Source organism: Schistocerca cancellata, chromosome 1 (assembly GCF_023864275.1).
Source record: "Schistocerca cancellata isolate TAMUIC-IGC-003103 chromosome 1, iqSchCanc2.1, whole genome shotgun sequence".
Lineage (NCBI taxonomy): Eukaryota > Metazoa > Arthropoda > Insecta > Orthoptera > Acrididae > Schistocerca > Schistocerca cancellata.
The window spans coordinates 151,679,769-151,751,857 of NC_064626.1; the positions used below are offsets into that span (position 1 = coordinate 151,679,769).

The window sequence follows — 72,089 nt, forward strand, 5'->3', positions numbered from 1 at the left end:
TGGTTGCCCACAGACAATTAAAGCAATTCAGAATTAGTTGGTTTATCAGTATTTTGCACGCCAATATGGCCTTTCAAATAAGTAATGTGTGATTCTTCTTCACAGAGAAGCAGATCAGTCCAGAATGCCCATATCCTGATCATTACAAACTGAGGTTCTTAATTTGTTGCATAGAAGTCATTGGGGCACAGTCAGAACAACATAACTTATCCAAAGCCATTGTACTTGAGTCGGTGTGGACTTCCAAATACTACAGTTAATTGAAAATTGTCATTCCTATGCAGAGCATCAAATTTTTGTTGGCCTAAAGCCAAAGTTCCATAGCAAAGTGGATTATGCTGGTCCATTCTGGAACAGTAGATGGTTAATAGTGGTGGATGCTTTAAGGAAGTTTCCATTTGTTGTAACCATGCAGTCCATGACTGCTTCACAGACAACCACAGTGCTAACTTCAATTTTATGCACTGAAGGACTCCCAGAACTTACTGTCTTAGGCAGTGGACAACAGTTTGTGTCAAATGAGTTTAAACATTTCTGTGATAACATTGGCATTCAACGTATCACAAGTGCCCCATTCCACTTACACAGTCTAGCAGAGATGCTGAATATTTTGTACATACTTTTAAAAGCAGCTGAACGGGCTTCACACTTACCAGTCAGGAACAAGCTCTACAAATACAGGATGTTCAAAAATGGACTTTACAACTTTAAAAATTCATATAAATTTATTGAAAGAAAATATGGAGCTGGATTTAGGGGAATTTTGTAGGTAAACACATCAAGTTTTTTATCTTAAACTAAAGATGTTTCATGAGGCTTCCATTGGTTATCCTGCGCACATCCCATTGGAAGTCAGTTTCTTCCCAAACTTGCTATAGCATTGCACTTGTAGCTGGCTCAGGGGCAGCGTAAATTCTTGCTCTAATTGTAAGTTCACGTAGAAAAGCTGGCACAGGAGGTACAAACACAACATCCTTGATGAATCCCCATTAAAAAAAACTTGAGCAGTGTCAGGACATAACATTGTCTCACTCACTCAATGACGTCATCAGGTGTGCTGGGACAACCTGATGATTTTCCATGTCTTACCAAGCACACTGTTTCTACAAAACATTTATGCCACTCATAAATTGTAGGCCTACTTGGTATGGAAATTACGCTGAACTGTTGTTGCCAACTTCAATTCTTCAAACCAAAACATACAGTTAGCATGCTTGGGTCCAAGGCAGCCATCTTTAACGCAACTGCTGCTAGTGCTTCTTATGGAGTGATTCAGCACTAGCGAACTACATGAGACAAAAATTTATGTATTTCCCTACAAATTGACACTACAGGACATCAGGGATCCACCACAAGACAAAATGATGATGAATGAAGATCAGCAGACCTTGGTTATGTGTGTGCACTCTACAGTCAGTTTGTTAGTTGGTATTTTCAGACATTTGCTAGGCAGATGCTGGGCTGCAACCAGTGCCGTCCCATCAACCATAGTTCAAGCACTTGCTCCATCACTTACACCAGTGACCAAGCCTTGCCTCTACATCTCCCCCCCCCCCTTTCCCCTACTGTTTCATCTGCTACAGGATACAACAACAGCGAGGAAGTTCGTGGGGAGGAGTGTGATGTACTGAGATACTAAACAAGAAGAGTTTGCAAGAGCTGGTAACAGAAGTACCATGGATGTCCATCGACAGAAGGAATATTGCTGTGCGCACACCAATCACACTCCCAATGAGAATTACACCCCTGGAGTAACAGTGGCACCAAAAAGAGTGATGTGTGCTTAAGTAACTGTGCTCAAGCAGAAGAAGTCAGTTGAAAGCTGTAAGTCAGTCTACGTCTTGCTAGGGAAGTTCCTGCAGAACATCTGTCATCTCTTTTGAGTTATTGAGTGAGATAGAAACAGTGGTCGATAGACAGACAGTGGTTAGTCTTCAGTAGAGACTGAACGGCGAATATAATTATCATGCATGGACAGAGACCACCTGCCTAGAAATTTGACTGAGTACTGTTAGTTTAAAACTGTTCTTTGAATAGTACATCAAAACAGAAGTTGTGTGGTCAATGCAGGACACATAGGCTAAACCTGCATTCTACAATTGCTGTAACCGGCATTATCAAACAAAGTTTAGTAATATATTTTACTATTCACTATTCTGTGTTACTTTCTACACTTACATCTACATGGATATTCTTCAAATCACATTTAAGTGCCTGGCAGAGGGTTATCGAACCACCCTCACAATTCTACATTACTCCGATCTCGTATAGCGTGCAGAAAGAATGAACACCTATATCTTTCCATACGAGCTCTGATTTCCCTTATTTTATTGTAGTGATCATTCCTCCCTATATAGGTCACTGTCAACAAAATATTTTTGTATTTGGAGGAGAAAGTTGGCGATTGGAATTTCATGAGAAGATTCTGTCACAATAAAAAATGCCTTTCTTTTAATGATGTCCAGCCCAAATCCTGTATCAGTTCAGTGACACTCTCTCCCATATTTCGTGATAATATAAAACATGCTGCCCTTCTTTGAACTTATTCAATGTACTCCATCAGTCCTATCTGATAAGGACCTCACACCGTGCAGCAGTATTATAAAAAGAGGATGGACAAGCATAGTGTAGGCAGCCTACTTAGTAAATCTGTTGCATTTTCTAAGTGTACTGAGAATAAAACACAGTCTTAATTAGCCTTCCGCACAACATTTTCAACATTTTCTGTGTGTTCCTTCCAATTTAAGTTGTTCATAATTGTAATTCCTAGGTATTTATTTGAATTTACAGCCTTTAGATTTGACTGATTTACCATGTAACCGAAGTTTAATGGATTCCTTTTAGCACTCATTTGGAACACCTTAGTCTTTTCATTATTTATGGTCAACTGTCAATTTTTGCACCATTCATATATTTATTTTAAATTTTTTTGCAATTTTTTTGCAATTTTTTTGCAATTTTTTTTTATCTTCTGATGATTTTATTAGTAGATAAATGACAGTGTCATCTGCAAACAACCTAAGACAGCTGCTCAGATTGTCTCCCAAATCATTTATATAGATAAGGAACAGCAGATGGCCTATAACACTACCCTCAGGAATGCCAGAAATAATTTCTGTTTTACTCAATGACTTTCCATCAGTTATTATGAACTGTGACCTCTCTGACAGGAAGTCACAAATCCAGTCACATAACTGAGGCTATATTCCATAAGCACGCAATTTCACTACAAGCCACTTGTGTGGTACAGTGTCAAAAGCCTTCCGGAAATCCAGAAATACAGAATCAATCTGAAATCCCTTGTCAATAGCACTCAATACTTCATGTGTATAAAGAGCTAGTTGTGTTTACAAGAATGATGTCTTCTAAACCCATGTTGACTGTGTGTCAATAGACCATTTTCTTCAAAGTAATTAATTATGTTTGAACACAATATATGATCCAGAAACCTACTGATATCGACATTAATGATATGGGCCTGTAATTAAGTAGATTACTCCTATTACTTTTCTTGAATATTGGTGTGACCTGTGCAACTTTCTAGTTTTTGGCTATGAAACAGTTGTACATGATTGTTAAGTATGGAGGTAATGCATCAGCATACTCTGAAAGGAACCTAATTGGTATACAGTCTGTACCAGAAGACTTGCTTTTATTAAGTGATTTAAGTTGCTTCAGTACTCCAAGGACATTTACTTCTATCTTACTCATATTGGCAGCTGTTCTTGATTCGAATTCTGGAATATATACTTTGTCTTCTTTTGTGAAGGCATTTTGGAAGGCTATGTTTAGTAACTCTCCTTTGGCAGCACTGTCTTTGATTGTATCTCCATTGCTATCATGCAGAGAAGGCATTGATTGTTTCTTGCCACTAATATACTTCACTTACAACTAGAATCTCTTTGGATTTTCTGCCAGGTTTCGAGACAAAGTTTGATTGTGGAAACTGTTGTAAGCATCTCACATTGAAGTCCACACTAAATTTCGAGTTTCTATAAAAGATCGCCAATCTTGGGGAGTCTGCATCTGTTCGTATTTGTCATGTTTGCTTCGTTGTGTGTACATGGGGGTGGGAGGGTATGCATGCACTATCATTGAACCCATGCATCCATCCTACCAGGACATCTTTATTCAGCAGGAGTGAAATTTTCATCAAAGTGGACACCCCTAGTCCACAACATAAACAACATGTTTTAAAATTCAAGTGAAATAATTTCTTCAGTTCCATGTTGGAAATATGTTATGAGATAACTCACTGAAATCGATGGAAGGTAGTTTAAACTGTTCATATATAATTACTTTAGGCTTGCTTCTATGTGTTTTTATGATTGTTAAGTCAATAAAATGCATTGTAAAGTATGAAATCTGCCCACATACACAGGATATGAATGTTCTTACCTAATCAAGCTACTATTGTTGGAATTTTCCATCGTTTTCACAAATTCTTCTTACTAACAGATCATGGAGGAGAGCCTCTTTCCATATTAACATTTGTGTAATTGAATCAATGCTTAAGTTGTGCATTTGCTGTTGTTGTTGTTCATATACTCTGCAGCAATTTCACAGTTCCATTTTACATATATATATATATATATATATATATATTTATTTATAATTTACCGATATGTTGGGACAAATTGTATAACATTGTGTCATTGACTCAGATGTCAAATTAATTCTAGTACAGAAAAGTAAATACTGATGTAAAGATTTTGGATTTTTTGGTGAAGATTTAAAGTCAATACATCTATCATAACAGTTCTTGTTTTGGCAACCCTACATGGCATAACGTTCAGTGATGTATTATACAAATGTTTTTAGTAAAAAACTACTTATTTGAATAAAAATTGTATAAATTTTATTTGTGAAATGACTCTGCTCTGTACATCTGCATGTTAGTAAGAGCAATGTAAATGTTTCTCAATTTTAAAGCTTTTAAGATTAGAATAATGTTTCACACCCTCAGTTTACCAGTAAATATAAATAAATACAAACAACATACATTCTCTATTATGAATAATACTACTGTGTACAAATCAATTATTTATCCACTAAGATGTTTAAAGAATTTAGAGCAAGAACTATACACAATATAGCAGTCTATCTTTCATTTTCACCAAGCATGAGAGAGAAGTCCAACTTACAGAAGGTCAGACACCGTTTGGAAAATTTTTCTCCTAAACATTTTTGCAGTATCATGTTATTCCATGTCTTAAAAGATACATGCAGTTTTCCAATTTATGTTCATATCTGCTATTATAAAAGTACATGTCACTAGACACTAATGTAGTGATAAAAGATACCTGTTCCATTGGTAATTATACTAAACACTACCGTAAAAATGGTTAAATATGTTTTACTTTCATTTTCCAACTTCAGCACAAACATTTCTCATGGAAAACTTCCCTCTTGATCTTATATATAATATGTTCAGGGCATCATATTTTTCATTAGCAAAATATTTTTCATTACCAAAAATATTATTTCTTATCATTTTTTCATGTCAAATGAAGTGATTCTTAGTCCAGGCACATGCACTGTTTTGTTCACAAAATACTTGGCTGTATGTAGTTCAAATACACAGTCACTGTACAAAAACATGCATGCTTCGTAATAGTTTTCATAATATTACTTTTATGTATTGTACTCTTTCAGAACATTGTTCTGATAGTCAATATTCTTAAATAAATTACTATTTAACCACCAATCTCCTTAAAATGCAAGATCATGGCATATTTGGTATCAAATCACATTTGTGTAGGAAAATCCACTGATAAACCAATAAATAGATGAGTCAATAAATTAAAAATATTTAACACAAAAAAGTAAATCTCTGATTTTATAATGACTAGAATAGTAGCAGAAGTACATCTATGCAATAAATAAATAAATAAACAAATGAACTGATGCTCTGCAAAACTGTCTTTGGTCACATATATAATCAGCTTAAAATTCCATTGCTCATATTGTAGTCCTCTTCAGATGGTTCTGTTTTGATCTTAACTTCCACTTGACTTAAAAGATGACTGTAGTCCACAGCTTCTGGTTCACAGTGTGGTTCTTGTTTGATTTTCTGCTTTACCTCTTTGATATTTATTCTTTGTGAGACCATTTTGCTCCATCGATCCTGAAATAGATTAAAATTCTTGTAATACCTGCTTTATTGTGTTTATTTGCATTCCAGCAATTGGTAATAATATGATATTTATATTCTTCAACTGCATTTAGTTTGTATGAAACCAAAGAAAGTAAGCATAAATGCAAACTGTTTGAAACAATAAGAACAACAGTTATCCAAACTAATATACCTTAATATTGTAATGAAAGAGATTGTTGTTACTTCTTTCTTTCTCAACACTGTGATGTTTATGATTTCCTTTACAGTTACAATGTCGACAACATGACTTGCACTCCTTTTTTATTCTGTAACAACAGATAACACTGGTGGTTAGAATGAAATAAATATATTAATATGGTCATACACAGCTTACAATGAAAGAAATTTACTTCTGTTTCTTTGATGTAACTTTCTGATGAAAATTTCTCATATGTTTATTGTAATCACTTTTATCTATGTATATGCAGGAGCAAGCATCACATCGTAGACAATCTTCAAGTCGTATTTTTGTAAGTCCAACAGGCTTCTTCTCTGAAAGTTAAGGATACAAAAAAAACTTTTAGTACAAGTTTTACCTTTGCTCTACCCTTATAAAAACATACACAACTAAAAAGATACATATTAGAATTTTTATTTCAAACTCTCTTCCTTTGGGTAACGATTGTCATTCACCTTGTTTGCTCTAAAAAAAATAGTACAGGTAAAAGCTACCCAGTGTCTAAATTCCATGTGATCTCTGCCTCTGAACTTGTGATATTGTTCATTCATTTATTCCTTGTTCCATAGATCCCATCAAGGAGAGCCTTCAGGGATGTGGAACAAGTCAGGGTACTCTATACAAGGACATTAACACCACAAAAACTTAACCTTTCCATAATTAATAACACAAAAGTATCACTATGCAGTGCTGTTTAATACTATTTGTGCTTCATCATCTGAACATAAACAATTTAATATATGAGGGCCAGGCCAAAATTAAAAAACTGTTGCTTCCTTAGGTATATAAATAGCTGCCATTTATATTGTATCTCGATATTTAATTGATCACATTTGTATTTTTTCGAGAAGATAGTTACACACAACAACAACAACAACAGAGACCTGTTTACAATATATTAATACTTGTCATGGGACTTTACAATGATTGTGTGTCTTTCTCAGGGCTAATTAACATGTAAGAGATTTACTATACACAATTTTAAGATGTGACTAAAATGGACGAGATATTTAGAAATACAGGTCAACAGAAATACACAATTACAGTTGAAACAATACATGAACTTTAAATTTCTAAAAAGTTAATGAAGTCCTGACAGGATGTGAACTACCAGAAAAGAGAATGACCAGTCAACAAGTCAAAAATGAAGGTTATACAGGCTGAAAATTAAATACACATTATTCATAACTGAGCAACAAAAGAGAAAATGAAAGAAAAGGTAAGATAAATCAGAAAGTAATGAAAATATCATCTAGTGTGTTTGAATACAGAATATTTTTGGATAAACCATTCTGCAAGTAGAAAATGCTTTACAATGCAAAAAGAAGAAGATGCTATAATTCTTTAGGATGCCTTCCTTATATCTGCTGGAAGTCACAACATTCATGTTGACAATTATACAGAACAGAGACCAGCTCTTTGCAGAATCTCAGATTTTCACATACCCAATATCAGCCAAAAACTGCAACATACAGACTATTCATGCACAAAAATGAAGCAAAATGGACAAAATTATTCCAGGGGAAAACATTACAACACATTACCTGACTATATTGAATAAATGCAAAATATAGTACAATTCTTATCAGGTGTATCTCACAAATAAGTACTAATGTAGTGTTAAACAATGCATATGTCAGCCACCTATGAATACTATCAATCTTCAAAGACTTTTGTGACTTCTTCATGGGTGTCAAGCCACTGACTTATGAGAAACCCCTGCAAGTGGTGGAACATGTGGAAAGTGCACATTTTATGGTGGGTAGTCCATTCCCTCCCATGCAGAGGATCTAATTAATACTTTGAGTTTGAACAGCAGAATGAGGATGTGTATTTTTGTGCAGTATCAAAATTCATTACCTGTAGGCCATATTGTTTATTCACTGCTCATCAAAGCATCCTGAAGGTTGAACATACACATCTGGAGTTATCTGTCATTCTTTGTGGTATCAAATCAACTACAGAAGATCAAACCCATCTAAAAACATGACTGCCATAATCCTGCATGTGGAAATTGTTTGTTTGGCTTTCACATTAGCTGGGAATTTTTATGTCACTATTGCATTTACTGTTGCTTTGCTCTTGGAGTTGAGGCAAATGTGTCTCATCCACAGTGGCAATGTAGTCCACGTCACCTCTGTCCTCATTGTCTTGAATCAGAAATTTCAAAGCACAGACCATTCTCCTATTTAATAATCCTCAACAAGCAGCCTGGGAATGCATCACATATTGTGGTTACGTTTTTACTGTTCATACATGTTCACATTCAACCTATTAATGGGGCTTATCAAAAGTTAAATAATAGTGCACTGGCCAAATAACTGTGTAATATTGGGGGCTTGTGAACACTGAAAGTAAAAGACTGTGAAATGCAACTGTGCATCTGTTGGCTACATCACTAACAGTAGACAGTAGTTGTACTTCCACAACCCATTTTTCAGCCAGTACATCGACACCAAGGAGAAACAAGTGAAGAATAAAGAAAGGCGAACTGCTAAAAGCTGTGCCGACAAAAATAATTTGTGATTACAGAAGGCTAGTCCTACTGTGGCTCGTCATGAACATTGTACAGTCTGTTGTTGAACAATCTTACCCATTAATACAATTTGCTTTTATTCATAGCATTGGACTGTACCTGCAGTACCATGCCAATCAGTAAGCCATTACTGGTAGAATTCGGTAGAAGTAACTGGTCAAGTTTTGTAATTTAATCGGTGGAGATAAGCCATCATCCAAACACATGTCTACTTTATACTACATGTCCTAACTACATTCCCTCTTTTGTAGAAGAACTTGCAGCACACAAAAATCAAGTGTATGTAAAGAAGCATAATTATCTATATTCATGGTCTTCAAAAACATGGTGAACAAAATGGGATGAGATAAGGCTGCTAAGGCTGAGCATGTAAGATCACTTTCCCCCTAAGGCAGTTCACAGTCCTGGGTGTACCAAAACAAGGACCATAATCCAACACTACACCAGACCATTTAGATGACCAAAACAATTACACTATCTGTAGTCCAGATTTTATTTTCAAAAACAACATGTAGCATTTTGATCATGATTTGTAGGCAACCAAAAGTGATGAGGCCCATATTTTTGTATAAATGGCGTCCAACTAACAGTGCTTCCAGAAAGAAATGCACAGTGTGAGTACCTTTATGAAATGGGGAATTCTAAGCACATGTGTGCAGTGACTGTACATGTTCATTTGTTGCTCCACAATAATTAGCATATATGATTGATCACATGTTCTAAACAGTGGTAATTAAAATAACAGAATCCACCTAAGAACTGATACTAGTCCAGAACAACTCTTGACTAGTCAACTAGATGACATGGCAACAAAAAGCTTGCAGCTTTAGTTAGCATCTACAAATGCCACACAACATCCCAGCTCACAAAACCAATTTCTCCCTTTACAATGAGTCAGTCATTACTATCAATTAATTTTAAATTTGTCAGCAAGACCACCACTGAGGACTGAGGAACGGTAGGTGACATATGAAGGTTGGGATAAAAGGCATTGCAACAACCTTTTTTTTTCCACACAGTTGCCAGCCTGCCTGCGAAATAAGGCACATACGAACAAAAAGGTGAGATGGGAATGACATGAAAGGACATTGAAGAACATGTAAACATTGTGCCTCACATATTAATTAAGGTAGTGTAAGAACATTATTGATTTCATCATGCAAAATGGTTACAGCATAACACACAGACATGTGACACACAAAACTAGGTCTAAAGGCCTTGAATCTAGTACCCTGTAACATTCACCACAAACTGCCAAGGTGGTAGGCACTGAATACCATCTGTGTCACCATCTACCACACTGTGTCTGAAATGGGTCATCTGTTGTCTCACAGCATTGGCAATGTCCTCTTGTGTCACAAACTGCTTGCCATGTAGTGATTCCTTTACCTTTCTTTGAGATCAAAGTCACAGAGCAAAAGACCAGGTGAGTATGACAGGTGCTCCAGTTCTTTCCGTCCATTGCATAAAAAGGGGGATACGTCAGATGTCAACAGCCACTGCCCAATCTCTCTTCTGACAGCTCTAGCAAAAATTTTTGAGAAAGTAATGTATTCAAGAGTAGCCTCCCACATTTATAAAAATAAAGTACTAACAAAATGTCAGTTTGGTTTTCAGAAAGGCTTTTCAACAGAAAATGCTATATACGCTTTCACTGATCAAATATTAAATGCTCTGAATAACTGGACATCACCCAATGGTATTTTTTGTGATCTCTCAAAGGCCTTTGATTGTGTAAATCATGGAATTCTTTTAGATAAGCTAAATCATCATGGTTTGAGTGGGGCAGTGCACAAATGGTTTAATTCATACTTAACTGGAAGAATGCAGAAAGTTGAAATAAGTGGTTCATGCAATGTTAAAGCAACAGCTGATTCCTCAAACTGGGGGGTTATCAAGTGCGGGGTCCCACAGGGTTCGGTCTTAGGTCCTTTACTGTTCTTGATATACATTAATGACTTACCATTCCACATTGATGAAGATGCAAAGTTAGTTCTTTTTGCTGATGGTACAAGTATAGTAATAACATCCAAAAACCAAGAACTAAGTGATGTAATTGTAAATCGTGTTTTTCACAAAATTATTAAGTGGGTCTCAGCAAACGGACTCTCTTTAAATTTTGATAAAACACAGTATATACAGTTCCATACAGTAAATGGCACAACTCCAGTAATAAATATAGACTATGAACAGAAGTCTGTAGCTAAGGTAGAATTTTCAAAATTTTTAGGTGTGTCCATTGATGAGAGGTTAAATGGATCAACACAATGATGGTCTGCTGAAACGTCTGAGTTCAGCTACGTATGCTATTAGGGTTATTGCAAATTTTGGTGTTAAGAATCTCAGTAAATTAGCTTACTATGCCTACTTTCATTCACTGCTTTCGTATGGCATCATATTCTGGGGTAATTCATTGTTGAGTAGAAAAGTATTCATTGCTCAAAAACGTGATTTCAGAATAATTGCTGGAGCCCACCCACGGTCATCCTGCAGACATCTATTTAAGGATCTAGGGATCCTCTCAGTAACCTCACAGTATATATATTCACTTATGAAATTTGTTGTTAATAATCCAACCCAGCTCAAAAGTAATAGCAGTGTGCATAGCTATAACACCAGGAGAAAGGATGATCTTCACTATGCAGGGTTAAATCTGACTTTGGCACAGAAAGGGGTAAATTATGCTGCCACAAAAGTCTTTGGTCACCTACCAAGCAGCATCAAAAGCCTGACAGATAGCCAACTAACATTTAAAAATAAATTAAAAGAATTTCTAGATGACAACTCCTTGTACTCATTGGCTGAAATTTTAGATATAAATTAAGGGGAAAAAACTTAAACATTAGTGTCATGCAATATTTTGTGTAATGTAAGATCTTGTACAGACATCTTTTATTAACCTGACACGTTCCACATCATTACAAAGTGTCGTATTCATGATCTATGGAACAATTATTAATCTAATCTAATCTAATCTAATCTACAGCTGCCGCCATATACACCTTATTTTGTATGGTTTTACAAAGTACAATTGCATTGTCCACAAGATCTGGACTTTCTCCCAAATGCCATTTGGTACCTGTCGCACCAGGAAGTCCCTGTAGTATTCTGTACTCACTCTTCTGTCATGTGGAAGACAGTGGCACACAATGACACCCCTGACATCAAACACGACAAGACCATCAATTTCATGGGGGGAAGGATTCTGATGGAATTTCTGTCGCCTTGGTGATAGAGCATGTTGCCACTCTGTGGCTGATGTTTGAGTTCCCATTCATATGCCCTAGTCCAAAATGCACTGATGGTGATTATTCATGATAGGAAGCGGTCGCCATTCTGCTGTCAGTGTGCTAGGTTGTCAGACCATATTCCATACTGCATACACTGTTAAACTTCCATCAGCTCAAGCGGTACCCACCATGACGTGATTTTGTGCAGCTGAAGCTCTGTCAGAAATGTCCTGTGGATGGTTGGTTTCTTGATACCAATTTCCCTCTCTAACTCTAGTAGCGTCCATCATCTGTCTTCCTCCAGGAGCTGCTCAATGACAGCGTGTGCCATGTTGGTCAGCACAATGACAGAGTGCTGATCATTGGTTGCCATATGTACTTGCTGAAACTTTCCTATCTACCACACTACTGTATGGTTTGGAAGGGCACTATTCCCAAGGGCTTCCAACAATTCACTGACATTCCTTTGCATGCGTTATTTCCATCTCACACAACACCGATTAGGCAGTGCATTCTGTGCTACTGCTGCTGCAATCAGAGAGCCATCTGTTGTTGTGACCACACTATATGCCTGCATGGATACCACTCTACAAATAGCTGTTTGTGATCTGCTCACATATCTGCAAGAAAAAAATAGTTGCAATGACTGTTGCCCCAACTCTCACAGTAATTCCCCAATGAAACACTGAAAAATCTGATTCAAAATGGGGCACCTGGAGTAGACAACACTTCTCCAGAATTACCAAGATCCTTGGGAGAATGAACCACGACAAAAATATTCTACTTGGTTTACAAACAAATGTAATTATTCCAAATTCATAGAAAACAGGTGCTGACAGGTATCACCATTACCATACAATCAGTTTAACACACCAAGACTGCAAATTCTAACACAAATTATTTACAGAATAAATGGAAAATTGTGTTTCAGAGAAATGAAGGAACAAACGAGGCAACACTAATAATGCAACTTATGTTTGACTGCAAATCTACAATTATACCATTTTACATTTAGGGAAATTTTTTGACAGTGTATCTGGAATACTCTCTTTGAAATTCGGAAGGTAGTAGAAATCAAAAACATTATCTACAACTTATACAGAAACCAGGCACCAGTTGAAGGGCATAAAAGAAAAGAGGTAGTTGAGAAGGGAATAAAACAGAGTCGCAGGCTAGTCACTATGTTACTCACTCTGTTTGTTGAGAAAGTTGTAAAGGAAACCAAAGATAAATTTGAAATGTAAATTTAAAGTCCAAAAAGAAGAAGTATCAACTGTAAGATTCACTGATGACATTTAAATGCACTCAGAGATGACAAAGGACCTGGAATATCACCTGAATAGAATATAAAGTGTCTTGAAATAAGGTTATAATATGAATGTCAACAAGGGTAATGGAACGTGCCTATTTAAACCTGGCAATGTGAGGGAACTGGATTAGGGAATATGATACAAAAAGTAGTAAATGATTTTTGTTATCTGAGCTGCAAGATAACTGATGGATGAAGCAGAGAGGATATAAAATATAAAGTGGCAATAGAATGAAAAGCTCTTCCAGAAAAAAGAGAGATTTGTTAACATCAAATATATAAGACTTTCATGACCACTTGTTAACAGATTGCCTGTTGACTCCTGTCTCAGGTTCTTCAGTTGACATTTGACGATTTTTCTGATCTTTCACTAGCATAGCTGCCAGGCTTCGTTAAAGCTTCACTCATTGCTGGTGGTGGGCTGGAGAAATGGAGTATGAAGCTCTGACAATGCCAACCACTCATGCTGGTGAAATGTAAGAAAAATTGTCAAACAAATGTCGGCCAAAGAACCTGAGACAGAAGCCAAAAGACAATTTGCCATAAATTTTCAGTTTTTGGAAGTCTTTTCCAAAGTATTTGTCTGGAAGCCATTTGTTCTGTATTACTGCTGGTAATTCACACACACACACACACACACACACACACACACACACACACACTAATAATAATAATAATAATAATAATAATAATAATAACACTACATGGCAGACATAACGTCTGAGAAAAGAAAGAAATAATAATAATAGTAATAATGCCTTGCTCTGAACCCACTATCCAACATGCTAAATAATACAAATTATGAATACAATATTGCTGGAACATACCAACACAAAATCACACATTTGCCATACATGGATGATCTAAAACTACTGGCAGCAACAAATCAACAACTTAACCAATTACTAAAGATAACAGAAGTATTCAGCAATGATATAAATATGGCTTTTGGAACAGACAAATGTAAGAAAAATAGCATAGTCAAGGGAAAACACACTAAACAAGCATATTGGATAACCACAGCGACTGCATAGAAGCGATGGAAAAAACAGATGCCTATAAATATCTAGGATACAGACAAAAAATAGGAATAGATAATACAAATATTAAAGAAGAACTAAAAGAAAAATATAGACAAAGACTAACAAAAATACTGAAAACAGAATTGAAAGCAAGAAACAAGACAAAAGCTATAAATACATATGCTATACCAATATTGACCTACTCATTTGGAGTAGTGAAATGGAGTAACACAGATCTAGAAGCACTCAATACACTTACACGATCACAATGCCACAAATATAGAATACATCACATACATTCAGCAACAGAAAGATTCACATTAAGCAGAAAGGAAGGAGAAAGGGGATTTATCAACATAAAAAACCTACATTATGGACAGGTAGACAATTTAAGAAAATTCTTTATAGAACGAGCAGAAACTAGCAAAATACACAAAGCAATCACTCATATAAATACATCGGCTACACCACTGCAATTTCATAACCACTTCTACAACCCTTTAGATCACATAACATCAACAGATACGAAGAAAGTAAATTGGAAAAAGGAAACACTATACGGCGAGCACCCGTATCGTCTAACACAGCCACACATCGATCAAGATGCATCCAACACATGGCTAACAAAAGGCAATATATACAGTGAGAAGGAAGGATTCATGATTGAAATACAGGATCAAACAATAAACACCAGATATTACAGCAAGCATATTATTAAAGATTCCAATACCACAACAGATAAATGCAGACTTTGCAAACAACAAATAGAAACAGTAGATCACATCACAAGCGGATGTACAATACTAGCAAATACAGAATACCCCAGAAGACATGACAATGTAGCAAAAATAATACATCAACAACTTGCCATACAACATAAACTAATAAAACAACACGTTCCCACATACAAGTATGCACCACAAAATGTACTGGAGAATGATGAATACAAATTATACTGGAACAGGACCATTATAACAGATGAAACAACACCACATAACAAACCTGACATCATACTCACCAATAAAAAGAAGAAATTAACACAACTAATCAAAATATCCATAGCCAATACAACAAATATACAGAAGAAAACAGGAGAAAAAATTGAAAAATACATCCAACTGGCTGAGGAAGTCAAAGACATGTGGCATCAGGATAAAGTTGACATCATACCAATTATACTATCAACTACAGGAGTCATGCCACACAATATCCACCAGTACATCAATGCAATACAGCTACATCCAAACGTATATATACAACTAAAGAAATCTGTAATTATTGATACATGTTCAATTACCCGAAAGTTCCTAAATGCAATGTAACATATACCGTTCAGTTAAAAGGAAGTCACGCTTGATCAAGGTCCGCGTTACTTTCCATTTTTAACCAGACATAACGTCTGAGAAAGGGATGTATAATAACAATAATAATAATAATAATACATTCATAAATTCTTCTGTGGAGTGGCAGGAGATTTCCAGCATGTATAATTGCAGTTTTTGTGTGAAGATAGTTTTATTATCCATTAAATTCTTTACATCACTGGATAGGTGGTCAAAGATTTTTATGACTGAATACCTCTCTCCTTCAGATGTAATCAAATTAAATCAGGCAGTCTCAAAATAATTAAATTCGAAAATCAAAAACTGAAAGTAGTTGACAAGCTTTGCTATTTGGTCAGCACAAGATATAAAATACAGATAGACAATAACAATAAAATGACTTTTGACCAACATAAATATGACTGTTAGCATGTATTTTTATGAAGGAATTTGTCTGGGGTGTAGCCTCATATGGAAAAGAAATATGGACAATAAGCGGTTTATACAAGAAGATACTAGAAGTTCTTGAAATGTGTTGATACAGAAAGATGCTGCAGATTACGAGAATAGATTGAATAGCTTATGAGGAGGTACAGAACTGAATATGGGAAAAATGAAATTTGGAACACAAATTGATAAAAAGAAGGGATCAGTTGATAGGACACATCCTGAGGCATCAAAAATAATCAATCTGGTAATGGAAAAGGGATCATGGCGGAGAGGGGGGGGGGGGGGGCAAACTGAGAGATGGGGGGGAGTTGTAGGGTAAAACTGTAGAGGGATATCACAGCTTGCATACAGTAAGCCCCCCGTGAACCATGGACCTTGCCGTTGGTGGGGAGGCTTGCGTGCCTCAGCGATACAGATAGCCGTACCGTAGGTACAACCACAACGGAGGGGTATCTGTTGAGAGGCCAGACAAACGTGTAGTTCCTGAAGACGGGCAGCAGCCTTTTCAGTAGTTGCAAGGGCAACGGTCTGGATGATTGACTGATCTGGCCTTGTAACAATAACCAAAACGGCCTTGCTGTGCTGGTACTGCGAACGGCTGAAAGCAAGGGGAAACTACGGCCGTAATTTTTCCCGAGGGCATGCAGCTTTACTGTATGATTAAATGATGATGGCGTCCTCTTGGGTAAAATATTCCGGAGGTAAAATAGTCCCCCATTCGGATCTCCGGGCGGGGACTACTCAAGAGGATGTCCTTATCAGGAGAAAGGAAACTGGCATTCTACGGATCGGAGCGTGGAAAGTCAGATCCCTTAATCGGGCAGGTAGGTTAGAAAATTTGAAAAGGGAAATGGATAGGTTAAAGTTAGATATAGTGGGAATTAGTGAAGTTCGGTGCCAGGAGGAACAAGACTTCTGGTCGGGTGACTACAGGGTTATAAACACAAAGTCAAATAGGGGTAATGCAGGAGTAGGTTTAATAATGAATAGGAAAATAGGAACGCAGGTAAGCTACTACAAACAGCATAGTGAACGCATTATTGTGGCCAAGATAGATACGAAGCCCACACCTACTACAGTAGTACAAGTTTATATGCCAACTAGCTCTGCAGATGACGAAGAAATTGAAGAAATGTATGATGAAATAAAATAAATTATTCAGATAGTGAAGGGAGATGAAAATTTAATAGTCATGGGTGACTGGAATTTGAGTGTAGGAAAAGGGAGAGAAGGAAACGTAGTAGGTGAATATGGATTGGGGGTAAGAAATGAAAGAGGAAGCCGCCTGGTAGAATTTTGCACAGAGCACAACTTAATCATAGCTTGGTTTAAGAATCATGATAGAAGGTTGTATACATGGAAGAACCCTGGAGATACTAAAAGGTATCAGATAGATTATATAATGATAAGACAGAGATTTAGGAACCAGGTTTTAAATTGTAAGACATTTCCAGGGGCAGATGTGGACTCTGACCACAATCTATTGGTTATGACCTGTAGATTAAAACTGAAGAAACTGCAAAAAGGTGGGGATTTAAGGAGATGGGACCTGGATAAACTGAAAGAACCAGAGGTTGTACAGAGTTTCAGGGAGAGCATAAGGGAACAATTGACAGGAATGGGGGAAAGAAATACAGTAGAAGAAGAATGGGTAGCTTTGAGGGATGAAGTAGCGAAGGCAGCAGAGAATCAAGTAGGTAAAAAGACGAGGGCTAGTAGAAATCCTTGGGTAACAGAAGAAATATTGAATTTAATTGATGAAAGGAGAAAATATAAAAATGCAGTAAATGAAGCAGGCAAAAAGGAATACAAACGTCTCAAAAATGAGATCGACAGGAAGTGCAAAATGGCTAAGCAGGGATGGCTACAGGACAAATGTAAGGATGTAGAGGCTTATCTCACTAGGGGTAAGATAGATACTGCCTACAGGAAAATTAAAGAGGCCTTTGGTGATAAGAGAACCACTTGTATGAACATCAAGAGCTCAGATGGAAACCCATTTCTAAGCAAAGAAGGGAAAGCAGAAAGGTGGAAGGAGTATATAGAGGGTCTATACAAGGGCGATGTACTTCAGGACAATATTATGGAAATGGAAGAGGATGTAGATGAAGATGAAATGGGAGATACGATACTGCGTGAAGAGTTTGACAGAGCACTGACAGACCTGAGTCGAAACAAGGCCCCCGGAATATACAACATTCCATTGGAACTGCTGACGGCCTTGGGAGAGCCAGTCCTGACAAAACTGTACCATCTGGTGAGCAAGATGTATGAAACAGGCGAAATACCCTCAGACTTCAAGAAGAATATAATAATACCAATCCCATAGAAAGCAGGTGTTGACAGATGTGAGAATTACCGAACTATCAGTTTAATAAGACACAGCTGCAAAATACTAACATGAATTCTTTACAGACGAATGGAAAAACTAGTAGAAGCCAACCTCGGGGAAGATCAGTTTGGATTCCGTAGAAATACTGGAACACGTGAGGCAATACTGACCTTACGACTTATCTTAGAAGAAAGATTAAGGAAAGGCAAACCTACGTTTCTAGCATTTGTAGACTTAGAGAAAGCTTTTGACAATGTTGAGTGGAATATTCTCTTTCAAATTCTGAAGGTGGCAGGGGTAAAATACAGGGGGCGAAAGGCTATTTACAATTTGTACAGAAACCAGATGGCAGTTATAAGAGTCGAGGGACATGAAAGGGAAGCAGTGGTTGGGAAGGGAGTAAGACAGGGTTGTAGCCTCTCCCCGATGTTATTCAACCTGTGTATTGAGCAAGCAGTAAAGGAAACAAAAGAAAAATTCGGAGTAGGTATTAAAATCCATGGAGAAGAAATAAAAACATTGAGGTTTGCCGATGACATTGTAATTCTGTCAGAGACAGCAAAGGACTTGGAAGAGCAGTTGAACGGAATGGATGGTGTCTTGAAGGGAGGTTATAAGATGAACATCAACAAAAGCAAAACGAGGATAATGGAATGTAGTCGAATTAAGTTGGGTGATGTTGAGGGTATTAGATTAGGAAATGAGACACTTAAAGTAGTAAAGGAGTTTTGCTATTTGGGGAGCAAAATAACTGATGATGGTTGAAGTAGAGAGGATATAAAATGTAGATTGGCAATGGCAAGGAAAGCGTTTCTGAAGAAGAGAAATTTGTTAACATCGAGTATAGATTTAAGTGTCAGGAAGTCATTTCTGAAAGTATTTGTATGGAGTGTTGCCATGTATGGAAGTGAAACATGGACGGTAAATAGTTTGGACAAGAAGAGAATAGAAGCTTTCGAAATGTGGTGCTACAGAAGAATGCTGAAGATTAGATGAGTAGATCACATAGCTAATGAGGAGGTACTGAATAGGATTGGGGAGAAGAGGAGTTTGTGGCACAACTTGACCAGAAGAAGGGATCAGTTGGTAGGGCATGTTCTGAGGCATCAAGGGATCACCAATTTAGTATTGGAGGGCAGCGTGGAGGGTAAAAATCGTAGGGGGAGACCAATAGATGAATACACTAAGCAGATTCAGAAGGATGTAGGTTGCAGTAGGTTCTGGGAGATGAAGAAGCTTGCGCAGGATAGAGTAGCATGGAGAGCTGCATCAAACCAGTCTCAGGACTGAAGACCACAACAACAACAACATACAGTAAGAAGGTTCTGCATCTACATCTATACTCTTCAAGCCAACATGAAGTGCACGGCAGAGTGTATGTCCCATTGTACCAGTTATTACGATTTCTTCCTGTCTCATTCACATATGGAGTATGGGAAGAATGATTGTTTAAATGCCTCTTTGTGTGTAGTAATTATTCTAATCTTAAGCTCACAATCGCTATGTGTCTGATACATAAGGGGTTGTAGTATAAGTACGAGGGTTATTCCAAAAGTAAGGTCCGATTCGCCGTAACTATTGGAATTTGGCGCCAATGACAAAACACGCATGCGCGCCGACTCCCGGCAAGCCTTGCGCGTCAAACGCCGCCATTCGCTTTGTTACTGTTGCTGAGTGTAGTTCACAGTGTCACTTTACAATGTTTAAGACAATTGATCAGCCCGCCGATTGTGAAGTAAGGGCAGTGATACGGTTTTTGTCTGCAAGAAACAATTCAGCGGTGGAAATCCATCGGCAGATTACTGAAGTGTACGGTCCTAACATAATGAGCGACAGTAAAGTGCGCAAGTGGGTGCGAGGACGGGATAATGTGCACGATGAACCACGGTGTGGCCGACCATCAGTGATTTCAGACGATTTGGTCAATGCGGTTGACAAAAAAATTCGTGAAGATCGACGATTCACTATTACAGACGTAGACATGCATTTTCCGAATGTGAGTAGAACAACTTTGTACAGAATTGTGTCTGAACATTTGAAGTTTCACAAATTGTGTGCCCGTTGGGTTCCCAGGCTGCTTACTGAGCCCCAACGAATGAAAAGAATGGCTTTTGCTCTTGATTTTTTGGAGCGATATCATAAGGAAGGTGACAGTCTTTTAGACAATGTTGTCACAGGGGATGAGACATGGGTTTCTCACATCACTCCAGAGTCTAAACGTCAGTCAATGCAATGGCGTCACACGTCATCGCCAGTCAAGGTCAAGGCAAAGCAGACAATCTCAACACGTAAGGTTATGGCGACTGTGTTCTGGGATAGACGTGGAGTATTGTTAGTCGACTTTATGGAGAGAGGAACAACGATTAATAAAGCCGCCTACTGCGCTACCCTGACTAAACTTCGACGTGCAATCCAGAATAAGCGAAGTGGTCTTTTGTCATCTGGAATCTTGTTGTTGCATGACAAAGCCAGACCCCACACTGCAAATGAAACGCAAGCTCTGATCACGAAATTTGGATGGGAACAGATAGACCATCCTCCTTACAGTCCGGACCTGGCGCCAAGTGATTTCCACCTGTTCCGTTACTTAAAGGAGTTTCTCGGCGGCAAGCGCTTCGACACAGATGATGAAGTGAAAGAAGCAGTTAGGGACTGGTTATCGTCACAGGCGGCCGATTTCTATAACATGGGCATTCAAAAGCTTGTTGAACGATGTGACAAATGTTTAAATAAGTATGGAAGTTATGTAGAAAAATAGATAAAGATGTAAGGAATGTAAATAAAACAATTGTTTTGAAAAAACATTTTAGTTTTGATTTTTTTTTTTTTATAACCGGACCTTACTTTTGGAATAACCCTCGTAGTTCACATGGATGTACGTTGCAGTAGTTTTTCAGCGATTAAGAGGACTGCACAGAATAGACTAATGTGGAGAGCTGGATCAGACCAGTCTGCAGACTGAAGACCACAACAACAACCAACCATCTTACCCTACCTGTACCACACTAAGAAGTCACTTCCCCTTCTAGTGTTGTATTTATGAATGTTACTGATGTTTTCAAAATGTTATTGATTGTCACCAGTAAATTTCATAAGGAAGTAAAGATACTATGAAGCTGTTGTCAATGTGTCCAGTTGTTTAAAAACCTATCAAAGATATTATACTGTGGAAACCATATTATCTTATCACATGCTTCCCCAATGGCAAGTTATTCCATAATCAGATGTCTTTGAAAAGCAATTGGAAAATTGTTATGTGACAGTTGTATGTATAAGTTAACAGAATTTTAATAGATGTAAAAATATTTTAGTTTCTGTACAAGTTTAAGCTTTACTCATGTAAAGTATATACACCATGTGATCAAAAGTATCTGGTCACCTGGCTGAAAATGACTTACAAGTTTGAGGTGCCCTCCTACGATAATGCTGGAATTCAATATGGTGTTGGCCCACCATTAGCCTTCCACTCTCACAGGCACATTTTCAATCAGGTGCTGGAAGGTTTCTTGGGGAACGCCAGGCCATTCTTCAAGGAGTGCTACACTGAGGAGAGGTATCGATGTTGGTCGGTGAGGCCTGGCATGAAGTCGACATTCCAAAACATCTCAGAGGTTTTTCTATAGGAATCAGGTCAGGACTCTGTGTATGCCAGTCCATTACAGGGATGTTATTGTCGTGTAATCACTCCATCACAGGCCATGCGTTATGAACAGGTGCTCAGTCATGTTGAAAGATGCAGTCACCATCCCCAAATTGCTCTTCAACAGTGGCAAACAAGAAAGTGCTTAAAACATCAACGTACGCCTGTGCTGTGATAGTGCCATATGAAACAACAAGGGGGCCAAGTCCCCTCCATGAAAAACACGACCATACCATAACACCACTGCCTCCGAATTTTACTGTTGGCACTACACACGCTGGCAGATTCAGATGATGTTCACTGGGCATTTGCCATACCCACATCCTGCCATCAGATCGCCACATTGTGTACTATGATTTGTCACGCCACACAATGTTTTTCCACTGTTCAGTCATCCAATGTTTATGCCAAGCGAGGCATTGTTTGGCATTTACTGGTGCGATGTGTGGTTTATGAGCAGCTGTTCGACCATGAAATCGAAGTTTTCTCACCTCCCGTCTAGCTGTCATAGCACTTGCAGTGGATCTTGATGGTTTGGAATTCCTGTGTGATGATCTGGTTAGATGTCTGCCTATTACACATTACGACCTTCTTCAAGTGTCAGCGGTCTCTGTCAGGCAATAGACAATGCTGACCTTACACTTTTGTGCTGTATGTGTCCCTTCACATTTCAGCTTCACTATCACATCAGAAACAGTGGACCTAGGGATGTTTAGGACTGTGGAAATCTCGTGCACAGACATAAGACAAAGTAACACACTGATATGGAGTACCTGGCAGGAGGTGGCAGCACAATGCATCTAATATGAAAAATTTATGCTGTTGGGGTTGTCTGGATACTTTTAATCACATGTTGTATGCACTCTGTAAACTCATCTGATTTGCAAAGTAAACTTTCATTGACCACTAAAAATTTTAATTGTAATAATGATGTCCATTTCAGTGAAAGTGGACAAATAACAAAAGAGTTCTATCCTGTCTATCATTGATGTCACTATAGTATGACTATCTCATTTCTGCTGCCTTAGTCTATAGTGTCATGTTAATCCTGTGAAACAAAATATGGCCTGCACTCACGAGGAAGGCCCAGCTGCTGCTGCTGTTGCTGCTGCTGCATGGGGTGAGATTCTGCTGCAGAGGAACTGCTCTGGCCTGGCTCATGTACAGCAGTCACTACCTGTGTACAGTCCTCAGTTTTCTGCCCACCTCCCTCATGGACTCTGATATGCAGCTGCAGAATCTGTCCGTGAGCAAATGCCTTTTTGCACTTGGGACACTGATGGAGTTCTGAAATGATTTAAAACATTATTTTAGGATAAATTTTTCAATGGTAAAAAGGTGAGTTTTGTTATTGTTTAACTTTTTATTAGCAAGATGATTTAAACTGGTGCTGCAATTTCTCAAGTGTGAAAATGGTCTCCAGAAGTCATAATCATTCTTGTTTCATTTGGTAATGTTCAGTATGATCAGAAAACCTAACTCATTATTTGACTCCAGTTAGCCAGGTGTCTGCTATTTTATGCTGTTGTATATACATAAATAAATAAATCTTTGTAGTTATACTGTCCTGCAGAGAGGATTTTCTGAATACTTTCTCAAGTCTAGAATACTTTCTAATCTCTGGAGAAATATAGCTAATGTCAAAAAGGTACCCTCTATTTTACGAGAGTGTTCAGTAAGAATGTTGCAAGAAAGTTGATAGCCGAACATCTGGCAAGAGCCTTTTCAGGGAACCAGGGATACTTAAAATCAAATGCCAATACTCCATAATGGTATTTGTGGTTAATAATATGAATGAATCTAGGATTAACTGTATGCATCAGGACCACAGTATTAAAAGTCAGATATTTTCCATGTAGACTGTGCATCTCTGTCTATGGTTCAAGACGGAGTTTTGCATTCTGACCAAGAAGTACATAATATGAAGACAGTAGACATCAGGCTGGAAATTGAAAACCTGCTAAATTCAAATATAAAGTAAATAATAGCCCTAGTGCATTAGCCACTCCCTTATACTTTATAAGAATACTGGGACTCAAAGATTTAAATTCTGCTTAGCCCTATGTTCAAATTAAACAACAAGTTTTAACTTTGCCACTACATAGTTGAGGAATAGTTAAAAGCACAAGTTGAGTACTGTAAGAAGCATAGTAGAGCCTTTCTGTAAAGCAGCTACTTGTCTCCTATTATATAAATGCATAGCAAATGCTTTATGTTAGGGAAAATATGGCATCACATTTCTTCGGATAAGTAAGAGAGCACCTATGAGACAATTTAATACTGGAGAAATTGGTAGCATGAATTAAATGCCAATACTTTATCAATAAATAAAAATCTCAGCACTTCTGAGATAAAAAGCAAATTTTTCTAACACTGTGACTACATAAGGGCTATTTTTGACTATCAGAGGTCTGTCAGAAAAGTATCTGACATTTTTCTATGGAAAAAATTGGCTTACCTGGAGTGTTCGACACCTAATCACCCTTGAAGTAGTTCTCTTGGGACTCTATGCGCTTCTCCCAGCAGTGCTGCCATTGTTGAAAGCATGCCAAAAAAGCTTCTTTCGGAATGGGGTTTAGCTCAGCTGTCGTGCCCTTTCTCATCTAAAATTGCATTCCTTTCAATGGCTTCTTGAGTTTGGGGAACAGCCAGAAGCTGCAGGGGCCATATCAGGAAAGCAAGGAGCCTGTTGAAGCACAGGAATCGGGTTTTTTACGAGAAAAGTCTGAATCAAGTGCGAGAAATGTGCTGTAGTATTGTTGTAATGGAAGTGCCAATTTCCTGTTGAACAGAAGTCCGGCCTCCTGTGCTCCACTGCATCACGTAGGTGACTGAGGAGATCCTGGTATTCTTTCATGATTCTTTGACCCTGCAGTGGGTACTCTAATGCACCAGATCGTAGGAGCCAGAAACAGTCAGCATCACTCTGATACTGCTACACACTTTTTGGGCCTTCTTTGGTCTTGGTGATGATTGGGATTTGGTTTCTGGGTTGTACCCGTACACCCAGGACTCGTCATCAGTGATTATGGTGTTCACAAAGTTGAGGTTACTGTTTGTGGAGTCCAGCATGTCCTGCGAGACTTCAACAGGAAGTTGATTTTGCTCTGCCATCAGCAACTTTGGGACAAATTTTGCCAACACTCTCTTCATGGCCAAATCTTTGGTCATAATGGAATGTGCCAAAAAAGTGCTGATGCCCACCTCTTCTACAATTTCTCTGATAGTTACATGACTGTCGCTTATCACCAGAGTATTCACTTTAGCAATGACGTGGTCACTTCAGCATGTTGATGGCCGACCAGAGTATGGCTCACTCTCCACCAATGTGCAGCTGTTTTTAAACTGGTTGTACTACTAAGTAATATATGTGATACCCATAACATTGTCACCGAAAGCTGTCAGAATCTTCTGAATGGTTTCCACCTGGCTGTTGCAACGTCAGACACTTTTCTAACAGACCTCATATACTAGCAAAATTAAAACATTGTTTAATTCATTTTTATTGTCAAGTCAACTGAAGACTACAGTTAGTTGGAAGAGACCTGTAGAAATGAACACCAATAAAAGAGACTGCATACAGAACTCTTGCGTGATCTGTCCTTGACTACTGCTCAAAGTGTCTGTGATAGCCACCAGATCAGATTAAACCATAATAGCAAAGCAGTTCAGATGTAAGTTCCAAATTATCAGTCTGATTAGATTGGCACTATAGTTTGACTCATGAACGATGGTGGTTTGCACAGCCAGGGCACAGACAGAGATTAAATTGTCGCCATTTCCAAGTTATGGTTGCAGTAAGTGCTTACACATTCTCTGCACTTGAAGAAAGTGTGTATACTGCAAATTACATCTCTTGCTTGCTTGTGGAGAATTTGTCACTTAACACCACAGTCAGGTGTGACAAATCACAACAAATGGAAGAATAAGTCACTAAACAACTTGCTACGAACACGTTCAATGCTCACATTGACTACAACATTCAAAGCACAGCACTGAGAACATTGCTGAACGCTCATTGGTTGTCAAAGAAAGGGTGACATAGATGCACGGAACAAGCCTGATCTCGACCGCCATCATTCGTGACTACAACTATAGTCATAGGTTGATGTTAGTATACTTTACAGAAGTAGTCTATGGTGGCTGCTTCTATTTGTTAGAGCGTAACTTGACTCATTCCAGATCTCTGAAGGCTATCCTTCACGACGAGATGCACAGAACTAAATGTGTGAAAGAATGAATGACTATCAACCTTAATAATTCTAATTACATGACTCTAGAACAGACAACAGAACTGCCTGTAAGTATAAACAGTGAGTAATCTAAGAGATTATTTTTGCCTCTTAATCTCAGTCATAACATTATTCTTTTTTATCTTTTGTTCTGTTAAACATGTTTCATTTTTGTTATTTGAATTTCACTTCCTATTTCCAAAAAGTCCGTCTTTTCATCCAGTGAGAAAATATTGGCATATAAGAACTTTAACTCGTACTGATTTCTCAAGCATCAGTTGTCCACAGATGCTCTCTCACTTAACTGAAGAAAGGTGATGCCATATTTTCCTTGCAATGTAAGAATGATTCTTGCCTAATTTTCCATTTCACAGCTGAAATTAATTAACAGTAATCTCCTAGATAAAAAAATGTAGATGGTAGTTTCCTACCAATGTCAACTATGTGACTTTCAATCCCTAACAGAGGTTAGAGCATCATGGCTGTGACTGTATAATTTCTATTTGGTGCAAAGACTGACAGTCTGCTGTAGTTGGAGTCACAGGTGATGACAGTTGAGTTTAGGCTTGTTCTGCACACCTATGACAAACATTCAATATAGTTCTGACTTCTGAGCAATGTACTGTGAATGTTATAGCCAATTCTAACATTAAATGTGATCATTGTGAGTAATTTAGTGAATTTTTTATTCCTTTGGCTGCAAGCTGTCATAGCCGATTGTGGAAGTAATTGAAAAATTCTACGTAAGCAAGGGAGAGGCATAATTTGCTTTCTTCAGGTGCAAAACTTATGTATGAGCATACTACAGCTGTCACTTGGAACTGGCAATACTGCTATCCCCGTCCATGCCTGACCTATGCAAACCACCATTGTTCATGACTCAGCCTATAAATCTGGATAAATGTAAGTTAATGTTGATGAGAAAGAGAAACATCCCAGTAATATTCAGTTACAGTATTAACGGTATGCTGCTTGACTCACTTGGATTAAATATCTGGGCATAATGTCGCTAAACAACATGAAAGTGGAAGGCATACATCAGATCAATTGAAGGGAAGGCTAATGGCTGGCTACAGTTAATTGGGTGAGATCTGCAGAAGAGTACAACACCTATTTGCCTATAAATCTGGATAAATGTAAGTTAATGGTGATGAAAAGGAGAAACATACCAGTAATATTCAGTTACAGTATTAACGGTATGCTGCTTGACTCACTCACGTGGATTAAATATCTGGGCATAATGTTGCAAAACAACATGAAGGTGGTATGCATACATGGGTCAATTGAAGGGAAGGCTAAGGGCTGACTACAGTTAGTTGGGAGAGATCTGAAAAAGAGTACAACACCTATATAGCAGAGAATATGCAGAACACTTGTGTGGCCTGCACTGGAGTACTGTTCAAGTGTTTGGCGTACCAACCTAGTCATATTAAAGGAAGACATCAAAGGAATTCAGAAGTGTGTCACTAGATTTGTTATTGATCCATTTGGCCAATAAGTGTGTACTACAGACATGCTCTGTGAGCTTCGAGAAATCCTTGCATGAAGGAAGACAGTCTTTTCAGAAAATACCATTGAATAAGTTTAGAGAACCAGCCTCTTTCCCAGAGCTGTGTAGGTAATAGCCACGACAAGAGAACAGTGCGGAGCACCACTTGCTGACCTCAACACTTGTGGAAGGCTGCTTCAAAGTGTGTACTGCTTAAAACACATGGAAGTGAACCCATAGTTTGGTGAGAGAGAGCCTCCAGTGACCCTAATATATTAAATGGAGGACCTCTCGCCACAGACTCACTGGAACAATGACATAGGGAATACATCCTTCCATTGACAGGAGAGTAATACCATAAAAGAGGGGAAGACAGTGGTGCAATGCATAAAAATTCTGAAGAAGGTCTGATTCCCTGCCAGGAGGGCAGTCAATTCACCAATGTTGTATCATGCGTATGACCTGCCAAAGCACCAGATCTGCCAGCACACCAGAGGCAATATGGGTAATGGTGATAGGAGAGCCATCCACAGTGTGCCTTTCCTTTGTTTCTCCTGGATGAACAAGGACTTGGGGCCCATGGTGAGCCGGGACAGTGTGTCCATATTTACATGTTGCGATGTGGGATGAAAGTTGATCTCATAATTGTACTGGGACAATAATGGAGTCCACTGCTGAAGATTGTGAGCAGATTTGTCTGGTAAGGCTACCAGTGGGTCCAACAAGGAAACTAAGGGCTTATAGTCGGTAATTAAATGAAATTTTGCACCATACAGGAAAGGCATTGACAATAGCAAGAGCTTCTTTTCCAGCCTGAGAATAATGTTGCTGAGTGTTTTCAATGCAGCGGCAATAGGATATTCAGAGCCATCTCAAGGATGGTGGGCCAGGTCTAATCCCACCACATACTGGGCTGCGTCTGCAACCAGGAAGCGATGCTTGCCATGTTGAAATGTCACAAGAAACAGCACAGAGGGAAGATAATCCGTAAGGTGCACAAAACCACACTCATAAGCTGCATACAGAACAAAAGGAGTAGCTTCCCAATGCAACAGTTGTGAATGGTTGGTGATAGCAGCTGCTCTGGGAATAAATTTGTGATTGTATGCCACTTTGCTGAGAACAACATGAAGTTCTAGTGGATTAGACAGATAGGGTAAAACTGAAAGTGGTGGTGACATGTTCCATGGAGCATACACCTTGCTGGGAACTTTCATGACCCAAATAAACAATGGAAGGCTGAAAGAAGTCACACTTGGTGAGATTATATTCAAGGCCCACGGTCTGTAGAATAGTAAACAAAGAACGGAGGTTACAAATATAATCCTCCATGGTAACACATGTCATGATTATATCATTGAGATAGTTAATGCAATGAGGCACAACCATCCTCATCTCTTCTAAAAATTGTTGAACAATGGCAGGCACACTAGCGACCCCAAACATTAGCCACTGATACTAGTAGAGGCTAAAAGGTGTATACTGACAAGCAATTGTTTCGATGGTTCAACCAATGGAATCAGAAGATAGGCTTCAGCCAAGTTGATTTTCAAAAAGAATTTACTCCCAGCCAACTTTGTGAGCATCTCCTCTGTGCAAGGCAGGGGTAAGTGTCTGTGATTGTGCATTCATAGTGACCTCAAAGTCACCACAGAGCCAAAGATGACCAGATGGCTTCTTTACCATCACTAATGGTGTAGCCCATGCACTTGAGGAAATCAGTCTAATTACTCCCAATGAATTTAAATGATCCAGTTGCATCTTGACCTGGTCACGTAAAGCTACTACCACTGGCCACACCCCCCCAAAAAAAGTGGGGGTGGCCGGAGTTAAACTGTTTGCACAACCTAACCCTGGAGCAAACGGATCTGTAGACTCAGAACATGAGGAATCCAGTACCTGATAAGGCACTTGGTCTGACAACAGATGCACCGCATCTGCAACAGCAGAACCAAAAGTATGGAAGCATCAAACCTAAACAAATTTTCAGTACTCGCATCGTTTATCACCAAGTATATAAAAGAATGGACAATTGACTTGTAGCCTGCAGGAATCTGCTGCTTGTTATAGCTTACTGATTGAAACTCAATGCGTGCTAACTGTAGGGAGTCTTTCCTGGTACACATCTATGAGCTGAGTAGGGACATGGTGGTCACTATGTCAATTTGTAGAATTAATGTTTTATCCATCACTTACATTTCAACAAAAATGTTTGTTCTGGCCTGCAGACAGTGAAAAACACAATGAGAAAAAAATCTGAGTATCGTTGTCCGTTGAGTCCTGCAATGACTCCTGGGGGTAGAGGTTAACATACCACTGCTATGTGACTTCTTTTTTGTTTACATTTATGGCAAGAGGCCCACTGCTTGGGCTGCTCATGTTGTATGAAGCAAGATGTGCATGAAGGAAGTGGTATTCAACTGTTCTGCTGCCATTTATATGTTTGTTAGTGTTGGCCCAGTTGGCTTGTTTGTACTGCAGCTACCTCTTCCCCCACCACACTGGGCTTCATGCACCAAGGATGTGTGCTGTCAACAATGGCAACACCACCCCAAGCCTTTGATTGGTGGCTCAAGATATAAGAAACCTGGATCAGCTGTGCAATATTCAAAACCTCTTCCAACATAGGGTCCTCAAACTGAAGGGCACGTTGACACACCTCCTTATTTGAGTGAAACAAATGATCATGTGTCTGTCCGTGGTATCCACTAAGACTCCTGAGACTTAATCATGACATAGCAACACTTAAGACTGAGGCTGTGAAACTCAGCCACCCAAGCTTGATATGATTGCTGCAGCTATTTGAAACATCAATGGAATTCAACACATGTAGCAATTGCATGCACACACTTGTGGTGATAGGTGGGCAATAAGCTACACATATCATCAAAAGAAAGTGACACTGATTCACACATGTAGTGACACATATGAGGGGGTATCTATGATAAGGAATGTGCGTTAAAAATTTCTTTGTTGACCACTCGGAACACCCTGAAATGTTGGTGAAGCCACATATCGTAAGCGCCTCAGTCTTTCACAGATGCATTATAGATGGCAAACGGCAGTGGGTGAACAACAAGCAGCTGAGCCTGATTCAGCACAGCCAACAACCATTCCAAGAAGGCTGTATGTTCCTGCTGCTGGTGCAGAAGTGAATGGAGTAAAGTGTCCATGAAAGAACTTCACAGCAGAGAAACCACAGAATCCAAAACATGGGAAACTTTGATCCTCACTCATCAGTACTTGTGTTCTAAGTACGAACACAAGGAAAAAAATGGCCACAAAAGAGATTCAAATTTATTGGGTCACAGAATGGCATCGACAAGAATACAAAGAAAGTAGTGAACACATCTATATCACCTTTAACAACTGAGAGTTGGAGGCTCATGTGTGTCCTTATTAAGATACTAACTATGGCAGGTGTTGCTGGGGTATTGCTGTGCACGCACTGGAGACTTGGTGATGGTTGTCAGTGACCGAGCTGCCCTGGTGGCCCATTCGAATGTTAGTGCAGGCTATACTTGCTGTACTGGCCCAAATTATGTCCACTGTGGGCAGTAGGTCAGTAGGTGTAGTAACAGTCAGGTTACTACAGCCTTCACACCAACAGCCTGTACAACTGACACCGTGACATAGTGTATCTACAACTTGACAGTATCAATTGAAACATGGAAATTTGCAGTGGTGTGGATCCTTTGACATTCCTTATAAACTAAGCCTTTTCCCACATTAATTTTTCTAGACATCCCTTTAACACGCAGCAGTCACACAAGGACAGCCTTTCTTACATATGTAGGGAGCACATGGTGCGGTTAAGAGTTTGCTGGAATTGATTATGTACACTGAGGAGCCAAAACAATATGACCATCTGCTTAATAGCTTGTTTATCCATCTTGAAATGAAAGGACATCACTGATTCTGCATATCAGGCATCCGACAGTTTGTTGGTAGGTTTGTGGAGGTATGTGGCATTAGATACCTATGCACAGGTCATGTAATTGCCATTAATAACAGGCCACTGATTTGCGTACCAATTGATGGCACCCGACAGTGACCCAGTTGAGTTCCATAGGAGTTATGTCAGGCGAATTTGGTTGCCAAGTCATCAACAGGAGTTCACTATAATCCTCAAAAGATTGTAAAAAAATTCTGGTTCTGAGACACAGACAGTTATACTGCTGAAGGGTGACATCACCCTCAGGGAAGACATCAAGCATGAAGGGATGCAGGTGGTTCGCAGCTGTCAGTGTCTCTTCAGTTACTACCACAGCTCCCATACAAGGGTAGAAGAATGTCTCCCTTTAGCAGTTGTAGGATTAATGGTTCATCTGTCACTGACACTTGAACAACAAGTTTGTTCTGGCTTGAAGACAACGATGAACACAATGATAAAATACTGCTCCCACTAGCCTGCATCTGTAGCGCACTGCATGTTTCTAGCCACCATTCATCTCGATGATGGCACTTGTGGAGATGATCATCAACCTACTGAAGCAAAAATATGATTCACTCAAAAAAACAGACATGTTTGCATTGAGCAATGGTCGAATCCTAATGGTAACATGCCCACTGCAATCGCAATTGATGATGCTGGATCAACAGGTGAACATGTAGGGATGGTCTGCTGTGGAGCTCCACATTCAACAGTGCATTGTGGACAGCCTGCTCTGAAACACTTGTCCGTGCACCAGAATTGTACTCTTTTGGCAGAGATGCAACAGATCACGATCTATCCAACTTTATAGAGGCAACAAGCCTCCAAACTCCACACTCTGTGAAGAGTCGTTGACACCCAACCACTTGGCATCCAGTGGTAGTTTCACTGTCCTACACCTTTTCATAGATGCTCACAACAGTATCATGTGGGCAGTCAACCAGCTTTGCTGATTTTGAGCTACTAGTTCGCAGGCTCTGTGTAACAATAATCTGCCCTTTGTCAAAGTACCTTATGTTGATGGATTTCCTAATTTGCAGCCTGTGTCTTCACTAGAGTGATTAGCCATCTGTGTCTGCTCTGCTTACATATTTTTGTCACCATCTCACGTGGAGGGCAAAGCCACCAGGTGGCATCCAGTGTCGCGGTGGACAATGGTCATAGTGTTCTGTCTCATCAGTGTATGTTAGTGTGTAGCCTATCACCTGGTAAGTCAGGCTGACATGTATTTTGTGACTGACTACCTAATTATGATCCAGGGTGCCCATACCCACAAGGTAAGGAGGGACCACACCCCACCCCCTCCTAGCTCACAAAGAAAGGAAAAAATATGGGTGTTGTTCTTTCACCAAAATGATTGAAAAGTCAGTATTACACAGGTATTTAACAGCAATGAAAACGGATCTTTTTAATGGCTACCTGCAAGTTGCTATTCATCTTCCAAGATACTGAACATACTCCAGGCCCCAGGTCTTCCCCCTCCCCACCCCCCCACCCCTAAAAACTATCTTGTGGGTGCTTTTGGTACCATGCACTGGTTTCCAAGCCCAGTTCTTGCCATCTCAGCATTTGTGATGAATTTGACACCAGTCTTAGTGTATGTTATCTTGGGCAGTTTTTCAAAACCCCACAAATGTACCCAATTTGACACCAGTCTTAGTGTATGTTATCTTGGGCAGTTTTTCAAAACCCCACAAATGCACCCAATTTTAAATTAACTATTTCTTGATGTTTCAGGATGCATCCCATTAACCAGTCCCCCTTTTAGTCAAGTTGTGCCGTATATTTCTTGTCTCCCGCCTTCATCAGTTACTCGATCTACCCACCTAATTTTCAGCATTCTTCTGTAACACCATAATTTAGAAGATGAAGATACTTTCGTCTTTTTACCTTTACTGTTTACCATTAAAAAGCTTCCATCTTCTTCTTCCTGTGCTATTCATCATCGTTGTTTCACTTTCATATAACTCTACATTCTAAATAAAAACTTTCAGTTAATAGTTCTTAACAGAATAAACTTACATTTGACATTACCGTTTTTCTCTCTCTCAGAAAGCTTTCTTGTTTCATCTGTCTACATATTGTATCCTCTTAACATCTGGCATCATGTTATTTTGCTCTCCATATAGCAAAACTTATCTACTTCTTTTCATCTCTTATTTTCTAATCTTGTTCACTCAGCAATCATCTGAGTTAATTAGACTACACTCAAATACCCTTTACCTTACTTATATTTATGTTCATCTAATAACTTCTCAACTCTTTTAAAGACACAATCATTTTCATTCAACTGATCTTCCAAGTTCTTTACTGTCTTTGTAATTGCCAAACATTAAAATTTGTATTTCTTCTCCCTGAAGTTTAATTCTCTTTCCAAAGTTCTCTTTGGTTTCCTTTACTACTTGCTCAATGTACAGACTGAATAATATTGTACATAAGGCGCAGACCTATCCCTCACAATTCTCAATGGCTACCTCCTTCCATACACTTCAGCTTAAAACTGGTGTCTGGTGACAGTGGTCCCATGTTGGAACGCATGGGAAAAAGGGTAGACATACTTGTGGTCCAGGTTCCGGTCATCCACATGTGACCATCACAAGAAATGATCACTGTATTGTGCACCAAGCACATTATAAACCCTTCACATTTGTGCCTGCGGTCAGAGAACAAGTAACGGACTCCTTGCACCATTCTCAGTCATTCCGCCCCACTGGTCGGAGAGTAACAGCAGCTGGACTAGTGAATTACCGTCCTGTCCATAGGCAGTAACAGTGCAAGCACAGTGATGCTGTGGCAAGGAAGCATGGACTATGATGAATGGCATCATATTGTGTTCAACAATGAGTCACAGTTCGGCACTACTCAGGAGACCTGCATCAGTAAATATGATGGCGACATGGAGAGTCGTCCCTTTCTTCTAGTGTTTAGTAGAGGCACATTGGTGCTATTCCTGGCATCATGGCGTGAGGAGCCATTGTATATTGAATACAGGTCATGGTGACATTGACTGACACAACTCTGAAGGCACAACAGTACAACACTGACCTCCTCCATCCTCTCGTCTTACTTCTCATGTGACAGCACTGTGGTGCCAATTTTCAACAGAGTAATGTTTATCCACACCTGACACATGTGTCTATGAACTGTCTCTGTGATGATGAGGTACTCCCACGACCATCAAGATCCCCAGATCTGTGACCGACATAATATGTGGGACAAACTCGGGCATCAGCTACATCCAAGTGCCTATACCCACTTTATCAAGAATCAGTTACAGCAACTGTGGGTGAGCTTGCCTCAGGACAGGATACAATGGCTTTACCCCTTACATATTGAATCGTGGCCATGGGGGATGCAAGGTCATACTGGTAAGTGGATTCATAATGCCAAATTCTTTGTAAATTTGACTATTTTGTAATTACTGCAATGACATCACATACCCCCTCAATGTGTGTACTATCATTTTGCTTCCCCCTCTCCTTCTGGGTACTTCACTTTTTCTGCCAGGTAATGTATAAAAAAAATACCACCATGGTACTTGCACCTCATTCCTCCGAGTACAAGATTTACTGTTGTGCCAATTATAGAACTCTCATCACTCACTTCGGACTCACCAGCGTGACCAGTTGATGAATGGTGAGAGGGGGAGGGGTGGCATAGTCGTAGCCACAAATCTAGCAAAAGGCAATTCAATTTCCAACCTTGGCTGTATTACAATCACAGTCATTTATTTCACACTATCAGCTGATTCTGGCAATGTATCATTTTCAAAGTATGCCTGTCACTGACGTAACAGATGTACTTTGCATACACCAATACAGCGTGACTGTCTGAAATTATGATTATGTGAGTAAACACTAGCAATAGCAAATCGCCACAATTAGCTGATCGTGAGCAATGAGCAACAATGTTCATAATATAGTTAGGGTTGGAAATGAAGTTGTGTTTTCATTCATATTGATACTGAATTGATACTTCTGTCTGTCTTGCGAGGCACTATGAGAATTCAGTTAATATAATTTTTTTCTTGGTAAGGGGGGAGTGGGTTACATGCCTTTCTGCCCTTGCTGGACATGGCCTAGACCATATGATACGAGGTGCTATTCTTAATTTTCGGGACTGGTGCTGCCATCTGTTCAAAACCTTACCTTTGGACTAATTGTCACCATCACCCTCGAAGTAGTTCCTATTTGCATGTACACACTGGTCCCAGCGTTTCTGCCACTGGTCAAACATTTTCTGGAAGTCCTGTTCTTTGAGGGTGTTTATCAATGCCAGCAATGCTTCTTGAATCCTCTCTAGATTGTTGAACTGACGGCCTTTCAACGTGAGTTTCAGTTTTGGGAATAACATGTTGTCGCAAGGAGCCAATTCCAGCGAGTATGGTGGGTGGGGTACAACCGCCATGTTGTTTTTTTTGTTGTTTTTTTTTTTTTTTTGTCAAAACGGTACTGTTAAGCAAGGACGTGTGACAGGGCGCATTGTCGTAATGCAGCAGCCAGTTCCCTTGATGTCAAAGTTCAGGCCGTCATTGCCACACATTTTCATGTAGCTGTCACAAAACGTCACAGTAGTATGCAGAATTTGCTGTTTGGTTGGGTGGGATGAATTCTTTGTGCGCAATTCATCTACATTTACATCTACATTTATACTCCGCAAGCCACCCAACGGTGTGTGACGGAGGGCACTTTACGTGCCACTGTCATTACCTCCCTTTCCTGTTCCAGTCGCGTATGGTTCGCGGGAAGAACGACTGTCTGAAAGCCTCTGTGCGCGCTCTAATCTCTCTAATTTTACATTCGTGATCTCCTCGGGAGGTATAAGTAGGGGGAAGCAATATATTCGATACCTCATCTAGAAACGCACCCTCTCGAAACCTGGCGAGCAAGCTACACTGCGATGCAGAGCGCCTCTCTTGCAGAGTCTGCCACTTGAGTTTGTTAAGCATTTCAGTAACGCTATCACGGTTACCAAATAACCCTGTGACGAAAACGCGCCGCTCTTCTTTGGATCTTCTCTATCTCCTCCGTCAACCCGATCTGGTACGGATCCCACACTGATGAGCAATACTCAAGTATAGGTCGAACGAGTGTTTTGTAAGCCACCTCCTTTGTTGATGGACTACATTTTCTAAGGACTCTCCCAATGAATCTCAACCTGGTACCCGCCTTACCAACAATTAATTTTATATGATCATTCCACTTCAAATCGTTCCGCACGCATACTCCCAGATACTTTACAGATGTAACTGCTACCAGTGTTTGTTCCGCTATCATATAATCATACAATAAAGGATCCTTCTTTCTATGTATTCGCAATACATTACATTTGTGAATGTTAAGGGTCAGTTGCCACTCCCTGCACCAAGTGCCTCTCCGCTGCAGATCTTCCTGCATTTCGCTACAATTTTCTAATGCTGCAACTTCTCTGTATACTACAGCATCATCCGCGAAAAGCCGCATGGAACTTCCGACACTATCTACTAGGTCATTTATATATATTGTGAAAAGCAGTGGTCCCATAACACTCCCCTGTGGTACGCCAGAGGTTACTTTAACGTCTGTAGACGTCTTTCCATTGATAACAACATGCTGTGTTCTGTTTGCTAAAAACTCTTCAATCCAGCCACACAGCTGGTCTGATATTCCGTAGGCTCTTACTTTGTTTATCAGGCGACAGTGCGGAACTGTATCGAACGCCTTCCGGAAGTCAAGAAAAATAGCATCTACCTGGGAGCCTGTATCTAATATTTTCTGGGTCTCATGAACAAATTAAGCGAGTTGGGTCTCACACGATCGCTGTTTCCGGAAACCATGTTGATTTCTACATAGTAGATTATGGGTTTCCAAAAACGACATGATACTCGAGCAAAAAACATGTTCTAAAATTCTACAACAGTTCGACGTCAGAGATATAGGTCTATAGTTTTGCGCATCTGTTCGACGACCCTTCTTGAAGACTGGGACTACCTGTGCTCTATTGCAATCATTTGTAACCTTCCGTTCCTCTAGAGACTTGCGGTACACGGCTGTTAGAAGGGGGGCAAGTTCTTTCGCGTACTCTGTGTAGAATCGAATTGGTATCCCGTCAGGTCCAGTGGACTTTCCTCTGTTGAGTGATTCCAGTTGCTTTTCTATTCCTTGGACACTTATTTCGATGTCAGCCATTTTTTCGTTTGTGCGAGGATTTAGAGAAGGAACTGCAGTGCGGTCCTCCTCTGTGAAACAGCTTTGGAAAAAGGTGTTTAGTATTTCAGCTTTACGCGTGTCATCCTCTGTTTCAATGCCTTCATCATCCCGGAGTGCCTGGATATGCTGTTTCGAGCCACTTACTGATTTAACGTAAGACCAGAACTTCCTAGGATTTTCTGTCAAGTCGGTACATAGAATTTTACTTTCGAATTCACTGAACGCTTCACGCATAGCCCCCCTTACGCTAACTTTGACATCGTTTAGCTTCTGTTTGTCTGAGAGGCTTTGGCTGCGTTTAAACTTGCAGTGAAGCTCTCTTTACTTTCGCAGTAGTTTCCTAACTTTGTTGTTGTACCACGGTGGGTTTTTCCCGTCCCTCACAGTTTTACTCGGCACGTACCTGTCTAAAACGCATTTTACGATTGCCTTGAACTTTTTCCATAAACACTCAACATTGTCAGTGTCGGAACAGAAATTTTCGTTTTGATCTGTTAGGTAGTCTGAAATCTGCCTTCTATTACTCTTGCTAAACAGATAAACCTTCCTCCCTTTTTTTATATTCCTATTAACTTCCATATTCAGGGATGCTGCAACGGCCTTATGATCGCTGATTCCCTATTCTGCACTTACAGAGTCGAAAAGTTCGGGTCTGTTTGTTATCAGTAGGTCCAAGATGTTATCTCCACGAGTCGGTTCTCTGTTTAATTGCTCGAGCTAATTTTCGGATAGTGCACTCAGTATAATGTCACTCGATGCTCTGTCCCTACCACCCGTCCTAAACATCTGAGTGTCCCATTCTATATCTGGTAAATTGAAATCTCCACCTAAGACTATAATTCCCTTGGTATCAAAGAAAACGGTGATCATGCTCTTCACTTTACTCTTCACCTGTCTCGCTTTTTTGGGTCTTGGAGAGCCGGGCTCTTCCACTGGGACGATTGTTGCTTTGTCTCTGGGTCATAACCGTAATTCCACCTTTCATCGTGACAAGAAGGTTGGATCATCAGGTGCAGTCTTACGAAGGTCTGTGTACACTTCAATACACTGTGAACCTTCTGATCGGAGTCAAGATCCTTGGCACAAATGTTGCGGCGACACGATGCATGCCCAATTCATCAGTCAACATTTGTTGACATGTCCCGTAACCAACACTTACTTCACCCGCAAGGTCTTGAATGGTTCGATGTCGATCTGCACGAACCAATTGTTAAAGTTTGGCAACAATGTCTGGTGTTGTGAGGCTAATGGGCCTTCCAGTGTGAGCATCATCTTCGACGTCTGTATGGCCCTGAACTGAGCATGCCACTCAAACACACACATACGGCTCTGTCCCCCAAACACTTGTTGAATCATTGCAAGGGTCTCCGTAGCACTTTTCCAAAGATTCGAACACAATTTGATACACACGCACTGTTCTGTTCGTGGATCCATTGTAAAATCGCCACACACCAAACACAGAGTATTACGGAAATCGCTGTGGACACACAGCATGTCCTCCCAGCTGAATGCCACTCTGCACACTGACTCATCAGATATGCAGCTCTTGACACCTAGCAGTGCAAAGATCTACTACTCCTCCTTTCCAGATGGCAGCACCAGTCCCAAACATTTTGGATTCCACCTCGTATATAGGAAAAGGTATCTGGCAGTATTACTTCTGCACTATTTAGACCGGCTTGGCGGACGTGACTGTAGCCTTATGACTACAGCCCATTATACACGAGCGACTTTTCTTGTCTTATGTGACAACTCGTGGCAACAGGACTGGTTTAAGGCCCAAGCGATACAAGCCAACACTTGGGGCGCTGAAGTGCAAGATTTGTGTACAGTGTTTATCACGATTAGTAGCAGAAACTGACATACGGGGAACTCGATCCGGTCTTGTCTGGGAAATGAGTCTGGTTTTTACTTCTCTTGTGCAGCTCGGCACCTGGACTATGAAAGTGTGTTTATGAGGGGCAAGCCTTTTGGTGAGAAACGCGAAATGTAACAACAGAATGTAGGAAAGAGTATTAGCAACAGCATATGTGAGCTACCAAAGTAAAATTCATTGTGGTGTTCTTGAGAATCGTCACACGCAAAATTATCCATAGTCCTGAGAACTCAAACAATAGAAAAAAAGTGTCATTCAAACAAATAACACGGAAAATTATTTTTCCCGTTAAAGAGATCTGAATTTTTCAGTATTGAAGCTATTTTGATTAAAAAATTAATTTATGTTTTATTTATACATAGTCCAAGTTTTTTCTTCGTCTAGGCGCTAAAAAAACGTAGATAACTTTTGCTTACAGATATTTCGTCCCTCTTGTGGGAGAACATCGGTAGAACATTCGTGCAACCTTTGCAATGTGTCACGAAAACAAAGCAAACAATAAAATAAAGACTAGAAGACACAAAAGCACAAAATCCTTCCTTATAGAATTTGAAGCCATTTTGACTATTTTTCGACCGTGACTGTCTCAATAAATATGTAAAGGGTTTTTTTTTAATTACCGCTACCAGTCACAAACTTTGTCAACTATTGTTTTACTTATTACTTATTCTCGTCGTGATGCACTGAGGTGTGGAAACTGCCACGCCAGAAGAACAGAGTGAGTGACCGTTACAAAACATTTTAGTGCAATCAGTCCAGCTTCCAAAGTGACATCGCCTCTTACTAAGTTTTCTCTTCTTCCACAGGATGGCCACAGCATTTATACAAAGACTATGTAACATCAGTATGACCTTATTGTAAGGTTGTTTTTGTAATGCCATTTAGCCTGAAGATGAGGTATTCCCTCGAAACATGTCGCTAAATAAATAAGTACTAATACAATAGTTGAAAAAAAATCTGCGACTGGTTGCGGTAATTGTTTTTAAAAAAACCTTTACTTCCTTACAGCTTCAGTGAGCAGGGTTAGAACTGGTTAACTTCGCTGTTAGTAGACGACGTCACAGTCCTCCTGTTCCTGCACATGCGCAGTCTGCAGCACACTTTAGAACTCCTCAGCACAGTCAGTTGATCACTTACATCACTGGCTGGCCCACACGCGAAATGGTTGCCGGCCGAGTGACACCACAATTTACACGCAAGCTCGTGACACGCACTCACAACGAGCAGTCGATTTTGACAGGAAGCTGTTCGTGTAAAACGGACGTAAGTGTGCGGAAATTTCTCTAGTTCTGTCACGCCGACCTTGTACGATGTAATGGTGCTAAGCATACAGCCAAGTTTAGATCTCTCTGAAAATGTCCAGAAGGTGATCACCACGGCTGCTAAGCGCACATGCGTGACGCATGATGCTTCTACCATAGAACTTGGCTGAGCACCTCTATCTTACTGGAGCCAAAGAAATCGCCTGCAGCAATCACCAATTAATCACTGAAGACTGGCGTAGTCGTTCTTAGACCCTCAAAACAACCTTAGAAACAAGTTTTGTGTGGAAAGGCAGATGTGATTGGTCACAGTTACACTATTGAGGGACGCTTAGTGAGAAGTGTGTGGATGCACGAACGACAACATACAGGGCACACACTGTGAGATCATGGAAGCATTCCAGAAAAGATTTAATAAGGCTCCAGCGCGAAACGCAACATTTCTGTAGTGGAAAAAGCGTGTTTTCGCTTTTGGCAGTGTTGAAGACAGGCCGAGGAGTGGAAGGAATGAAACGAGAAGAGCGTATGCCGGAGTGTCTGCTTCGATTGAACTATCTTCCATGAAGGCGACACGTATACGCGCTTCGAAACTACGTATGCCGAGAACAACAGTGCGAGATCACACGAAAAAAGGAACTTAAGGTTAGACATTTCCGATCGACGTTCGTAAAGACAGTTATCGGATAGAGACCGGAATGAGTGCGTTTTTAGTGTGCCATGCTTTATTAACTCTCTTTCCAGATGTAGTGAACTGTGCCAAGATTATGTTGTCAGATGAATGTGCCATTTATCGTGGTTCACGTGCTAGAAATATTGTCGTTTGGGCCACAGAGAATTCTCAATTGCACAGTCGAATTAGAAAGGAACCCTCACGTAATGATATGGGCAGCGATGACCTCACAACATCTGCTTGGACCATGCTTTTTGGAGGGACTGTGAATGGCGCAAATTATTTAGCATGTTAAAAACATTGTTAATACCTCAGCTTCAGGAAAATGGCCTTACGGAACGCTTATGGTTGCAGGAATACGTAGTGACTCCTCACTATGCTCTTTTCAGGGTGTGAGCTCCTAAATGAACACTTTCCAGGACGGTGGGTAAGTCATGGTTCACCAGCAACACCTGTTCCCTTGAAATGACCACCAGAGGTCCTGACCTCATCACATCTGACAACTTGTTATTGGGAGTCATTAAATCGCATGTTTCTGCACGTCGATATGCTACAAACGAAGAACTGCGCAATGCTGTTGAGGATGCATTTCGCTCTGTAACATCGGACATGCTCAAAAACATGTCAAGAAGAACACGAGGGCTTATGGAAATGTGTTTCTAGCATGTAGGGGAACATCCTGGTATATTTGACACTTAATACGTAGGTAAGTACTTATGCTACAAAAAACCAAATCAACTAGCATTCGCCGGCCGAGCCGAGCGGTTCTAGGCGCTTCAGTCCGGCACCGCGCGACCGCTACGGTCGCAAGTTCGAAAAAAATGTGTGTGAAATCTTATGGGACTTAACTCTTAAGGTCATCAGTCCCTAAGCTTACACACTACTTAACCTAAATTATCCTAAGGACAAACACACACACCCATGCCCGAGGGAGGACTCGAACCTCCGCCGGGACCAACCGCACAGTCCATGAGTGCAGCGCCTTAGACCGCTAAGCTAATCCCGCGCGGCGAGCAAGTTCGAATCCTGCCTCGGGCATGGATGTGTGTGATGTCCTTAGGTTAGTTAGGTTTAAGTAGTTCTAAGTTCTTGGGGACTGATGACCTCAGATGTTACGTCCCATAGTGCTCAGAGTCATTTGAACCTCTTTTTTTTCTTTTCTTTTTTCCAATTACGTTCCGTTCGATACCAGGGGAAGGAGATTTCTCCCCTAACCTGTAATATTCTCATCTGGGATGTGGCGAAGACATTTGCTTCCCTGGGGATACGTGATGAAGGTAGACAAAAATAACTCGTCACAGGATGTTCGACGAAGGCTTTGGAAGACTCAAGCCTCTTTGAGAACCTCTGAGAGCTCAAACCGTAACATCGTGACAAACACCGAGTAACCTGCCACTTCACTTTTATCGCGAGGTCTTCTGACGTCTTTGCCGTTCTTGAGCATCAGAACTTGCTTGGAATTCGTGGATCACATTAAGAGCACTACTTCGCTGTCAGCGAGAATACTCCTGCGCTACATACTCACTCGTCTACAGAAATGTTGGATTTTTACATTAATTCGATGTCTCCATTCTTTTACAGATGTATTATGTTTCACGTTCCAGCAGATCTGCTGGAGACGTAGCACTTTGTAAGTGGCAAACGTTAAATTCTTGCTTGTAAATTAGTAGTCAATGGGATCCTAATCTCAAAGGATGCTCAAAAAAGAAAAAGACGGAAAGAAAAATCTTGATAGTACTAAAAAAAGACATTAACAACGGGGAAAACAGCAACGTGGGGCGTCAGTGGACGCAATTCAAAGGCTTGCGTAATAGTCATTCAAATGGTTCAAATGGCTCTGAGCACTATGGGACTTACCCGCTGTGGTCATCAGTCCTCTAGAACTTAGAACTACTTAAACCTAACTAACCTAAGGACATCACACACATCCATGCCCGAGGCAGGATTCGAACCTGCGACCGTAGCGGTCGCGCGGTTCTGGACTGTAGCACCTAGAACCGCTCGGCGTCTCAGGCCGGCTAGCAGTCATTCACGGGCAAAATTTACTCATACTGTGGAGATACAGTATCCCAGTCCCTGCCATTACCCATTATGTATCTCAACTATTTTAGATTAATGAGTGAAAGATTTCTTGACTAAGCCCAATCAAATTCACATTAACAAATGTAGTTGCAGATAACAAGATACCAACAAACGATAACATGCAGAGGTACTGCAAAACCCTATAACGTAAAATTAAGGCAATTACAACAGGAGAAAGCTATTTTAGGTTTAATTTCCGTAGATTACTTATCACATGAAACATATTCAATTTTACAGATTTAAATAAAGGAAACACATTGAGGACGGCACAAAGATGCTGAAACATGTTTGGGTCTATATAGAATAACTGTTTTGCGTAACGAGCGGCCATTATAGCCAGTAATTTTTATCTGTAAACACGGCCAGTGCAATAGCAGCAAAACCTCATGGTTCTCCTTCCTGAAGTTATCTGCGGAACACAACGACCGTATGAATGAGCGAACAGAAATGTCCCCGCAGAAATGTCCGTACGAAATATATTAAGGTCAGCTTTTCACATAAAGGAATCAGAGTAACCCGAAAAATTATTCATATGCAGCCTGTAAGACTGAATATACGGCAAGCAACTGATAAATAGTTGCTTTTATAAACAGAAGAGGAATATCAGCGTGTTTTACACTATAGCGAAATGACATGTCTGATAATATGTAAATCTACATCAAAGTGAAGGAAGCAGATATCTCATTGACACAGCAGTGGAGGCCCCTCAGCATCCAGCAGAGGTCCTGAGGATTAATCTGTTGGCTTTGGTAACTGAAATATCTTACCGTCACACAATCTACTGAATTTGTCATTACGTAATTTTCTGTTTCCACCACTATCTTGAGTTACCAAAGGCCCACTACAGCTGCCGTCAGGAAGCTGACAATACATTTGCACCTGGTGATTACATTATTTCACTGAGAAGTCGTTAGCATTTGTTGTTTATGTGTGAGGAATAAAAACAATGTTCCGCAAAAGACGCTTCGCCTTGTGAAGGCAGCATCAGTGTCGAGTTATTGTTTACTCCAGCTACCCATAGAGAATGCGTAGATGGAGTTATTCAATTTCGTTTGTTGGTTGCACTGCAACATCGCAATGATACTGGTGCAACATTATTACTAGGTGATACGTATGAGAAAGAAGAGCGACTAAAGTCTCCACTGATCTATATTCAATTAGGAAGAAATACGTTTGGTATCAAGTTTGTCGCATGACATGTATACAGGGCGCGTCAGGAGGTACATGCTTAGAGGGATAACAGCGATTCTGAACCAAAAAATCATATGAACGTAGGTCCTGTTCTTAATAGGTTACGAGGAATTAATGACAACAGTGGGGAACAAGGCAAATGCAGGCAATGGCAAATGAAACATGTAATCTAATGTTTTGTTTAATTGTAAACATTTCCTCACAAAATATGTTCAAAAAGTCCACCATCAAGTCCGCAAGGCATTTTGCAGCTCTTATAGAGAGCTCGTCTGCACGCTCCTTTATTTAGTTCAGCACATGCACTAAGAATACGAGCGAAGTGAAGTGCACATTGAAACGGTCAGTAAAGACAACACTACGTAGCCTAATGTCGCTTTGGTTGTATTTGCATTTGAGTGCTGGTGAAGAAGATCATTCAAATTTTCAAACAGCTGTATGTCGGATACAGTTAAGAAAAGGGCATGTGTTCAGTTGAATATTTTTGTTCCGAATCACCTATACTATCATCCTTAACAACATGTACCTTTCCCTCAACTCACACTGTATACAGTGAAGGTTACGCAAAGTTATTACTAGCACCAAAGAAATGAACACGGCAAAAACAGTAATAATCTCAGCGTCACACACACACACACACACACACACACACACACACACACACACACACACGGCCCTCGAAGCCTGGAAGCCATTTCCTCCCCACAGTACACAAGTATTTAAAACACAGAACTTTTTTGCTTCTGCCAACAATGTCCTTAACAGACATTTCGTTTTAAATCGTTGGAGATTCTCGCTTGACAATATTTCTACTAGTCATAAGGAATACTCAGTCAATTTTTTTAAAAGCTGCAGCTCCACAGACTTCACTGATATTTTTGGGCGTTCAGTTTATCATCAAATAGTAAACGAAAGACACGGTTTTATTAATTTATACGAGAACAGCGTTTCAGACTAGGATTACAACCAATAAACTTCATTCATTTATTTGTTAATGCCATCTGTTACGGTGTGATCGTAAAACTAATAACTTTATTGTAAACATACTGCTAGGTAATACTAAAGCAGAAGTAACGCTCGAAAACGTCAATGTACTGACTTGACGCGCTGTCTCCCAAACACTTTGGACTTCGAAATAAAAATAAAATATGGTGGGTACTAGCAAAAATATCCCTAACGTCTGTCAACAAATTTTAGTTACATATAAAGAGAGCAACAGTGTGCTTACGGGACTCTTTAACGAAGCTACTATTTCTACAGTCATCTATTGATCGCCGGGATTTACCTTTCTCGGGCAAGGAAGCATCGCGTACGCCATCCCCATCAACATTCAGTCTCGAAGGCTCTGCGCCGTAGCCGGCAGCTGCTTCGGTCCCAATCGCCATGACTGTTTGCTTGACTGCGAATCACACATGAAGCACTGCGCAGACACACCGCATGTTGTAAAAGCAAATGTGTCTAATGCCGCGGGAGATGGGCCCCTGTTACTTGCATACGAGCGGCATTTGTTTACGCCGGCCTCACACAGCTGACGAGTGTGCGCGCGGCGCAGTTGCCCGAAATGCACTTGGCGTCGCCGAGGCTGACGCTTCTGAGAGCGGCGCCTGCTGAGACCAATCGATAACACATCAGAGCCGGGAGCACGCTAGCTTGGGGGAGATGCCCCTCGCAGCTGTCACCGGCGAAGCGTGGCTGCAGCTTTAGGCATGCGCTCACAAGTTCCGCACACCGCTGGCGGCAACATTCAACACACTTGCGTAAATTTCGGCGGCGGAGAGCAAAGAACTTCAGCGCCGCCGCCATGCTTCGTGCGAGGCGGGTGCGCAGAGATCCGGAGCAGCTGGTCTATTTTTAGGGGCCCCACAACAGCGCCTGCCCCCCGCGTTCGCTGCACGGGCCCTAGCACAGCCGTATCAGGTGACTTGGGGGGGGACTTCCAAATATGTCTTCAGAACGCTACGTCGCCGATTGGGCCCGCCTGGTCTACGACTATGAAGAACCGCCTAACGCACCGTGGTGAATCTGACAAGAGATTAGGACGGCAGTTATCACTGAAACGACCGGTTTTTATTTAACCATTTCTATTCCACGCCAGAAAACAAACTTTTAAAACCGCCCAAAATAACCGGTTTCTGAAATAACCGATTTCCGGTTGTTTGTTCCTACTTTTTCCCATGACAAACGTCGAAATTGTACAAATATTGAAAAACGTTGATTCCCTCAGTTTCCAGATACGTATAATCAAAATACTGAATTAAGTAGGCAAATAAAAGAAACCTCTGCCCGTGCACCGTTCACTACTCTTCTCGAAATGTGGTTGATTATTACAAAAAATCACCAGCATTCGCCTAACTGCTCCCAATTTTTTGAAACTCGGCTCACAAGTTACGTTGTAATCGGTCATCGTACCATCATTTGGGCATTATGAATAAGTTGAAAGAACTGCGTTTTCAAGGGCTACAAGCAGATAAAGGTATATTATGTAGCTATAGGCGTCAGATCAGCTACCTGTTCTTTATTGTATAGCATGAATAAATTGTTGTTCAGATTTTAATTTATTACTGTTACCACAATTTCCTTCCTTCCCTATTACGCTACTGGCCATTAAAATTGCTACACTAAGAAGAAATGCTGATGTTAAACGGGTATTCATTAGACAAATATATTATACTAGAACTGACATGTGATTACATTTTCACGCAATTCGGGTGCATAGATCCCGAGAAATCGGTACCCAGAACAACCACCTCTGGCCGTAATAACGGCCTTGATAAGCCTGGGCATTGAGTCAGAGCTTGGATGGCGTGTAATCGGTAAAGCTGCCCATGCAGCTTCAATAAGATACCACAGTTCATCAAGAGTAGCGACTGGCGTATTGTCACGAGCCAGTTGCTCGACCACCATTGACCAGACGTTTTCAATTGGTGAGAGATCTGGAGAATGTGTTGGCCGGGGCAGCAGTCGAACATTTTCTGTCTCCAGAAAGGCCCGTACAGGACCTGCAACGTGCGGTCGTGCATTATCCTGCTGAAATGTAGGGTTTCGCAGGGATCGAATGAAGGGTAGAGCCACGGGTCGTAACACATCTGAAATGTAACGTCCACTGTTCAAAGTGCCGTCAATGCGAACAAGAGGTGACCGTGACGTGTAACCAATGGCACCCCATACCATCAAGACGGGTGATACGCCAGTATGGCGATGACGAATACACGCTTCCAATGTACGTTCACCGCGATGTCGCCAAACTCGGATGCTGTAAACAGGACCTAGATTCATTCGAAAAAATGGTTTTGCCATTCGTGCACCCAGGTTCGTCGTTGAGTACACCATCGCAGGCGCTCCTGTCTGTGTTGCAGCATCAATGGTAACCGTAGCCATGGTCTCCGAGCTGGTAGTCCATGCTGCTGCAAACGTCGTCGAACTGTTCGTGCAGATTGTTGTTGTCTTGCAAATGTCCCCATCTGTTGAGTCAGTGATCGAGACGTGGCTGCACGATCCGTTACAGCCATGCGCATAAGATGCCTGTCATCTCGACTGCTAGTGATACGAGGCCGTTGGGATCCAACACGGCGTTCCGTATTGCCCTCCCGAACCCACCGATTCCATATTCTGCTAACAGTCATTGGATCTCGACCAACGCGAGCAGCAATGTCGCGATGCGGTAAAGCGCAATCGCGATAGCCTACAATCCGACCTTTATCAAAGTCGGAAACGTGATGGTACGCATTTCTCCTCCTTACACGAGGCATCACAACAATGTTTCACCAGACAACGCCGGTCAGCTGCTGTTTGTGTATAAGAAATCGGCTGGAAACTTTTCTCATGTCAGCATGTTGTAGGTGTCGCCACCGGCGCCAACCTTGTGTGAATGCTCTGAGAAGCTAATCATTTCCACATCACAGCATCTTCTTCCTGTGGGTTAAATTTCACGTCTGTAGCACGTCATCTTCGTGGTGTAGCAATTTTAATGGCCAGTAGTGTATTTCATATAAATGGTAGACAAATCTTTAATTTTTTAAAGTAAATGAGGCACTGTAGTTAATTCCTACGTCACTTCCCAAAAACATTGCAAGATTAGGGATGGTGCCATTCTATAACACATGTCGACCGACAACAGCGAGAAACTACCGTATAGACCAAGTGAGGGCGAAGTCCTGCACACTGCACGTACAGGCGTACCTTAGGCCACAACACTCGGTAAAAGGGACATATTGTCTCAGCGGTGCTTATCTTATACCGTGTGTTTGTTGCTCGTTTCTGTAGGCACTGTTTTAAAACAGCACTGACCGCTTTTTCTATAGTAACGAAATATCTCAAACTAATGCAAATTTTACGAATAAAATGCAGCCATTCTTTAAAAAAAAGGTTTATTTAAATACGAAAAAAATAGCTCTGCTGCTATGGGTAATTGATACTTCGATTTTTTACTCGGTTATAAAAAAATAAAAAATAAACATTTGTTATAATCGAGACCAGACAAATATCTAAAAATACCGGTTATTCAGGATTAAAATACCGGTATAGGTTTTAATTGGTCCCTACAAGGGAGTAGTCGAATCTGACATGTCGAAACCAACACTGAAATTTTACCACAAGAAGAATACACCGAAAGAAAAGCACTGTCGAAATTTTAGCTGCTAAGGCGCACTGCAAGTATTTTTGAAAAAAAATGTGGAAGTTACTCAGTTTTGACGCACGAGGAACCGCTTACAACAGCGGTTTGTGCAGGTATTCCTGTCGCACAGCGAACCTGCGAACGAGCGACGTAGCGCATAAGTCTAAAGTTCACACACGTTAATTTTACTCAAACCACAGAAAAAAGTTTCAAATCGTTAATTTTTTAAATAATCTGTAGTTCGTACCGACGGTTAAACTGTTGCAAATGCGGTTGTCACACAAATGACTATCAGGTGAAAGAAAATGTATAATACTGCATTACAGACGACTTCCGCGAATCGGGATTTTAATTGGTTGACACTAAATATTTTAAAACAATTCCTAAGGCACAGGTGTAATGATAATTTTTGAATAATGTATATTTGTTAACAATGAAACAGTTCCTCGTAGTCGTCACAAAAATGCGAAGTTATAAGAAAATGAAACACCTCGTCCGAGCAAACAAACGTCTTCCATTGCTCCATAGTGTTGGTTTTATGGCTTCTGCTGCTGGCATTTGCCTCACAAATGTCCGTGTTGTTTTGGTGCTGACAGGGAGTGCAACTTATAGTTCTGGAGTGACTTTCTCAACTGTCATGCTTTTATTTTTCGTCACAATTCTCTTTAGAGATCGCGTACCATCACTCTACAAGTACGAGGGTTGGAACTTTAAATAGTGGCAAGTATTTATTTACGGCTCGTACAAAATAGATACGTGTTTCAAAGTTTTATTGACCTTCAAAGTAGTCACCAGCATTGTGTATAACCCGTTGCCAGTGATGTAGGATACCCTTAGCAGTGCCAGTTGTGTTGACGGCGCGGTCTATTGCCCGACCAATTTGTAGCAGTTCTGAAGCGAATGCCGTTAAGTGTTTCCTTCAGTTCAGAAATCGAGTTGAACTCACGAGGCCTTAAGTCAGGGGAGTGCAGTAGGTGGTATATAGCACATAGCAGCCCCATCAGTCAAGCAAATCAGTAACAGCTTGCACTGTACGTGCTTGAGCATTGTCCTGCAAAATGATGGTCAGGTCCTGCAGAAAGTGTCATCGCTTCTGTCTCTATGCTGTTCATTTTTGGAACACCACCCCACGTCCAGCTTAGAGACAGAAGTGATGACACTTTCTGCAGAACCTGACCATTATTTTGCACGACGATGCTCAGGCACGTACAGTGCAAGCTGTTACTGATTTGTTTGACTGATGGGGCTGCTAAGTGCTATACCACCTACTGCACTACCCTCGATACGAGCCGATTCGCAGAGCGAAACGGAGGTCTTGTTCTCGAATATGGGATTCAAAAATACTCAAAAGTCATATCTCGAGAACCCGTTGGAATCGGAAACTTCCCCGTTTTCCGCTCTCGGAGCGCCCAATAGTGACATACAGCGACGAGTCCTAGACCGAAGTGAGAAATACACTGCCTGACAAAAAAGTGGAAAACCGAGAAGACATCGTCGGGCGCAAATGTAGCTTTGTGCACGTGCACATCCTAGGTGGGTTTACTAACAGTTAGGATTACAATTCTCTGTGACCCCGATTGTGCCCATGCTGGTATTTTCGGCGTGGTAATTATCACCGGTTACAAACTGCCTGTGATTGTTGCCACCTTATGAAAGAAGCCTTATTTTGATACACGGAGACAACAATGCTTTCGTTTTACAGTTTTAGAAGTGTGCCGACTCGCCAATTTATATACGGACGAGGTGGCGCGTTTATAAATAATTTATTTACGAAGAGTGAAGTTATTGCAGAAGCGTATCAGCGAGGGAACGTGAGGTATATGTAATTAGCGGTGATTTATCCTTATTTTAGTGAGACGCGCTAGCATGCCAAAACTGATTATTTTCTACACGGTGTTAACTGGCGAGACGTAATATTTTAAATTCGATAGTAACATTTTTCATTGCAAGGTGGGACATCACGTAAAGCACTGGCTTTTCGGGAGCGCAACTTTGAAACTGTGAATCACTGGGTAAAGAAGAATAGGACTTAATAGAACCACATCTATGATCGCAATTCACAATAAACACAGACCTGTCGAAATTTATGGGTTATTTTACTACAACTGTAAAGAGTGCGCGATTTAAACTTTTTCTGAGACGTTTTTGAACATAGTTCTTTTTGGTATACCAAGTGACCAGATGAAAACCATTGTGGAAGGTTCGAGAACAGTTTTCCACACAAACGATGCCAAATGAAAATACTTGTACGAAGTTGTCAGTTACGCGAGATTTTTTATCTACTTCCGTATAAACATTATAATACAATTTTTGACGTTATACACTGCCTGATCAAAAGAGAGAAGCTTCCAAGGATGGTGGAGGCAACGAAATAAAATTTCACAGGTTGAGAGGCATGTGATGTTACTGTAGTGACTACAGAGTCGAGGCAAATTTACAAAGAATTCGACAGCATAAGCTCACTCATCAGCATGATGTTGTACCCTTTTGGTCTGGCTGCTTGCACTGGTTCGTTAGGGAAAGGTGTCACAAACCCGTTGTATCCTGAAAGTAAGGTAGCCCTAACCTGTTGTAACTCATCCTTGATATTTTTTTTTCCCAGTTGCAGCCCTGATTTTACGACCCACCACCTAATTGCTTGAGGTGGGTGTTTATTGACCACTTAGCCGCTGCGATCGGTATATGGGCGCTGATATGGCTGAACCTCCACACCAGTTCCCGCATCCAATAGCACCGTTGCCCGTGTCCGGCCACGTGGAGGCGGGTCATAGTTGATCGTGTTTTGTTTTTGTCTCTTTTATTTTGTTTCCTTTTACTTGGTTATCTTTGTTTGCTATTTGTCTTTCTTTTCTTTATGGCAGCTTTCCCAAACCGTTTACCAAAAATTTACATGAAATTTAAATTTTGAAAAAGAAATATAAAAATATAGTTTAGAATGAAGAAGAGGAAAGAAGATAGGAAAGGAAGAAGTTTATAGTCCCTCCACCCTGGGGAACTGAGGATGAAAGCCTTGGAATTAGTCGTCAAGCCATTGATCTTCAGTCTCCAATCCTTTGGTTACCTTTAACTAAGAAGATCTATGCTAATCTATAAATTTTATGCCAATTACTAAAGCTGTTACTAAGATAATTACGCTATTAACAGGTTTAAAGTGCCATGTTTGCCTGTAGAAATTGCGACGGTGCGCCGACACTGTTTACATCTATTCATGTTAAGCTTTAGTTATGTGCTATCTATTGTGATTTCTGTACATTATGTTTAGACTAATGCATTTCTGTCGGTCTTCTTTCTGTCTCGGTTTTCATCCACACTGTGGCGTCTTTGTAAGTGCTGCATCTAGGTTTGTCGTATGTACGGTCTCTCGCGCCTGTACTCATTATGGCATTCATCTGAGACTTTTTCTGTCAGTACGTTTAGTTCGTCCCATAATTCTAGTGTTCTGATTGCATCGTATATGTGTCGTTCAGTTTGTAAGTGTTGTATTCCTGGTGTGTTCCTGTGTTGTCTCTATTTCCCGCAGAATAGGATTGTGTGTTCGGGGGTTCCCATACCTCCGCATGTACATGTAGATGTGTCTCTTAGACTTGATATCCCGTATATTGGCACTGGGAAGCACCTCATGTCCAAGCTTATCCCACACATGTTCTGTTGGGGACAGGTCTGGCGATCTTGCTAGAAGCGGGAGTACCTGAACATCATGCATACATTTCACAGAGACGCAAACCATGTTTGGAAGAGTGTATTTCTGTTGGAAACTGTCATCACGATACGTTCGCATGAGAACACAGAATCTTCGTGACGAATCGTTGTGGCATTAAAAGTTCCCTCAATCGCCAGCGGCTATGTCCTGATGTCATATCTGATGGTCCACCACACCATAACGCCAAGAGGCACAGTGCTGTGTCTCTCCAAAACATGGAAAGAACGGGTCCACTCCCCAGGTCGACTTCATTCTCGCCGACGATGCCCATGCAGGGTAGCGCAGAACCGCGATTCTTCGCTGAACACAGTGAAGCTCCATTTATCAACAGCCCATACATCCCTGTCACAATGCCGTTTGTGTTGTGGCGCTTCAGCACCCTACGCATGGGACGGTAATTCCAAAGGCTGGCTGCTAGTCTCCGACCAGTGGTGTGGGATGACACGGAATATTCCCGGGAGTCCAATAGTTGTTCTCGGGTGGCAGGTTGTAATGGTCGCCTGGTCGTGGATATTGCTAATTGCTATAATCGCACTATTTCACTCCCATTTACGGAGCTTGTTAGCACTTGATGTTAGGTTGGCGCCATTAAAATGCATTGTGTTGTAGTAATCGCTGCTACTTGCTGGATCGCTGCTGTCTCTCGATGCTGATGCTGGCTCTACATCTGGTTGTCTAGGGTTAAAAACATGAGGTCCCGTGTTTTTTATGTGCTTTTGATGATAAAGAACGAGCGAAACCAACAAATATGTAAACTTCAAATATTTATTACTCTGGTGGCCATCTTAATTCCACTGTCCACCAAAGACCATGACTCAACACAAAGTAGTACTTCCGTTACATGTTCTTTGCATTGTTTATCCACCTCAAAGAATAACACACAAACACACTTTACCAAAGTGACATTCCGACTGCCTCCCGACCGTTCTTGCTGCTTGTATTTATAACATTGTCAAAGAACTACTCAAAAGAGATATAGTTTACAAGTCACATGTACATCTGTTATCATAATTTGTGCAGAAAAGTTATTAATTTGCATCGAGTGACACAATTTAACATGTTATTAAAATGACAGACAGATTTGTTGACTTGACAGAATAATTCTTTGTTACAAAAAGGCCGTTTTTTAGAAGTTTGTCAATTGACTTCTCTAATTTGCATAAATAAGTAAATAACATGAATTATTAAGAATTACATTGGTTTTCGTCTAAAATAGGATTGATTTCGTGAATACTGAGTGAAAACGCTCCTAGTGAACAAATAGGTTTCACTGGGTGATTTTTATTTAAGGAGATCAAAATACCTAAGTTGGCCACTATTTTTCGTACTTCATATTAATTATTTAAGATGAACTTAGTGTTTTTACATGATGACATTTGCTGTATCAGTGATCAAGTGATATAAACTTTTGTGTGGGTCAGTTACTCAGTATAATTTAATGGGTTGACTGTTTATGCAGACATGTTATATAATCGTTGTTAACATACACAATAACTTTTCTATAATCATAAATACTCGTTAAACTGGTTGAATTTGGAAGGTATCGCATACTTCGGTACAGTAAAGCCTTTAATATGTTCCGTTACAAGGTGCAGCTGTGAAAGTGTTCAATGTACATGGTGCAAAAATCCTCGCTTGTGGTGATCAGAAGTGGCCGGCTGGAATGCTGACGATACGTATCCTGTCCTCCAGTTCTAAGGGTGGGATTCCTACGCCGCATTTGACGCATGCGGCAGCCGTTGTGCGTCTGACATAGTGCTGCTGACGCATAGCTGGCGATTCCTACAGAGCGGCGGCCGCACAGTGTTTAGTTGGTCTGCTGCATCTGTGCCGAAAGGATGAGTGAACGTGATTTGTTGTTTTATCTAATGTTAGAAGACGTTGAAGATGAAGAAATTCAGCTTCAGCCATGTGAGGGAAATGCTGAATGAAACACATCCGATGTACCTCACAAGAACTGAGGAAGGCTGTTTTGAATAACTCATCAATCGGCACTTGCTAAAGAATGACCAGAAATGTAGAGAGTATCTCAGGTTGAACATAGCGCAGTTTAACTACGTTCTCGATCTCGTCAAAGTAGATATCAGGAAGGATTCGTCTGCCAGATATCCATACCCTATAACAACAGATGAAAAACTAGCTTTAACATTGAGGTATGTACAATAACATTTATTAATGTGGTTTTGATTTATCAATAATGCAAACAGTGTAAAAAATGAAATCACTACAATACAAAAATACGAAACTAACATTTATCACAACATTAAATGGGTTCGTAAGTTATTACAATAATAACTGAATATTATGTGAGAAGATGCTACTTATTCTTGTTTATTACAGTATGCATTATTTGCCTGATAACTAAGTAATAAACATTATGAATAAACAGAAAGTATATAGTACTTTGCTTACTTGTTCTTTCCAAGAATCCCGCTATCTCTCTCCAAGCATGATCCTTCACAGTTTGGTCCTTGTACACTGGTAACGATACATCGTAGATACAAGGAAATTTAGAAAACATTTCTACCAGTTTCTCATCTTCCACTACTTTGAAAAGAACTTTTTCCTCGGGCATGCCGTCGTGTTCTCCTTTGCGGCTGCGTCTAGACTGCTCTCAGGCCGGCTGGGCCGCAGCCGCACGCGTCATTCCAATCCCTTATGGGGAGAGGCGGGCGCACTGATGGCCTAATGCCATTTTGACGCCTTAGCTTATCTTACTTTGATACTGTTTGGACTCTCTTTATTTCAGCATTGGGTGGATTTCTTATATACTATTCTTACACGCTATTCTTAATTCCTATCCGTTTTCTATTGATATCTCATTCTTTAGGGTTGTATTCTACTGTCTGTCTAGTAATTTTTTTTTTTTCAGCTTATCTAATTTGGAGGAGTATTCACAGCCCTGGTATTCGCCTTACTGCTGAGGGAAACCTCCTTAAAACCTCAGCAAGGGTTGGGTGTTTTCTTTGTGCTTCTTTCCGTTTTTGTATTGTCTCTGTTGGTTTGCTTCATATATTCTCTTCTGTTGGGAGCAGGTGCTGTAGTATTCGCTGGACCTTGTTTAGGTTCGCCATTTCTTCGTTTTGTGGTTCTACAATGTCTATTGCTGCTATTATGGTTTGTGTAGGTATTGTATATCTGTATGCTGGGAAGTTTGCGGTGTGGTATTCCTTTTTCAGTTCTTCTGTTGTGAGGGTGTTGCTTTTTAGTCTATTTAGTCCTATCCTATAACTTAGTTCTATTAGTCTATGCGATATTGGTTCTATCCTAGATTGGTCGTATACTATTGATTCTCCTGTGCTGCATGGTACATTCAGCGCAATTCGTAGGATACGCCTTTCAGTTGCACACACTCTCTGCGTTTGTTGGTTGTGTGCCATCCAGACTGGGGCTGCGTATTCTAGTACTGGTCGAATGAATGCCTTATATGTGTGCAGCATTGTCTCCGTGGTAGCTCCATGTCCCCTACCCCTGATAATCTTTATCAGCCCCATTCTGCGCCGCGCTTTCGCTAGTATTTCCGTGATGTGATTGCTCCAAGATAGAGTCCTGTCTAATGTGATTCCTAGATATTTGCCCGTGTCTTTTGGTGTAATGTTTTGGCCCCATAGTTGCACTGTGATATCTTTCCGGTTTTGGCTTCTGCTGCATGCAGCTGACGCAACATGGGACACGGTCCCCTTTAACACCATCTGTAGCAGTACAGTGCGGCAGACGCACAACGGCGGCCGCATGCGTCAGACGCTGCATAGGAATCCCACCTTAATGGAGTCCAACGTCGTACCACTGTGACGCCCAGATGTCCCACAAATGTGTACATTGCACTGTTCGGCCAGCCGACCAAATGGAGACCCACAGTGAGCCATCTTTCAAACTCTGTAAGGTGCTGATAGTACTGTCTCACACAAGTACACGACATCGTGTCCTTCTACGTCTGTCGCAGTTCGCACGCCTTATACACCCTGCTAATCCTGGTAACAATATTAGACATGAAGACACTAGTGCACCATGCTGGTCATTGTACCTGTCACAGAGAATTGCAACTCTTATTCACTTGGACACATGCCGATGGGGTATACGTGTACGAAGTTACACTGATATTCAACCTTGTCTTCTGGGTGCTTCACTTTTTTGGTCAGGCAATGTATACAGGGTGATTCAGGAGGAATGTCATATAATCCGTGAGGTGATTATACAAGTTAAAATAAACCGAAAAAGTCCTATGAACATGTGTCCGATTTTCGATCATTACAGAACTGCAATGGGTTGAAGATTACACACATTCACAAATGATTATAATGACAAGTGTGAATATCACTAAACAAAATGCTGTGTAGCCGCTATGGTGGACAGAATAATGTGGGACACATAACTGATCCATCCTACATGAGGTGTGTGGGTTCTCCAACAGATGGCAGCACAGTGACATCACTGTGAGGCCACTGCTGCAAGCATAATCAGTACTAGTGATGGGCTAAACTGCGATTTTCCGATATCAGTGATTTCTGTGAATGCTACTTTTCAGTATCTGTTATTCTTAACTGTGATTTGTCGCAGTCAAGAGTCGCAGTTAAGGAACCAAGTCGCGTATCCCTCCGCCACTGCTATTTCTGCGATTTCTGCTACTTCCGCGATTTCTGCGACTTCTGCTACTTCTGTGACTTCTGCGATTTCTGTGACTTCTGCTATTTCTGTGACTTCTGCTACTTCTGCGATTTCTGTGACTCCTGCGATTTCTGCGACTTACCACCGCATGAAAAAGCTACATCTGTCCACACAGAAAATTGCATCTCAACAAACATGTCATTGGTAAGTATATTTTACGTTTGTTCTTCCGTTGGCTTTAATCTTGTATTAAAGAAACAACAGTGAAAATATTAATAGTGTAATTAATATGTAAGTAGCCATACAGTACCATAATAGTTCGTGTTTAGAAAATGAATTCTAACGTATTGTTATGTTCTCAGGTACCCGAACTACATTTCAGTCACTCAGTAAACTGATAACTTAAAATATCATTGTCAGCAGATCTGGAGAAATTGCCACTGCGTCTTTAGACCGTTTTCGTCAGACGAGAGGTTAGTTTCTAAGTGTTTCGATGGACTTAATTACTTAAGTGAGATCGTTCTTGCAAATGTGAAATATACCCCATTGAGTGGCTTTCATTACAGCAAATATTAGCAATCTACTCTGCCAATTATAGTGCTTGTAATTAGTGACAGCATAAATTGTTTAATAATCCTTGTGATTTTGCAGACACAGTTCTGGTTGCTGTACGTATCTATCCACATCAAGGCTGTAGGGAGAGACTCGTGAAGATTCAAGAGAGCTCTTAGAAGATTTGCAGTTTAAAAGTGACATTATTGCGAAATAAGTGTGCAGATGAGTGATTAAACTGTGTTTTATTGAAGTTGTTGTGCGATTTTAAAGGAATAATAAATGTTAAATACAGTGAGCGAATAATGAAAATCTCATTTTCCACATGGTAAGCCGTCCTATACCCGTAATTTTCCGCCACATATTTATTGGTAAACACTTGTTGCAGAGTGAAATGCCGCTCCCCCCCCTCTTTCTCCACAATCTTGTTGTGACACTGACCTGTAACATATCCCGAAGTCTACAATATGCATTTTGAGGCTGTTGATACGAAAGTGGGAAGTACAGATCTTACAGTTAAATCAGGAATAGCTTAAGTGAATTCCTTGAAAGTAACACAGGAAAAGCTTACTTATGTAGGTGGTAGTAGTGTCGGCAAAAAGTTCTTGTGTGTGAAGTTGCCATGTACAACACCAGGTGTAAAACTTTTCTCCCGAGTCTTGAACTGTGTCGGAACAAAAGTGAGGCATTCATATGACTGTTTTCATTTCTCTACACTTATACAGTTGTCTGAGTTCTGCTGTGTTAACATTGCAAAGTCCTGTAGGCATGTGGAGTATTAAACAAAACTGTCATATTGGAAGCAGAATCAAACACATTTGTTACGTTACTTGATATTTTCAGGAGAAAAAGGCAATGTTGCTTCTTATTAATATAATACATTCAGAATCACAGCAGTATTTGAACAACCATAACTGATGCTGAATGTGCATGTCATCATATAATATGAAGGGCTTATTTCAATAGTGGTACAAGTCCATTACCTCCACTTTTCTGTCTATAATGCTTCTGGAATTAATTATCCAAACAAACATAAATAAAGCTTCATCTCTAGCAAGAAGCCATATGCTTGAATATTTCTGGTATCTCAAATGCAGATTTGTCAGCGCTCATTTAACTTTACGACTCTGTATCTCAAAATGAACAAAAATGGACTTGTACCACTATTGAAATAAGCCCTTCATATGCACACACAGCACATCGATCTCGTGAGGCACAAGGCTCTCATAACGAAGTACGTACGTCGGTCAACAGATGACACTAGGAAAAGTATGTTAACTGCGCTTTTTAGTTGCTACTTGCGACTCTTAGTTGCGATTTGTCACAGAAATCGCAGTTTGACTCGGTAGCGAGTAGCGTAGTATGAACTTTGCTCAACAGATGGCAGTGCTAACTGCGCTTTCTAGTTGCTACTTGCGACTCTTAGTTGCGACTTGTCACGGAAATCGCAGTTAGACTCCATAGCGTACCGCAGAGATGGACGTAGTACGAACTTTGGCCAACAGATGCCGCTGTTAACCGCGCTTTTTAGTTGCTACTTGCGACTCTTAGTTGCGACTTGTCACTGAAATCGCAGAAAGCAGTGCTAAATTCGACCAATAGATGGCTCACGTCTTTGAATATGAAATACTACTTGCGACTGCTAACTGTGACTGAAATCGCAGTTAGATTCTGGAAAGTTGCTACTGTGATATCTGTGACTTCTCAGTCACTGTGATTTTTAACAGATACGCGATTTCCTGCCCACCACTAATCAGTACGCAATTGTGGGTTGGATCAGAGAACAGTCGTGAGACCGTGAGCGTATTGCGGTTGAGTGTTGTTTAATTGAGAATGTCCATTGTGTTCGTCAATACCAAAATGCCGCATATGTTCAGTCACGAAAAATACACAGACATGGTGTTTGTTTACGGGTACTGTAATGGCATCGCCTGTGCGGCTGTGGCCGAATACCAGAGATGTTTCCCTGATGGACATACCCCTGTGCTAGGGTTTTCCAAACTTTATGTGAATCTGGAACACTGTCCAGTGTACACATAACATCGAAACACGAGGCCGTCCAGTCAGTTGAGGAAAGGAGAGACATATATTTACGCGCAGTGCTATCATAAACACCCACAATTCTCATACATGAGCTATGAAGAACCCACATGACACTAGGGAAACAAGATTCCAAGTTAGATTCTCAGTGACCATCCGGTGTAGTATCGATGGCCTGGTGATAGGGTCTGTATGCCTGTCATATCGTATGACAGCCACAGCATGTGCACATTTCCTGATAGAAAACCGACCTTCACTTTTGGTAGACGTGGCATTAGAGTAACGACAGCAGATGTGCCTGCAACATGATGGATCACCGATTCACTCTACCAGACAAGCGTCCCACTCTCTGAATAACAGATTTCCTCAATGGTGGTGGCCGTGGCGAACCCATGGACTGCCCTGCCAGATCACCCGACTTAACCCTATTAGACTTCTGTTCATGGGGCTGGTTGAAGGGGGATTTGTACGCTGCGAAGCTAGATACACGTGAAGAACTTGCCGCTCGCATCGCGGGCACTGTTGCCAACATTAAAACCCGCCGAGATGGTATTTGATGCACTACACAGCACATCCTCAAACGCGTTGACAAGTGTGTTGAGATCGGTGGGGGATGTTATGAACCCCTCTTGTAGGACAAATCAGTCATCTGTCCCACCATTATTCTGTCAGTATAGCACCTATACAGCATTTCGGTAAATAGTATTCACACTTGTGTTTATAATTATTCATAAATGTGTGTAGTCTTCAAGCCATTACAGTTCTGTAACGATCGAAAGTCGGACACATGTTCATAGGCCTTTTTGAGTTTATTTTCACATGTACAATCGCCTCACAAATTGTGTGACATACCTCCTGAGTAAATCTGTATACAGACGCGTCATAATTAATAGCGAAACCTGACACATGTCGAAGTATACCTTAACAGAAGCAATAATGTTCTAGTAAACAGGAGTCCAGAAAAAGCCATTAGCAGGGTGAGCTGTGTGTTAATGTACCGTCGACCCACCCGCACAGCAACGTTTCTGCTTCTATTCTCGAGTAGTTAGAGCCGTGGTAGTTTTCTCTACTAATTATGATACGTCTCGTATTCAAATTTTACACACCAGCCTTTGTGGCACCCCTCTCACCTTGGACACTTGCGTCGCTTGGACATTACAACGGCCCTGTGTACAAGGTATCCGACAACTCCTCGTAAGCTCATACAATTGGGGCAACAAATCGTTGTTTTATGATATACTTTCTTTAATGTTGGTAAAAAGCATTATTGTGAGTATTGCACTGTTTTGTTTCAGTATTATATTGTTCCATTTGTCAAGTCACGGCTGATGTGGGTGGACAGGTTACGGAGCAATTGTGATGTGGATGGACGAACGACCACAGATTGGACAAATAATGACAGATGAATGCGTTTAGAGGTGACTTTGGTAAGGCCTCATCTCGTAAAGCAACCCTGCATCAGTGTGAGAAATGAGCTATTCTCACGGGGTGTCAAATACGGGCCGCGTAGTGGATGTAAGAAAACGCGAGGGGAAACGTATGGTGCCGTCGCTCAGTCAGTCCAATGAAATCCATTAGCAGAAGAGCAGCTGAACTTCCAAGTACCGCGGTCAACAATACATCGCCACATTACAAAATTTACACTGTTTGTAAATGAATTATTTGGCAACGATATGGAGCACCGAGTTGCAGCCTGCCGTGTTTTCTTGGCACAATTTCCACATGCGCTGTCCCGCACAAAGGTGTCATTCTACACTGAAAGTACTATGTATAGCAGTTCACAAGAGAGGAATGTGGTTCTCTCGTCTAACGAAAAAAGCCATTATGTGCAAAAGCTAGAAAGGAACCCGCCTCATATTATGGTATGACCCGGACTATCATTACGATACCTATTGGGATCCTACGGTTTTGGAGGACATACTGCTAACGACGTTTATACCTCAACTCGAAGACAAGGGAATCATGAATTGTGTGCGGCCCACAGCACATTCACATGCATGAGTTCCTCGATGAACAATTTTTTGAGTCCTCTGTATTGGACAACTTCTTCAGCACGATTGAAATGATTATCACGTATGGTAATTCAGTATGGGGAATAATCAAGTCTCGTATTACTCAACTTTCGTACAAGACTAATGAAGAATTGGGCAGCAGTGTTGACGGAGCCTTTCGAAGCATAACTCCTAAGATATTTCGCAAGATACAAGGAAAACATTGTGACACAAGATCTCTGTGTAAGGCACAGACTGCGCATACTGACCCGCCGAATACACATATGTTTATATACCAATATTCCAATATAGGGGTGTTCAAAAAGTGTCTTCGCAGTGCCGTATGATTGTTAGTCGCGCGTGCCGTATGCTGCAGTGAATCTACCGAAAAGGAACTCAGTGAAATACAAGTTATTAATTTATTGAATATTCATTTTTACGTACAAATTTTCACGTTATATGTTAAAAGTGTTGTTGAATACACAATTCAATTCGTCTAATCATGTTTGCAAACATTGAACCGGTACTTCGAAATTTGTTAATCAGATCTCACACAGTATCGCGATTTGGAAGTGTTGTCTCCGGGAAAACTGAATTAAATATTTGACGAACTGAAATTGTGTATTTACCGCCAGCTTTGAACGCTTGTTCAACTAAAAACACACGTTCTTCAATGGTTAGCATTGTAACAGTGACAAAAACGAAACAAACGAACAAAGGAACTGAACTTCAACATTCAGGTCAACACATAACGACACACAAGAATGATACTACTGACGCTGGCTGAGATAAACGAAACAGTGGAATGTTGGGAGAGTCCACTTGAAGGGAATTAATCCAGGCAGGTGAACAATCATACGGCACTCGCGGCTAACAATCATACGGCACTGCGGAGAGACTTTTTGAACATCCCGTGTAATCCACTGTTTTGACCTCTGGGTACAGGAACTTCTCGGACGCAGTGTAGTATAGAAGTGGTTCACCGTGCAATTATACTGGAATCGTACTTTTACAATTCAATAAAACTGTCGAAAAATTTAGTCTGGTTACAGAAGTTGAACTACCTAGACACTCCTGTTGGTTTACTTAACTCCGTCCGAACAGGCCTAAGGAGGTCCAACGGTACCGTATCCACAGCCGACTGGCGTCACTGGATGCGGGTGTGGAGGGCATGTGGTCAGCATACAGCTCTCCCGGCCGTTGTCAGTTTTCGTGACGAGAGCCGGTACTACTCTATCAAATAGCTCCCCAATTGCCTCACAAGAGCTGAGTGCACCCAGCTTACCAACAGCGCTCGCCAGACGCGGATGATCACCTATCCAAGTGTTAGCCAAGCCCGACAACACCGAACTTCGGTAACCGATGTTACCGCTGCGGCAAAGCCGTTGGGCGCTGGTTTACTTGCTCTATTTTATTGCAAGAATAAAAAAAAAAATAACGCGTGTTAAAACCTGTAGTTGAGTCCGGGTAAGTTGATTCCTGCAGTTGCAGTGGGCTGTGTGCACAGTACTATCGCGGGCCTAACTCAGCCAATAACATAACGCGATTTTGTAAACGTCTCTATGGCAACGCAACATTGTTGTCACAGCTCTGTAGATGGCTAATGTTTTAGCCTGCAGCCGTTAGTGCTGCGCAGTTGAAAGCTGGCAACAGTGCTGCAAGCTGTCAGGGCCCTGCTTACGCCGTCTCAACTATAGTATAAGAAACAGTAGATACATCTTTATTATATCTTCCACAGTAGCTATAAGGTAACAATTTTTATATTTCGTAAGCAACAACTTTTTTCTCTTTGTTTTAATGCTAACTGAACCGGTCATTCGATAATTTGGGTAAAGTCGAGTACATTTCTATGAATTTTACAGTGACTGTTCTTTATACACATTTATACTTTTCTTTCAGTCACTGTATTAATAATTTGAAATATGGGAGGGAAATAACGCACCCAGAAATTTTCAAGAACGAGATTGGCGATGTTTTACAGAAGCTCGAAATTTAGTGCGGACTTCAATACGAGATGCTTACAATGGTTTCCACAACGAAACTTTAGCTCGAAACCTGGTAGAAAATCCAAAGAGATTCTGGTCGTCTGTGAAGTATGCTAGCGGCAAGACAAGGTCAATGCTTTCTCTGAGTGTTAGTAATGGAAATACTATCGACGACAGTGCTGCCAAAGCCGAATTAGTAAACGCGGCCTTCCGAAATTCCTTCATCGAAGACGAAGTAAATATTCCAGAATTCGAATCCAGAACAGCTGCCAACATGAGTAACTTAGAAGTAGATATCTTCGGCCTAGGGAAGCAACTCAAATAACTTAATGAACGCAAGTCGTCCGATACAGACACTATACCAATTAGGTTCCTTTCAGAGTAAGGTGATGCATTAGCTCCATCCTTAACAATCATATACAATAGCTCGCTCGACGAAACATCCGTACCCAAAGACTGCAAAGTTGCACAGATCAGACCAATATTCAAGAAAGCTAGTGGGACTAATCCACTATATTACAGGCCCATATTACCAACGTCGATATGCAGCAGGGTTTGTAACATACATATATTGCGCTCGAACACTATGAATTACCTCGAAGAGAACGGCCGAAGTGGCCGAGCGGTTCTAGGCGCTACAGTCTGGAACCGCGCGACTGCTACGATCGCAGGTTCGAATCCTGCCTCGGGCATGGATGTGTGTGATGTCCTTAGGTTAGTTAGGTTTAAGTAGTTCTAAGTTCTAGGGGACTGATGACCTTAGAAGTTTAGTCCCATAGTGCTCAGAGCCATTTGAACCATTTAGAACGGTCTATTGACACAAAGTCAACACTGATTTAGAAACATTGTTCTTTTGAAACACAACTAGCTCTTTACACACGTAAACTGTTGAGTCCTATCGACAAGGGATGTCAAATTGATTCTGTATTTCTAGATTTCCAGAAGGCTTATGACACTGCCCTACACAAACGGCTTGTAGTGAAACTACGTGCTCCTGGAATATCGTCTCAGTTGTGTGACTGGATTCGTAATTTCCTTTCAGAGAGGTCACAGTTCATAGTAACTGCCGGAAGTCATCGAGTAAAACAGAAGTGATTTCTGGCGTTCCTCAAGGTAGTGTTATGGGCCCTCTCCTGTTCCTTACCTATATAAACGATTTGGGAGACTATCTGATCAGCCATCTTAGGTTCTTTGGTGATGATGCTCTCGTTTATCTTCTAGTAAAGTTATGAGAAGGTCAAAACAAATTACAAAACGATTTAGAGAAGATATGTTGAAACGTTCCCTTTGAACAATTTATACACGACTGTGCTTAAACTGACACACAATATTTTTAGCGCAACGCAATCTGACTTTCAAAAATCCCTACAAAAGAATGGCCCTGACTAACATTAACCTATACCTTTCACAAATCACTTACCTCACAAAAATCTTCGTTACTGGAACTACTGCAATACAGCGAGCGCCACTACTGCCAGCTAAATAAAAGATTCAAACTACTGAAGGCACTAACTACTGATAGGGATAGTTAGCAAATGAAAGATTTTAATAGAGAACAAACAATGTATTTACCTTAATAGTCATAATATATATATATATATATATAGCAGTTCATGACAAATTACAAAACTCCGCCATCTCTCTCCCCACATCCACCACTGCTGGCGGCTCACCTCCAACTGCGCAACGCTACGCGCTGTTCACATCCAGCTGCCGCTGCCTAACACTACAATGGCAGACAACAATGCAAACTAGCCACAGACTGCTCACAGCACAGCTAGTGATTTTCATATAGAGCGCTACGTAACGTTGCCAATAAGAAAATATAAACAGCCTACTTACATAAAGAAAACATAAACAGCCTACTTACAATGTATAGTGCAAAAATTGGCAATTGACCCTAAATACAGAAAAGTAGGTGGTCCTCCACATGAGAGCTAAAAGTAATCCGTTAGTCTTCGGTTACACGATAAACTAATCAAATCTAAAGGCCGTAAATTCAACTAAATACCTAGGAACTTCAATTACGAACAACTTAAATTGGAAAGACCACATAAAAAATAATGTGAGGAAGGCATTTGTTGGCAGAACACTCAGAAAATGTTATAGATCTACTGAAGAGACTGCCTACACTACTCTTGTCCGTCTTCTTTTGGAGTACTGTTGCGCGGTTTGGGTTTCTTACCACATAAGACTAACGGTGTACATCGAGAAAGTTCAAAGAAGGGCAGCACGTGTTGTATCATCGCGAGATAGGGGAGAGAGGATACAGGATTTGGGGCGGACATCATTAAAGCAAAGGCGTTTTTTGTTGCGACGGAATCTTATCACGAGATTTTAATCACCAACTTTCTTCTCCGAACGTGAAAATATTTTGCTGACGCCGACCTACATACGGAGAAACGATCATCATAACAAAATGAGGGAAATCGGAGCTCGCCCGGAAAGATATGTATTCGTTTTTTCCTCGCACTGTTCGAGATTGTAATAGTAGAGAATTATTGTGAAGGTGGTTCGATGAACCCTTTGCCAGGCACTTAAGTGTGCTTTGCAGAGTGTCCGTGTAGTTGCAGATGTGCATGTCTATAGGCACGCTCAGTGACTGTGTGTCCGTGAATAGTGTGCAATACTGAGCGTGGTTCAAATGGCTCTGAGCACTGTGGGACTTAACATCTGTGGTCATCAGTCCCCTAGAACTTAGAACTACTTAAACCTAACTAACCTAAGGACATCACACACATCCATGCCCGAGGCAGGATTCGAACCTGCGACCGTAGCAGTCGCGCGGTTCCGTACTGCGCGCCTAGAACCGCTAGACCACCGCGGCCGGCACTGAGCGTGGACTGTACAATATTTATCACATTGCTCAATACGTTTCAGGAGTTTTTGATCCAATCATTAACATTTCACAACCTTTCAGTCTGATCTACAAATGTCCCATTTTATCTTACAGTGATACTGACTACCTAATGGCCGTGTTAGAACTATAGCACTTACTTAAAGTACTCTCACCAGCCAAGCATAAATCGAATTGTCATTTATTGTAGTTTCTGGACTACGGTACAGGCTTAGTACATTTATTTTCATTGTTAAATATGTTACTATAAGTTATTCTCTCTCTCTCTCTTTCATTAATTTAACCGATAGTTTTCCTAAAAAGACTAGCTACAGTATACGAAAAAATGAGGTGCCTATGTTCCGGCTACAGCAATTTAGTGCGCATCTGACTTAGTACAAACTGAGACAATTACCATGGGGTAATATAACCATAACACACCTATTTCCTGGTGTAGGAAGTTCATGTCATCTAAGAAAAACTCTGGATTGGACAAAATGGTTCAAATGGCTCTAAGCACTATGGGACTTAACATCTAAGGTCATCAGTCCCCTAGACTTAGACTACTTAAACCTAACTAACCTAAGGTCAGCACACACATCCATGCCCGAGGCAGGATTCGAACCTGCGACCCTAGCAGCGGACTGAAGCGCCTAGAACCGCTTTTTTTTTCTATATTGTTCGTTGCATTTGTTCGGTGCGGATGTCCCACGACACCCGTTCGAGTTCAGTGTTGAGCCGTTGACTCAGTTTTTTATTGCAGAGGGCAGCTAACCCTCTGACCGAACACGCTAATCTACCGTGCCGGCTCGGCCACAGCGGCCGGCCTGCATCGGAAAGAGAAATTTCAAGTAGACATGGCATACGTAAGTTGAAACGCAGACATTTCATGTAAGATCTTGCTTCACACTGCGTGCACCTACATACCACATACAAGGCAATTGTTTTCTCAGAAAATCTCAGCCACTAGCAAACTTGTCTGCCAGTGAGGTGTGCTTTTGCACGACACAGTGTGAAATTTCTTGGTACCTCGCGAAGTTTTGACCTGTGACACCCAATCAGGAGAGTGGCCTCCAAACTTCAGTCGGGGATCACATGTAGAACAATGGGGCACTCTGGCTACGACTTCTGCTCCGGGATGCTTCTTCGTCGAATGGGCAGTGGTGACTAGTTATCATGTGTTAATGTGCCACAGCACATTGTGAATATCGCACTAAAATTATGCCATTTCTCTTTGAATGTGAGCCGGAGATCACTCTAAAATTACCCCATTTCTCTTCGAATGCGTACTGGTATGCAAATACACTACTGGCCATTAAAATTGCTACACCACGAAGATGACGTGCTACAGACGCGAAATTTAACCGACAGGAAGAAGATGCTGTGATATGCAAATGATTAGCTTTCCAGAGCATTCACCCAAGGTTGGCGCCGGTGGCGACACCTACAACGTGCTGACATGAGGAAAGTTTCCAACCGATTTCTCATACACAAACAGCAGTTGACCGGCGTTGCCTGGTGAAACGTTGTTGTGATGTCTCGTGTTAGGTGGAGAAATGCGTCCCAGCACGTTTCCGACTTTGATAAAGGTCGGATTGTAGCCTATCGCGATTGCGGTTTAACGTATCGCGACACTGCTGCTCGCATTGGTCGAGATCCAATGACTGTTAGCAGAATATGGAATCGGTGGGTTCAGGAGGGTAATACAGAACGCCGTGCTGGTTCCCAATAGCCTCGTATCACTATCAGTCGAGATGACAGGCATCTTATCCACATGGCTGCAACGGATCGTGCAGCCACGTCTCGATCCCTGAGTCAACAGATGGGGACGTTTTCAAGACAACCATCTGCACGAACAGTTCGACGACGTTTGCAGCAGCACGGACTACAGCTAGGAGACCACGGCTGTGGTTACCTTTGACACTGCAACACAGCCAGGAGCGTCTGCGATGGTGTACTCAATGACGAACCTGGGTGCACGAATGGCAAAACTTCATTTTTTCGCATGAATCCAGCCTCTGTTTACAGCATCATGATGGTCGTATCCGTGTTTGGCGGCATCGCGGTGAACGCACAATGGAAGCGTGTATTTGTCACCGCCATGCTGGCGTATCACCCGACGTGATGGTATGTGATGTCATTGGTTACACCTCTCGGTCACCTCTTGTTTGCATTGATGGCACTTCGAACAGTGGACGTTACATTTCAAATGTGTTGCGACCCGTGGCTCTACCTTTCATTCGATCCCTGCAAAACCCTACATTTCAGCAGGATAATGCCCGACCGAATGTTGCAGGTCGTGTACGGGCCTTTCTGGATACAGAAAATGTTCGACTGCTGCCCTGGCCAGCACATTCTCCAGATCTCTCACCAATTGAAAACGTCTGGTCAATGGTGGCAGAGCAACTGGCTCGTGACTATACGCCAGTCGCTACTCTTGATGAACTGTGGTATTGTGTTGAAGCTGCATGGGCAGCTGTACCTGTACACGCCACCCAAGCTCTGTTTGACTCAATGCCCAGGCGTATCAAGGCCGTTATTATGGCCAGAGGTGGTTGTTCTGGGTATTGATTTCTCAGGATCTATGCAGCCAAATTGCGTGGAAATGTAATCACACGTCAGTTCTAGTATAATATATTTGTCCAATGAATACCCGTTTATCATCTACATTTCTTGTTGGTGTAGCAATTTTAATGACCAGTAGTGTAAAATAGAAAACATGTTTTGTAGCTCTCTGTCTCTGATAATTAGAAACCGGTGGTATGTGCTGAAATGATGGTCAGCCGCGGTGCGATCAACTCAGAGACAGGACTCAGCTGTCTGTTTTTGACTGCGTGTGCTGTCGACGCCCACGAGAAAGCCAGGCACGTACGTCACGAAGGTTGTCCTGAACTCGATCGCTCGCTCAGCTCAGCAGACAAAATGTGTTTCTAAGCTTGTTAACCCGCAGCTGGGTGTGTAAGTACTAACGAGAATTGCATCCTCCACTGGAATCTGCTTTTATGAAGTCTTACTGATTAACAGTACTACAGCAAAATTTAATTTAAGGTCAATACTCGATAGAAATACATTACTGTTCCATATACTAGAACTGACATGTGATTACATTTTCACGTAATTTGGGTGCATAGATCCTGAGAAATCAGTACCCAAAAGAACCACCTCTGGCCGTAATAACGGCCTTGATACGCCTGGGCATTGAGTCAAACAGAGCTTGGTTGGCGTGTACAGGTACAGCTGCCCATGCAGCTTCAACACGATACCACAGTTCATCAAGAGTAGTGACTAGAGTATTGTGACGAGTCAGTTGCTCGGCCGCCATTGACCAGACGTTTTCAATTGGTGAGAGATCTGGAGAATGTGCTGGCCAGGGCAGCAGCCGAACATTATCTGTATCCAGAAAGGCCCGCAAGGACCTGCAACATGCGGTTGTGCATTATCCTGCTGAAATGTAGGCTTTCGCAGGGATCGAATGAAGTGTAGAGCCACGGGTCGTAACACATCTGAAATGTGACGTCCATTGTTCAAAGTGCCGTCAATGCGAACAAGAGGTGACCGAGACGTGTAACCAATGGCACCCCATACCATCACGCCAGGTGATACGCCAGTATGGCGATGACGAATACACGCTTCCAATGTGCGTTCACCGTGATGTCGCCAAACACGGATGCGACCATCATGATGTTGTAAACAGAGCCTGGATTCAACCGAAAAAATGACGTTTTGCCATTCGTGCACCCCGGTTCGTCGTTGAGTACACTACCGCAGGCGCTCCTGTCTGTGATGCGGCGTCAAGGGTAACCGCAGCCATGGTCTCCGAGCTGATTGTCCATGCCGCTGCAAACGTCATCGAACTGTTCGTGCAGATGGTTGTTGTCTTGTAAACGCCCCCATCTGTTGACTCAGTGATCGAGACGTGGCTGCAAGATCCGTTACAGCCATGCGGATAAGATGCCTGTCATCTCGACTGCTAGTGATACGAGGCCGTTGGGAACCAGCACGGCGTTCCGTATTACCCTCCTGAACCCACCGATTCCATATTCTGCTAACAATCATTGGATCTCGACCAACGCGAGCAGCAATGTCGCGATACGATAAACCGCAATCGCGATAGGCTAAAATCCGTCCTTTATCAAAGTCGGAAACGTGATGGTACGCATTTCTCCTCCTTCTCCGAGGCATCACAATAACGTTTCACCAGGCAACGCCGATCAACTGCTGTTTGTGTATGAGAAATCGATGGAAACTTTCCTCATGTCAGCACATTGTAGGTGTCGCCACCGGCGCCAACCTTGTGTGAATGCTCTGAAATCTAATCATTTGCATATCACAGCATCTTCTTCCCGTCGGTTAAATTTCGCATCTGTAGCACGTCATCTTCGTGGTGTAGCAATTTTAATGGCCAGTAGTGTAGTATAACGGCGTGTTTATAGCATTCGGTCTCTTCTGCTTAACAGTACTCATTACATGCTGGATGTGGTGCCTTTGGCAACTGATAATCATTTTAGCGTGATTTTATTTTATTGTACTCCAATACAGCCGCAACAAATTATAAGTAGGCCCATGGACTTCCCATCATTATACGACTAATAACGGTAAGATTCCATAATAGCGGATTCCAGTAGAAGATTCAGTTTTCGTTTGTACGGACACGCCTAGTTACAAGTT

General features: G+C 41.1%; 1 protein-coding gene across 1 annotated transcript; it reads right to left on the reverse strand.

The window, feature by feature from the left end:
- Positions 1–4,846: 4,846 nt before the first annotated feature.
- On the reverse strand, positions 4,847–46,886 carry LOC126167226 (zinc finger and BTB domain-containing protein 17-like). The gene is made up of 5 exons (XM_049920461.1): positions 46,383–46,886; positions 23,254–23,463; positions 6,508–6,649; positions 6,309–6,423; positions 4,847–6,127 (listed from the first exon to the last, which is right to left on the reverse strand). The coding sequence occupies exons 1-5, from the start codon at positions 46,480–46,482 to the stop codon at positions 5,942–5,944; spliced, it is 753 nt and encodes a 250-aa protein (XP_049776418.1). The 5' UTR covers positions 46,483–46,886; the 3' UTR covers positions 4,847–5,941.
- Positions 46,887–72,089: the final 25,203 nt, after the last annotated feature.

Bases quoted from the DNA above. Each gene is read 5' to 3' on its own strand.
- LOC126167226 (XM_049920461.1), bottom strand. From the start codon at position 46,482: ATGGCGATTGGGACCGAAGCAGCTGCCGGCTACGGCGCAGAGCCTTCG. The intron at 23,464-46,382 runs GTAAATCCCGGC...AAATCATTTCAG, and splicing joins TGCTTCCTTGCCCGAGAAAG to AACTCCATCAGTGTCCCAAG. The intron at 6,650-23,253 runs GTGAGTGCAGGC...CTTAACTTTCAG, and splicing joins GCAGCAGCTGGGCCTTCCTC to AGAAGAAGCCTGTTGGACTT.